A 70,870-nucleotide genomic window follows, 5' to 3' on the forward strand; every position below is an offset into this window, starting at 1 on the left:
ACAATAGCTATAGTTATTTTGCATCTTGCATTGGACTTGCTCTTAAGGGTGGTACTCCATTTGCTAACCTGATTTGTCAATTAGTAGTACATAAGGTTTAAAAACACACCTCAGCCTCTTGCTATCATCTTCACGTTCACCTATGACCCTCGGCTAAAACTTTAAAAAATGAAAGAGGCAAGTGAGTTTGGACGTACTGGAGTTCGATTTTTCTTGAAAAAGGATCTGTCACTCAATCGGTGTTGCGTATATGTTTCTCCGTTTTGGGTTTACGGTAGATTCTAATTATTCGCTTTCTGAGAATCTGAATTCTGAGCTCTTAAATTTAATACTGTTACTTTATTTCCTCTTGTTTCTTTGGGTTAACCGATCATGGTTAACATCAGCAGCAAAAGTAAATCTTTTAGAAAATGACCAAATCACGGCTCATCAAAGGGATGCACTTGAATATACTATCATCTTTTCAATAAGATCATAATCACTTCATGTCCGTTAAAACTACAATCTTCTTATCAGTCGTTGGTTTCAGGACATTCAGTCATTACATGGTTTTGCAGAATCTACATTCGTACCGGTTATAATTTCATATTTCTTCAGTTTCTCACCTTTCCTCAATGTCCGGCTATGCAGTGGCAGAACCAGGTCCGGACTTACTGATATATTGTGATTTAGATTATATATAGAAAAGTATAAACTACCGACGACTATAAGCTGTCGAAATTAAATTGCTTTCATAGAAAAATCAAATTCAAGTGCAATAGTGAAGGATGAATATAAGCATATTCTTATTCCCACAATAAACTAAAAGAAGCATTCTTATTTATAAACAGCTGGGAATTTATTCAATACATTTGCCGAATTCGAGTAACTAAGATACAAACTCACATCGATTTGCCCTCACTCATTTACAAAAGATGCAATTGACCTAACCAATGACACAGCATTGTCTGTTGTGGGATTATACAAATGAAACACATGATCCTCATCTTTCGTCTCAACAACTTCAATTTCTCCTCCCCAACCACTTTTCTCCAGTACCTCTTGGTAAAACAATCCCCTCTGCTTCAGAACATCTTTCCCCGCCACAAATATCATCACTCTCTTGCATCCGAGGCTCGATAAACTCGGATCCTTACTCGGATCGATCCACGGGTCATCCAACCCTATAGTACTCGGCTTGACAAAACTCCACAACCTGTCTAGAAAGTCCCTGCTCTGAGGCTCCACAGGCTCACCACTCAACGCTTCTCGTCCCCAAAAGTACGGATGCACCAGCACAATTCCTTCCACATTATAGCCCTCCAGCTTTTCGGTCCCAACACGGATAGCCATGTTGTGCGCTATATTAGCCCCTGCACTGTCACCAGCAAAAAACAAGCTTTCAAAATCAGTATACTCATTAAGCCAGGGCTCTGGACCGCTTCTTCGCGAATGAGAAGCGATCCAGTGCAAAGCCTCCCATGAGTCCTCATACGCGGCTGGCAGAGGATGCTCGGGTGCTCTGCGGTAATCAACTGAGACCACCATAATGTTTGCTTGAGCCACAAGGTAGTTGAGATGAATCTGGTAAAGAGGCGAGAAGACGGTTCCGATCACGAAACCTCCTCCATGAAAATATCCATGAAAATAAACAAGAAGTGGAAGCTCCTGATCAGAATCAACAGACTTCGGGACGTAAAGTCTGGCGGAAACAGAGTCACTAATTTTGACATCCTTAGAGTGGACGCCTGTGGCAGGATCGACTGAAGCAGGGACTGTTTCGATTCCTCTGAATCAGTGGATCCGGCCGTCTTTAAAGACCTGAAGAAGAGGGTAAAAGTCATGGACTATGTCATCATTGTAAGGATCCACGAGTGGCTGATCAAAATGAGAATTTTATATATTAGGAAGAGGATGGTGTTAGAGTTGAGTACTAGTGTGGAACTTTATAGCATCACCAACCGTACAAAACCATTAGCTAAAATGTTAGTTGACATACTAAAAATAAAATTTTTAGCCAACCTCATGAAAAATTCACACTCCAACCACACCTATCTGTTGTCTATAATTTTAGCCAACTTCCTCTATATGTGTCGAACCTCTACAGGTCTGTAAGAAATCTGTTGAAAAATTGCACAACATTTATTACCATATTGAACTGATATATTCTATTTTAAAATTTTAAAATATTAATAACATACTATTTTTAAATTATAGCCAACCAATATAGTCAATACCATTGAAGCATAATGTCTTACAGATTAAACAAATTTTACCTAATGTCTTACAGATTTAATTTAGCCAACGATTATAGTCAACTCCGTTGGAGATGCTCTTATATGCGTGAATGTGGTAGCTTATATATTGGCCATTCATAAAATTATTTTCTTTGAAAAGGACCGTATATTTGGGCCTTTTTTTCCACTTTATAAATTATTTTAAAACTACTGTATAACTTCATTTGCAATCTCGCAGTCAAAAAACATGATATATTAAACTTTTTTACAATTTTGACTATATTTTTATAAATAATTTTGAAAAATGAATTATTTTGTAATAAAATATCAATCTTCTAACAAGGACACCCCGTCAACGTTTTAACTTGGAAGACATGAACTGCGTTATGATTTATTTTATACAATACTGTAAACTATTTTCCGACGAAGAGACCTTATCAAACCTGGCCCACGATATTCTAGCTAGAGTAGGGCTGGCTGCATACCAACATTTTGCACCAATTCTTTAACAAATGATTGTTTTTTTAGAAAAGAAAGACATTAGGATAAAATATAGTCGCGGCAAAACACCCCACCCCACCCCACACAACCCCACCCCACACACATCCGAGTCGCGGCAAAACACCCCACCCCACCCCACACAACCCCACCCCACACACATCCGATACATGTTGGTAAACAAATAATATAATTGAAATAATTAATTGTTTTATTTTTTGTTCATTAATTTAACACATATAATTTAAAAAATTTTAAAGGTAAAAATGAAATCAATGATATTTCGAGCTATCCGAATTTCACCAACATCCAAAAAGCAGCAACATCAATCTTATCATATAAAAACCTTTTTTCTTATTAAACCTATGTTCAAAAACCCTAATCATACAAACTGAGATTAGAGAAGCGGCACCACAATTATATACATGTCGGATGCCAGATATAGACATGTCGAAAGAATCAACCCTTAATGAATGAAACACTCCAGGAGGATGGATGGACAAAACAACCACTTCAAAAGCATAGATACACGAACAATCAAAAAAATGTGAAAAAAAATCAACGAAAATGAAAGAAAACAAAAGGGTTGAGAAATGACAGAAACAAATGAGAGTAGGCAGCTCTTCAAACCAAATGACGGGTTTTAATTAGACGATTTGTCTGTATACAAAATCTCATAATTTTTTAGTAGAAATTTCTTACCCGTGCTTCGCACATGGGTAACACTTAAATTTTTAATTTTAAATAATTAATTGTTGACTTTTTTGGAGTGAGTAAAATTATAAAATACAATCAAATAAATTAATATTAATATTCTTCTAAATGATGATATCAAAAGATTATAACAAATTACGATCTCAATTTTATTTTAGATGAAATAATATCAATAATAACAAATTATCATTTGAATAGAATAATAAGTTTTTAGGAGCACTCTTACATGCTCTTATGTGATGTCTCTCTTGACTGGGATTGTCCTCCTTAGAGGGTATTTTGAAAGATTGTATTTGTTAGCAATCACTCACATTCAAAATGGTGTAGGTCTAGTAGAATTCGTTCATCTATATGAATTTCTTGTGTTGCACTATGTTTACAGCAGTTGGAAGATTTTCTGCCTTTGTTTTGTCTATGTTTTTGCTATAGTAGCATTTGACCATTGAGCCACGTCTTTCAAACTTGAAAGCTGTTGTTTAACAATATAAACACACACACACACAATTTCCAGGTTTACGATCAATACACACAAGTGTTTGCAGAGAAAACACACGCAAAAATTATATTAACTTCCACACCTATATAATACAGACTCGATGCATACATATATTAAAAAACTCAACTGCTACTCCTACAAAATAGGAACCACTCCTACCAATACTTCACTACCTACACTTATCCAACTGATCGTGTAAAATAGCTAAACAAACCAAGACCTATTCATACTCGGACAATACCATTGACACAACGTTTGCCAGCAAACTAAACAACTGACTCACATATTTAAAATAAAACAAATAAAACAAATAATTAATAACACCTAAATTTAAGATTATTCCAACAATCAACCCCTTAATCTTAAATTTGTCCGCCCGTCTGGCTTTCATCTTAACCCGTTTGGTTGGCCCGTCTGGCTAGCCTGTCTGGCCTTTTGTTTTGCCCGTCTGGCATGATCTTTCTTGAGCCCATGTGACATTCTGTATTGGCCCGTGTGGCCTTTCAATCTGAGCCCATATGGCTATTAAACTGAGCCCGTATGGCTATTCTTCCCGAGCCCGTATGGCTATTCTTCCCAAGCCCGTATGGCTTTTAAATTGAGCCCGTATGGCTATCCTTCTGAGCCCGTATGGCTATTACTTCTGAGCCCGTATGGCTATGACTTCTTTGACAGTATCGCACTTCAAATTTGCCCGTCTAGCACGCCCGTCTGACACTTAGACTAAAGAAAGAACTTCATATGCATCACATACTGCACATGATGATCTCTCCTGCATTTCATGGAAGACTTGGTTGGCACACTCTATCAAAACCAACCTTTTGTTCTCACTCTTTCTTTTCCGGCTCCCTCAAACTGCTTTATACATCTACTGCCACTCTATAAGCTCTGCTGCTACACTGCTGATAAATGAACCACCACCTTCTTGGAAACCATCTGTTATGCCTCCAAAGATCGATCGGTAGCTCTGATACCAAATGTTGTTTAACAATATAAACACACACACACACAATTTCCAGGTTTACGATCAATACACACAAGTGTTTGCAGAGAAAACACACGCAAAAATTATATTAACTTCCACACCTATATAATACAGACTCGATGCATACATATATTAAAAAACTCAACTGCTACTCCTACAAAATAGGAACCACTCCTACCAATACTCCACTACCTACACTTATCCAACTGATCGTGTAAAATAGCTAAACAAACCAAGACCTATTCATACTCAGACAATACCATTGACACAACGTTTGCCAGCAAACTAAACAACTGACTCACATATTTAAAATAAAACAAATAAAACAAATAATTAATAACACCTAAATTTAAGATTATTCCAACAAAAGCAACCAATTACAGAACACTGATAACAACTCTTGTTGCTTTTTTATATTTCTCCCCATTTCCTAAGGTCTCAAGTACACGAATGATATATGCAAGTTGACAACAGTGATCTCTTCTTGTTAAACTGAAGATGTCGTCTCGCGGATCATAATTGGACAAAATTAAACTGTTCTGCATGTAAATTTCTTATTATATGAAAATAAACAGATCAAGAGATACATATATTTTCGCGTGGTAGTCAATTAAAAAGACAGGACTATCAGTGTTTTAGATGAAGGAGGAGGGAAAACATGCATGCACAAAAAGAAGTTCCGAAAACCAAGCCTATAAGATCATAACACTAGGACAACACAACTTGTTTTATGTAATGAGTAGAGTAAACAGGTGTATAATTCCAGCCCTGCTCACTTGTCGCATTCAAGTAGTATTGTCGCATGACTTCTGATCCATACACATCCGCATTCTGTTAATATCCAAATGTAGAATAGTAGGGCTGATTCCCATCAACACACTTATATGAAGCAGCGGGGTAACTGTTATAGGTGGGCAGATAATAGAGATGTGAATAATCATCGAATTAGCAAATTTGCAAACTGAATGTGTGAGGACAAATTAAACAACAAAAGAGATAAGTCGAATCAAGATAAAAGGACAAATAAAGAACATACTTTATAGGAAGAAGAACTGCCAGCATCTAGATAATTTTAGGTATAATTTTACATAACGATGAATATAAATAATTCCATTGGCATAATCCTTAGTCCCTTTAGCAAATAATTTACATGATTAATTTATCTAAGGAAAATAGACAACCATTATACACATTACCTTGGGGATGCTCTAACAATAATTAGATGACCATTTTCGTTTCGAGAAATTTTAATTTCACATTGTTATATTATTTATCTTGATTATAATAAATTATAATTTCATGAATCTGTATCTCAATTAATATTTTAACAATTCTATGTGATTATAATATCTTGTGAGAGAATGTAATATCCAAAAGATACGGATTTATAAATTATTATTATATTAATAGAATATTATTTCTTATTCTAGTGGATGAACTTTAAATTGATCCTGTGTGGATTTATAATTTGCTACGTGTTTATCGATCTAAATTATTTAAATTTTATATTTAATTATTTCTATATTTGTATGAAATCTTGTGATAGCCTAAAAATATAAAATCTTTTGTAAAATTTGCTTTAGAAATTTGGATACGTTTTAAAATAGTTGGTGAATTTATTTTGAACTACATGCAGTTTTTCTAATAAAATCATATTTAATCACATTTCTTTGCGAAATTCATGAATAAATATGTAAATTTTTTTAAAAACCAATAATAATAACATATGACCACAAATGTGGGAAGGATGAAAATGTTATTTTGTTATTTAGAAAATGAATTTTGTATAATTTTTATTAAGGAAGAAACTATTTTATAAAGTAAATTGTATTTAATCAATTTATGCTATAAAGCAGCATTGTGAAATTACCAAATTGCCCCTGCTTTTTTTATAAAAAGGGTCAGACCGTCCCCATTTCTTCACGCATGCACACTATTCTTATCTCTTTCTTCTTCGTTTTCGCTCGGTAATTTCTCACCTCGGCATGTAGTGACAGAAATTGCGGGTGTTAGACTTGGGAGTCAATTTATGTACAGGTATGACCTTCAAAGTCACGATCGTCGAAAAAAGCCCTCATTGTCATTCCAAAACACAAGTGCGGTTTGCGTTAAACATAAAATGCAACTTTCAGTTGTCGTTAAACTCAAAACGCAACTTTAAGTTGTGTGTTACAGCCTAAACGCAACTTGAAGTTGTGTCTTTAAGCCTAAATGCAACTTTAAGTTGCGTTTTGTATATTATTTTGTTTAAATTTTTTTAAAATTAATTCAATTTTAAGTATGAATAAATCATTCTAAAATCCAAATATGAACCCTAAAATATTAAAAACTATTAATGTATGTTTTTAAATTAACTTTTTCATCTGGTTTCATTGTAAAATAGAGTTAAAAGATTGAGAAAAAATCCCAGCAAGTACATATAATCCAAACCAACAGAAAGTTTATGGACAATATATAGAGCATGGAAAGTATAACAAAATCTCAATATGCAATAAAAGGTTGATCAACACAGTATGATTTAAGCAGAATAGGTGCTCTTTATAGAATTGGAAATTGATAAGACGCTACGATCTAAACTAGGTGATCATCCCACGACAATATACAGTTTAATCATAATATATCTTGACTTTCACCTTTGATATAAAACTGTGCTCTTATAAAACTACTTCCCCAGTTACATCTCATCTTAACTGCTCTTTTTCTTGTATGTCAAGCTCTTTTTTTTGTTATGTGAGTAGCATAATATCTTTTCTTTTTACAAATTATGTAATGAAGTGAAAATTTGTTATATTTGACTCATGGAACAGAGACAATGACTGATTGGATGGGTATCAATTCCGATTCTTTCATAAAATGTGGATACCTGGGTTCAGAGCCAACAAATCTTGAGACAGAAAGCGATTACCATCATGGTATGCTGAAGGTACTCTCTAGGCGGCCAAGAACCCAACCCTACTTCAATACAAGGTGACTTCCAAGAAGAGGCCAATATATCTCATGTAATTTGGCTCAATTTTTTATTTTATTTAAATATTGCTAGCAATTGCTCCCCACTTCAGCTGCTTCATCTTTTTCTTGTTATCCAAGGTAATACAGATCAACTATTTTCTTAGCCTTCTTGTTATGGAAATATATTGCAGTTTTACTTGTTCCCCTATTCCCATAATTCATGTTTCTTTACTTTTTGATGCAAGAGGTTTCTAAGGTCTTAACCACACCAGTGAAATCTTTTACCTCAAATAATTCACCAGGCCCTTCGAGTCAAGTTCCCAAGTCAGTCCCTACCGAGATGGTTGACTTATTCAATCAGTTGGAGGCACAAATTCAAGAAGAAATTTTTGATGTGTTAAGGGTGCTTCCTCTTCAAATTCATCTGAATGAAGAAATCATCGAGGAGTATGAGTAGATTTTGAAAAAGCACATGTCTGGACGCTCTACTTGACCTTGTGAATGATTCGTTTTTACAAGACTTCAATAAAGTCTTGCAATTTTTGCTTGCCTTAGGAGGATCCCTTCACACTTGCAGCAGGGATTTTTAACTCTTCGTAGGGATTTGTCAAACTTAACCAGTAGAGTCTATGAGCTTCACAAGGAAGTGCATCGGGGCATGATTATGCCTCTCGTGAGGTCCAAGGAGTGAGAGGAACTGAAGTGCATCTTGGGGAAATATCGTCAGGTCGAAGATAATCTGGTGAAGTTAGAAAAAGAGAAAGACGCCAACATGCTTGGTATATCTAGGCTTCAGATAACGAATGCACAACTAAATAAGGAAGTCACAAATCTTAAAAGGGAATCGGCTAATAATATTGTTGGGGACAGTGGCAAATTGTGTAATGATGAATTATGGAAGCTGGAGTAGAAGATAGATCATATCTCATATGAGAAAGTTAGACTCCAGGCCAGTAATGAAGCCATAAGTGCAAAAATTATTAATTTTTTAGATAAAGCAAAGATGTTACATAAGGATGCCAATACTCAACATTATAGAGTACTAAACCTTGAGACAGGCAGCCGCATATGAGGGAAATGTTGAAATGCTATGGATAGGTTAGCTCACATGGAGCTAAAATGGAAGCAACGTGTTGAATCACTAGACTATTGAGTGCATGCGTACTATACAACATAAAGTTAATTTGAATTAATAGTCTAGTTATTCCACACGTTGCTTCCATTTTAGCTCCATATAATCCAACCTATCCATAGCATTCTCGACATTTCCATAACATGCGGCTGCCCGCCTCAAGGTTTAATACTTTATAATGTTGAGCATTGGCATCCTTCACTAACATCTTAGCTTCATTTGAAAATTGATAATTTTGGCATCTATGGCTTCATTACTAGCATGGAGTCTAACTATCTCATCTAAGGTATGATCTATCTTCTGCTCCAACTTCCATACTTCATCATTACACAATATGCCACTGTCCCAAATAACATTCTCAGCCGCTTCCCCTTTAAGATTTATGACTTCCTCATTTAGTTGTTCATTCCTCATTTGAAGCCTAGATATACCAAGAATGTTGGCATCTTTGTCTTTTTCTAACTTCACCAGATTATCTGCGACCAGAAGATATTTGCCCAAGATGCTCTTCAGCAACTCTATCTCCTTGGACCTCGCGAGAGGCATAACCATGCCCCAGTGCACTTCCATGTGAAGCTCATAGACTCTACTAGTTAAGTTTGGCAAATCCCTATGAAGAGTTAAGAATCCCTAATGCAAGTGTGAAGGGATCCTCCTAGAAGCAAGCAAAAAATGCAAGACTTCAAGTGTGAAAGGATCCTCCTAGAAGCAAGCAAAAAATGCAAGAATTTATTGAAGTCTTGCAACTATGAATCATTCATAAGGTGAAGTAGGCATTTATACATATGCTTTTTTAAAATCTTATCATACTCCTGGATGATCGCTTCATCCAGATGAATTTGAGGAGGAAGCACCCTTAACACATCAAAATTTTCTACTTGAATTTGTGCCTCCAACTGATTGAAGGAAGTCAACCATATCGGTAGGACTAACCTGGGAACTTTACTCAAAGAGGCTGGAGAATTATTCGAGGTAAAAGATTTCACTCGTTTGGTTAAGACGTTATACAACACTTGCTTTAAAAAGTAAAGAAACATAAACCAAGAGAGGCGGTGAAACTAAAACTGCGATCTATTGTCATAACAAAAGATAATTGCTAATAAAATAGTTCACCTAGATTACCTTGGGTAACACGAAAATGAAAAATGAACCAGCTGAAGTGGGGAGCAATTGCTAGCAATATTTTTTTAAAAAAATGAGCTAGATTATCTGAGATATATTGGCCTCTTCTTGGAAGTCACCTTGTATAGAAGTAGAGTTGGGTTCTTCGCTCCTAGTGTATACCTCGACATACCTAGATGGTAATCGCTTTCAGTCTCAAGATGTGCTGGCTCTGAACCCAGGTATCCACATTCGATAAAACAATCAGAACTGATACCCAGCCATCAGTCATTCTCCGTTCTATGAGTAAAATCTAACAAATTTTCACTTCTTTACATAATTTGTAAAAAAAACATATTCTGTTACTTACATAACAAATAAATGAGCTTGTAATATATTCAAGCAGCAATTTAGATGAGATGGAACTGGGGAAACAGTTTTAAAAGAGCATATTTTTGGATCAAAGGTGAAAGTCAAAATATATTATGATTAAACGGTATATTGTGTAATATTTCATTAAAAAGAGGAAAAAAACAGTTATCTATTTATATTCGCACAACGCTTAAAATTTATCTATAATTAGACGGGGCTTAGCATTACAACTTATAAGGTCAAGAAAATCATTTGCTAAACTTTGTATTTTAGACTAAGTTGTGGATCATTTTGATACATAATTTTTGTGAAATACACTATGTCTCACTGTTGTGTTTTGGTTAGATTATATTCTCCTCTACGAAGGCATCCTAATGCATATTTACATTCACACGCTCAAAATATATATATATATATATATATATATATATATATATATATATATATATATATATATATATATATATATTGTAGGTGTGGTTTGTATGTCATGACATTATATATATATATATATATATATATATATATATATACACACATCATATATACATCATTCTGTCCATATAATTAGCATGAATATTTTGTACCTACGTGCATAGTAATTATAAATCTTTTAAACAATTAGTAAGAAAAAGCGTATGATTGATAAGATATGAAAAGAATATGCAGTTGCATGAACAATTTCACATTTTTTACATTACAATATTACTTTAAAATACAATACACTTGGAAAATATGCTTTAAACATATAAATATAAAATAATTGAACTTACATCAATATTGTTAGGGGAAAGTATGACAATTATTACAAAAGTTTGTGTTTATTGATGTATTTATATCAAAAACAAAAGGCATGTTAATTAAATTTAAGATTTAAGATTCTCATCAATTGAGTTTTTATATTAATACAAAATATATATACTTCTTTGACAAATGAAAAGTGTGTGCGCGTGTGGGTGTATTTGTTATGGACAAATTTAGCTAGGCTCTTGTTGGGCCGGGTACGTACCTAGCTAATATAGACAAATATAAATTTAGCTAGGCCCTTATTCAGCCTGGTATGTACCTGACTGGATTGGCTAAGTATTCGGTCGGGTATGTATCCGGCTGGATTGTCATAAGGAGGGGCGCGACCCTTGAGGAAGTACGTGCTACTTGGTAGATAGTTAGACAAGAAGGTGAATCCATGTCTGAAACATGGGGGGCGCCCTTAGGGGCCTGCATCTGGTTCATATGAAATTATTTCTATTATGAAGAAGGCTCTTCCTATGGGAGAGTATGTTGTTGAAAAGACAACCCCTCTGGAGAATATTGAAGACAACTTGTTATAAGAAAAGTTGTACAGTTGCTATTAGGCCATATCATGATCAACGAACCTTGATTTCATATGTCTAATAGACTAAAGAATGTAACGAACAACACCTTCATAAAGAAAGGGCACTCCCTCTAAGGGGTTAGCTGTTGAAGGAGCCGACCCTCTAAGGGCTCGACCTCTATGTGGAAGGACGCGGCCCTGGAAGGGCTCGGCCTATGTCAAAAGGCGTGGCTTTTGAAGGGCCCGTCCTCTATGGAAGGTCGTGTCCTTTGAAGGGCTTGGCCAATGTGGGCGGGCACTACCCCATAATGGAAGTACCTCATGTTTATGATCTGGTAACGAAGAGTCACCTGCGCGGACAGGGTGCGTCCCTTAGGGCGCATCCTCTGATGGAGAGGGTGCGTCCCTTCAAGGCGCATCCTTTGATGGAGAGGGTGCGTCCCTTGAGGGCACATCCAATGATGGAGAGGCCCTTCCCTATAGAAAGGGTGTCTTTCATTCGATGATCTTGGAATGGCTCAGCCCATGACTAATAGACAGTACTCTTTGTGGCTTGGCTAAGTTGTGGTGTGGTAAGGAGCATCAAGAGAGGGCGCGCCCTCTAGGGACGCGGCTATTGAGAATCAGTTTTTAAATGCTTAGATATGAATGAATACCCCTCTAGGGGATAATATCGAAGACAACCCCTCTGGGGGACATGAAGACTACCCTTTCGAGAAATACGAAGATCACCCCTCCGGGGATATGAAGACCTAGGCATCCAGGAGCCCATCCGGCGTGGTCTACAATTCTCAATATACAATTTTCCGCTCATAGCACAATGGAATTGTCCGATTATAGTGTGGGGGCTTGAAGTGATCAAAATTCTCATTGAAGGCCCTAGGGGTGATCGCAGTGCGGGCGGTGCGGTTTTTCTCTAAAACCGCAAATCAAATCGCACATGCGGTTTGGTTTAATATTCAAACCGCAACTGCACCGCGCTAGCATAAAACCACGTAAACCACATCACAAAAATGCGGTGTGGTGCAGTGCGGTTTGCACTTAAGAATACATATTTTTAGTTGAAATTATGAAAAAATTTAAATATATGGAAACTAAAAAATTAAAGCAATTATATATGATATTTATCATTTCAGAGCTACAACAACTAAAACATATAAGTAAAAGTGTAAATAAAATAATAATGAGTAATAAGAGACATATAATACTAAAATACAATTGTTTTATAAAATTTGGTATAATAGTACTATCAGATTTATAAAATAATAATTAATTATTATTTGAAGACCTTTGACAAATACATACATAACATAATTATAAATAATATACATATGCATATAATATGATCTTATTTAACAATTATTACTATATTTATATATGCTATTATATTACGGTGCGGTTTGAACCGCACACATAATATGTCAAACCGCGACCCGCACCGCACCGCGCGGTTTGTGAAAAAATTAAACCGCAACCGCACCATGAAAATTGAAAACCATGTTTTCCGGTGCGGTGTGGTGCGGTACAAGCATTTTATGCGGTTTTTTGATCGTCCCTAGAAGGCCCTCGGGGGTGGTATGTAGAACGGTCACATGTCTGGATTCTGTATTATGGTGAGTTACCCTCATCGGGGGATTGAGACGATCGTATGTCCTGATTGTTTAGAGGGAGACCTCGCCCTGTATACTGGTGAGTATCCTCACCAGGGGATAATGGATCGCCCTTACACCTCAAGGATGATCATGGCTCTACCAGACGACTCCTTCCATGATACAAAAAGTAGCGCTTAGTGTTACCTCCGATAGTTAGGGGTAATGCCGTATCCGTGATGTACTTGGACTAGGAATCAGGTAGTTCGCCTCAGGGCTAGTCCTTAGCGGAGTAGAACTCTCCTTCCGAGCATATCAACACCACTTTGGAAGACTCATAAATACTTTAGAAGATTAGTGGATAAGTCAGTGCCTTAGTGGTTCTTATCTCCAGGAAGCCTACTTCTAATCGAATTATGTGTCCTGATCTCTTAGAACTACGTCTGACTTGATCTCTATAGAATAGAGGGATAGATCGAGAGTTGAGAGCACGAGAGCAACTAGTTATCCTTTTAATCTCAGTCACCCCTAAACACACAACCACCACACTCCGACAGCAAAACCACCGTCACATATCTTAATTCCAGCAACAAACCTCATCTTTGTTGATTACCGAATTCCTCCATCATCAATATTCACAAAAAATTCCATCAATTTAAAATATTTATAACAAAATTTTAACAACACATTTTACTATATTAAAAAAGAATAACTGGTACAACATATTAACTATAATAAAGGATATTACCTGCTTAGCACATGTGTGCAGGAGGCATTTTAAGTCACGCTGGAGCAATTTCTTCATTGTTTAGAATAATTCTTTCACATATACTGAAATACAATGAACAACAAATTATTTTTACAATATAAAATTTCAAGGACTAGTTTAAAAAATACAAAGATGTATGCAATTATATGCAATTAAAAGATGATCAAAGTGTGTCATGCCAAGGCTTTCATGTAATTATATCATGACCAATGTATGCTTTATTGAAAACTTTATATCTTAGATCCGGACTCAAAAATCAAAACCCAACATTCAATCAACCCCAAATATGTACAAACAGGAAGAAATCCAAAACAAGATGTAAATATATGATGGTGGCTTACAGAATTGGCATGAATCGGATAAAAATCGTTAAATATATGATAGATGATTAAGGCTTTATTGGAAACTTTATATCTTAGATCGAAACTCAAAATCCAGAACCCAACATTAAATTAAATCAATATAAGTACAAACAAAAAAAATCCAAAATAAGAAGTAAATATATGGCAATGGCTTACCGATTAGGCATGAATCGGGCACAAATCGTCTGATTTATGATATATCGAGAACATCATAACAATGATTGTTGTGGACGATAGTGATATAGTGTTTACACTTAAAAACAATAAATTGAGGCTTAATTGGAAACTTTATATCTTAGATCGAAAGCCAAAAATAAAACCCAGTATTAGATTAAATCCAAATATATACAAATAAAAACAAATCTAAAATAAAAAGTAAATATATGGCAATGGCTTACCCATTAGGCGTGAATCGGGCACAAATCGTCAGATCCAGTATTGTTATGTTTATTTTCACTTCCACTTTTCATGTAATCTGCAAATGAACATGAAAGGAATCAATAACTCGTTAATATAACTCGAAGTTAAGGGTAAAAAGTCTTCAAGATAATTTATCGAACACCTTATGTTTCTCAAATATTGATCGAGAGAATGAGATTTACCCGATTCTGAATCCAGTTTAAGATTGATAGCCGAATTTAGAAGATATGATACCGATCGAATTTAGAAAATCTGAGTGGTGGGTGGTGGCGAGTGTTTGAGACGTTGAGACTTGAGTGTAGACTGTAGAGAAGAAAGAGGCGATAGTCGATAGATTATGTGATTAGGGTTAGATTGTTAGAATCGGTATAATAGAAAGTAGGGTGTGGTAAATGGGCTACTTAGGATTGGGCCCAATATGTAATATATGTGTACACTGCTGCTATTATATATTATATATCATATATATTAGAGAGAGAGAGAATGAAGACTGATTTTTGTGGAGGCTTTAGAGACAACCATCCATTTCTTACCCATCCAAGGGCTGTAGATATTTGTCCTGCACATTCATTTTCTCTCCTTATCCTGTCATCCACTTCTAAATCGGTGAACAACAAGTAAAATGTCTAAATCCTGCATAACATAAAATAATAATTCCATAATATTGGTGTTCAATCACCGAAATACTAACAAATAAAAACTATAATTGCATACAAAATATATATTTAGTTGGACATTGCTATGATTGGCACTAAACTCATTGTCATTGTCCTGCAACGAATTGAATTTGTTTCAAGACAAAATAACACTTAGATATATCACAAATATGCGGGACAAATTATTAATACTATATTACTAGAAATGCAGGACAAAAATAGTGTAAATTATAAAGATAGTTTTGAATTAAAACTAAAATAAAAAATGCAGGACAAGAATATCAATAATACATTACTAGAAATGCAGGACAAGAATAATGTAAATTATTAATATTACGTTACTAGAAATACAGGACAAGAAATGCTGGACAAAATATATTTAATCATGTCCATTAATTGCCAGATTATTTTAACGGTAGATCCTGTAGTCTCTAAGGACTCCAAAGTTTTTGGTCTCCATTGAGCCCAACTCTATATATTTATATAAAATGATAAAAATAAAACAGGTCGGGTTTGGGTAATTCGAGTCTTCTCGAAAATGACCAGAAATTTCGGGTACAAATTTACCCGACCCGAAATACAAAAACCCCGACCCTAATTCGTATTTTTTCGAGTCGGGTTCGTGTCGGGCTTCGGGTCGTGTCATTTTTTGCCCTAATGTATTGTACATATAAAATACTTAACACAAAATAATTAAAACATATTGAATACTAATATCAGTTTTATTTACTTAATTATATATTTTTCGATAGTTTACTTGGATTCTCGTGGATTATAGAATTCTCTTCCACGTTATAATATATTTATTTTTTTATAAAATTGATTTTGTACATTTTGTTTAGTTATTTTTAAAATAAAATTTCTAAAATAATGTAAAATAAAAAATAATTATATACATAAACTAGTAACTGACTTCACATGTATAAAATCAGAAATATTGAACATAAAAAATATATATTTAAAGTATTATAAGCATTTAGAAAAAAGTAAAAAATATATAATATTGTAATAAACCAAATACATAATACCCAAAAACACATAAGATATACACATAACAAAAAAAATTATAGTACCCAACAAATTAAATTATCATATACTTGTGTATTGTTTAACAGATCATATGTGTGGCTTATTTATTCACGTGTCAATGTGTTTAGGTCTAGGTGGTTGTGTGCTTTAATAGATATTGTTCCTATTTTTATGTCGTAGTCTGACTTAACCACCTTTTCTATTACAAACTCTTAAGAAGGTTGCTAGGTTACCAAATTAGTAGTTCCCCACCGAACTGGGATCCCCGTTCCCAGTTCGGGGCGGGGATCGGGGAGGAAGAGTATCCCCGTTCGGGGTTCAGGGTTCGGGGCGGGGGCGGAGATAAGTATTGAATTCGGGGATCGGAGGAGGGGATAGCACTCCCAGACCCCGAAGTGCCCTGTGCCCATCCCTACTTAGTATGAACAATTTGGTTCTAATCCAGGAGAAGGAATTTAAGAGGTTTTCACTGGATTTAAGAGGTTTTCATTAGATTTAACAATGTCATTAACAATCTGAATCTGAATGGAAAATACTACAGGAATAAAGAGATCAACCTGAAGTTTCTTTTAAAACTACCTGAGCCTGTAGAACATAGTCACTACTATAAGAGAAAGTAGGGATTTGCAAGAGATATCCCTGGAAAAACTCTATGGAGTATTGAAGACCTATGAACTGGAACAAGATCAAACCAAACAGAGATATGGGTGGGGAAAGACAGTTGGTACTTCAAAGGCTCTAATTGTGGAATCTCCAGCTAAGAAAGAAGAGTAGGTTGTTGTTGTGCATTCTAAGTCCACTCCGGAATTTGTTGTACCTGCGATGGGATCCATTGTTTTATCTAGTGGTGAAGATGGGTTCTATACAAAGGAAGAACTAGAACAGCTTAAAGATGAATCACTTGCTCCCTTTGCCAAGAAGTTTGGAAACATGAGTGTCAGGAAGAACTCCTTATACAAATACAAACCAGCTACTAACAGGTTTTATAAAGGAGGTTCTTCATCAACATCAAGCAAGGGACGCTACAAGACAGGTTTAGTTGACATAAGTAAGTTCAAGTGCTTCAACTTTGAAGAACCTGGTCACTTTGCAACTGAGTGCAAACAGCCTAAGAATCAAGGAAAGAAGAAATACTCATATGATGAACTGAAGCAGAAGTATGATGCACTAGTGAAGAAGCATCAAGATATTTCTGGCAATCCAGGTTTCAAAGGCAGATCCAGTCTGGCCAAGGACAAAAGATGGGATGATAGTCTAGGGGTTCCCATGAGTTACCAAAACCCTCCCAAACCGACCTAACCGACCCGACCTTAAACCAACCCGAAAATATTTAAACCGAATTTTGATTGGGTTGAAAATTATTAAAACCGACTTAAATGGGTTGGGTTAGGATTTTACCTATAACCCGCCCATTCTAACCCGACCCGCATATTTTAATTACTTTTCACATATTTTATTTGTTTTTATTGAAAAAATTTTAGGTGTCGTTCTATCTAAACTAACATTATATCACGTAACACTTAAATTCATAATAAGTGCGGGAAACAATTTCTAGTTTGAACGAATCATGAGTTCCGCTTAATAAGAACTAAGCTATTGGCAAACAAACTCGATAATGAGCTCAACTTGTCTCGAAAAAACTGTGAAATTACAAAACTAAGTGATCTTACCTCACAATCATTTTCTAGTAACCTATTTTAGCCGACCCAAACTGACCCAAACCGAAATATATTCTAACTGACCCAACCCAATGAAATTTAAACCGAGCTTTAGTTGGGTTAAAAATAAAAAAAAACCCAACCAAATGGGTTGGGTTAGGGTTGAACATATAACCCGCCCAACCCGACCCGCGGGCACCCCTACATGATACTGATAGAACGTATTTTTGTATATGCTCTATATGATTTTATTCCCATATTTAATTATATTTTGCACTGATTTGGATATTTATTTAATATATTTTCATATTTTATTGTAGGGAATAAAGAATTTCAAGGTGAGAAGAATTTCAGATAAATTAGCTATATTGGAGCTAAGTCTATTAAAATTCGGATTTATTGGGTTCTACCCGATTTCTGTGCTGTTTTAGGCCATAACTTGAGTTCTGGATGTCAGATTTGGACGATCTTACTGCCCACGCGAAACCCTTTAAATTATTTTTAATTTAGAAGCGGTCCAAGAAGCCAAGTCCAACTGAAAAGGCCCCAAAATAGAGGTGCAAATACAGCTACGAATTTTGAAGATAAAATCCTACTTGGTTTATATTAGTTTTAAACAATAAAAGACTTTTATTATGAGACAGGACATTTTAGAATATTAGATTAGGTTAGGGTTAGGGAGAGAAGGAGATGATACCATGACTTTTCTTGGAGTGACAACATTAAAGGTTACAAGTTTTTTCTATAATTTTCTTTTCTTGTCATGTTAGTTTTATTATATCTTTTGATTGTCTTAGTTATTGTGCTTGTTTAATTATTATAGAGTCGTGTATTCTAGGGCTTAAGGGGAAGCCATGTTAGCACTATGATGTTGGCATGGTTTTACAGTGTTTTATTAGTTGTGGTTAATTCTAATTTATATGTTTCAATATTGGTTTGTGTAATTAGCCGATATTATGAATTGATTCTATGCGAATAGGAATATGATCGAGAGATATACTACTAGAGGCACACATATAATTAGCAGAATTGAATTTGAATGCGAGAGCCTCACTAGATTTCTGAAAGCGTTAATACTCGAGAGAGATTAACCTTATTTTAATTGCCTGATTAATTGAATTACTAAAAGTGATTATATGTGTAAGCATGTTTCGAGAGTGTTGGTGCTTGAGAGAGATTAGCATACTCTTGCTACTTGACCACTTTAATGCTCTAGCTTAGAGAAGTCAGTTATTGTGTAAGCATGGTGGACCTGATTACCCTAGGTTTTTAATATATTATTTTATTTTCTTCTTGGTTAGTGTTAATTTAGTTATATTAGTTAGTTAAAAAATTTCACTCATTATTTGATCTGGCAATTTCTAAGCATGCAAGACATCACTTATGATCAAGATTACTAGCTAAAAAATCATGCAAATAAACTCATCACAAGAAATTAACTTGGTAATTTATACTTTCATGAAATTATGCATGCAACCTAAAAGGGAAAAACAATCTACTAAAAAGATGCAAACAAAATTAAATAACTAGATGCTCTAATTTAAATACAAATAATATGAATTTTCTGAGTTTAAGACATGGCAATTTACAATTTTTTTCTTTTTTTTAATTTAATAATATATTTTTTTTGTTTTTTTAATCATTGAGAAACCATCCTTACACTAAACTACTAAAGTGGTTCATTATCCTCAATGAAAATATATGACACAGATATACGAATACATTAATATAATTATATATTGTTAGTTAAAAATAAAACTCCCATGAAATGTTGTTGAGTTGAGTCGCTCTGGACTTCTCAGGTTTTTATTTAATTGGGTGCACCTCCTCAACAGGGGCATTAGATGGCACAATGGTTAGATGTGGCCTATAAAATTTGTTCTCCAAAGGTGCAGGGCAGACAGATTGTATTGTACCGCCGACAGAGAATTTAGTATGGTCATACCAAATATAATGTCTACTACTCTCACAAATACAGAATCAGTTAGTTCATTAACTGATTTTGTTAAAAAAAAATCACCCGAAACAATTCACACAGATTCATGAAGGCATCTCATGGGAGTAAAAAAAACAAATAAAGTTTCTAAATTCCCAAAAATATAAAAAAATACATTATATGATAAATTAACTTACATACACCTTAGGTTGCCTCCCAAGAAGCGCTCCCTCAAAATCTAATCTTGACGTTTTCAAATCACGTACAAACAAATGTCGAGTATCCACCTTCTCGAACATAAACTTGCCGCCAACAACAAAATCAAGAACATCAATTGATGTCTTTATCCTATAGAAAGTCTTCAAAGAATCATTGGTAAACTTAATTGTTACATCAAGAAGTAATAATTGATCAAGATATTTTGTAGTCTTGAAGAACTTTGTGATAAAACAACGATAGAATTCAAATCCGTGAAAAGATTGAACTCCCTTGATATTCATACGAGGCGGAGGCTCATGTGTTGAACTTCTTGCCAATATTACCTTTTTATTCTTTCAAGAATTGAAGTTTAAAAGTCGTTTGTAATAGATCATAGGACAAATTCTGAGGAATCTCATCTTAGACAATCATCACGTCAACTTTAAAACATGTATTCTTAAAAATAGGAGTAGAGATCAGCTTAAAAGCAAAATTTTCAAAATCAAAATGTTGATCCACCTGGATTAAGCTGATTATCCTCGGGAATGGTAATTTAAGCGCACATGATGGAGGAGAAACAACTACCAACTTTGTATTGCTTTCTTCACCTACCTCATCATCACGAATATGGTCCACAACAAGAACTAGAATACCGACTGTACTCATATTCTTCTTGATAATCATTCATTGGTCCCAATTGAGCATTATGAGAATTGAAGACATTGTATGAGCATTCATAAGCATAATGACCCTGAACACCACAAACTTCACAAAAGTTGTAAGTTTTAGAGGCGGCTTTTGACATCTTGAAAATACTCATTGGATGCATAGCAGGCTCAAAAGCATTTAATGAGGCATTTTCATGAGTATATGCCTCAACTCAGGAAGTAGGAGTGCAAAATTATCAGCTCCCTCCATTGAAAACCTGAAAAGAAACAACAAAGCCAAGAAACACAGTAAAATCTACCTCACTTGGAACAAACGTCCTAAAGAGGCAATGGGAACAATCTAAATAACCAAACAAAATAAATAGAATGTAGCTGTCTTCCCGACAGCGGCGCCAAAAACATGATGTGTTATTTTATAACTAACCGCAAGCACACGGTGTCTATTGTAGTGTAGACTGGCAAATGTGGGTCGTATCCTCATGGAGACAGATGCTATCGATTTTTATTCAATTTTTTACAGATCAAGTGATTATGAGAAATATTTTTAACTAACTAGTACAACTAATTACATAATTATAACAGTCCCCGGCAGCGGCGCTAAAAACGTGATGCGTAAGATACAGATATGCAAGTGTACACAATCACGAGCAAGTAATATAGTAGTGAATACCAGATATCATTCCTCCAGGACTATGTGTTTGTATAGATTGCAAATTAATATCGAACAATTCAATTATAGAACACAAGAATTGGGTTTTTGTTTTTCTAATTAAATTAATTATTTAACAGCAAAATTAACTAACTAATAATATACTAGCAAAGAGATCCAGACAATTTTAGATACTAAAAGTTAAGTCAGGATAATTACTTCCCCCCAATATGTTCATGCTGGCAACAAAGCAGTGTAATATTATAACAAATTACAGTTTACTATACTGAAATTTAATGGTCATAGGTTCCTCCCGAAATCACTATGGTATAAATTTTGTAATTAAATTAACATATGTCTACGCCCAATTTAACTTCCAGAAGACAGATTAAGCATCAATTTCACACGGCCATGCAAGGTAACAATATATGTCTATACTGTCACAAAATTAATATCAACAGGTTTAATCATGCACCATTCAATTATTGTGTCAATTAATTATAACCCTTTCAATATTATAATTAACTCAATAAATTTTTGGAGTTGGCCAAACAATAGCAAATATTAAACATGAAATCCACTTGAATGAATAAATTGTAAACTGCATATAATACTTCTTATCTAAATACCAACAATCACATACTATTGTTCTATAAAAATCCTAACTCACAAAAGTTATTCATAATAAATGTATCAAACAATCCCAATATAACAAACACATGCTCATAAGAAGAAGTTCCGAAAACCAAGCCTATAAGATCATAACACTGGGACAACACAGCTTGTTTTTTGTAATGAGTAGAGTAAACAGGTGTATAATTCCAGCCCTGCTCACTTGTCGCATTCAAGTAGTATTGTCGCATGACTTCTGATCCATACACATCCGCATTCTGTTAATATCCAAATGTAGAATAGTAGGGCTGATTCCCATCAACACACATATATGAAGCAGCGGGGTAACTGTTATAGGTGGGCAGATAATAGAGATGTGAATAATCATCGAATTAGCAAATTTGCAAACTGAATGTGTGAGGACAAATTAAACAACAAAAGAGATAACTCGAATCAAGATAAAAGGACAAATGAAGAACATACTTTATAGGATGAAGAACTGCCAGCATCTAGATAATTTTAGGTATAATTTTACATAACGATGAATATAAATAATTCCATTGGCATAATCCTTAGTCCCTTTAGCAAATAATTTACATGATTAATTTATCTAAGGAAAATAGCCAACCATTATACACATTACCTTGGGGATGCTCTAAGTTATTCACTAATTACTAGAAATTTGAATCTTTTGGCATTAGCAGAATTAACACGCCTATTGTTTTGGCATATTCTAGTTGAGTAAAATCTGTTTTTTTTAATATAGAAAGATATTTCATTTCAATTTTTACTGATTTAAAATTATTGAATTAATGGAAAGTTTGATTCGCTCAAGAGGGATAAAATAGGATTTTAAAAGAAGAAACAATTGAAGGTTTTGATTCATTTCAAAATAAAAATGAAGGTTTTGAATATATGACACTAATAATACTTGGATACATGTATTAAGAGCAGCTCCAACCATGTAAAACCATTAGTTGAAAATCGTAAATAGATACCATAAATAAAAAAATATAGAGATTGTGTAAAAAAACATCAACTCCAATGGGGAATTCTCCTTTTCTATAAATATAGCCACCCTACTGATGTTGGCTATATTTGTTGAACCTCTGTAGACCTGTAGGCAATCTGTAAGAAGATTTCACATCATTTATTACCATATTCTGTGATATATTCTATTTATAACAGAGTGATTGACACTTTGCACCCCTTATGTTTAGGCGCTTTTTCGATTTGGTCTCAAACAATTTTTATTAGCTGTATGCACCCTAAAGTTTGAAAAGCGCTTCGCTTTGCACCCCTTTGACCACTCTTCGTTTAATTGACCATTAAAATTAACAGATGTGGGGTTTACACTTTGCACCCCACACTTTGCACTTTGCACCCCACATCTGTTAATTTTTTTATGAGTATTTTGTATCAGCTAATAGGAAAAGGGTGACAATTGAAGGACCGGTATGCAACTCTGCTGAAGTTATAGGATGGCATCCTCTGGGATCCAGAGAGATGGGGTCGCCCTTCTTCAGTTCAAGACACATCACAGGTAGATATTTCACAAATATTTTTGTGAAATATAACACCAAGGTGTTTAGTGTTTATATGAGAGGAAAGGATTTAAGAATGCAATTATTTTTTAAAGTATTAACTACAGTGTAATGATCAGACAGGTTCGTACTATCTCTGCATCGAACCTTAGCATCTATAGCCTCAAGCCGTGAAAGGACAGATGTAAGTTGTTCATCTTTCTTGTCACTTTCCTTTTTAAGATCTAAGCACTCTTTCTCCTGGAGTTGCAAAACAATTCTTTATGGTGCACAACAAGAGCAATACTGAAAGGTAAAAAGTAAAAAAGAAATAATAATGACCTTCACCATACTACACTATGTATTGACCATTAACTCAATAATTCTCACTACTCACAAAATGAAACCCCACACTTAAAAATATACGAAAATAACTTGACAAATCCACCCCCGGGACTTTGAACTTGAATAACAACTTTGGACAACAAGTTACATTAAAGCTAAGAAATTCAGAAGTGAACCTCATCTTAATATGTAAAGTGCCTAAACACTTGATACTCTCTATAAACCACAGAAATATCGTTAAAATATAAATTATTTCACTTATATTAAACACACATGCTTACGAAAAAACATCAAATGTATTTTACAAGCACACATTACTAGAATAAAACAAATTACACCAGAGACAAACTAGATAACACACTTACCAGATAAGTTAGTTGTTTTGAGACTCGCCCAATCTCTCTCTGCAAGTAAAAAGCCAATTAAACACTTTATAATAGAGGTGTATGAATGCTCATATTATATGTACAAGTAGGTTGAAATTTGTAATATCATACAAGCATTCCATAATCCTTATATAAGCCTACAAAATTCACTTAACATACAATCGCCTCCATCATCGAATCCCGAACCTAGGACACAATTCTCACACATACATGCACAATTAAAAAAATAACAAACAAGAAGGGCGACCCCATCTCTCTGGATCCAAGAGAATGGAGTTGTTGAATGCAAAGTTAGAATTGTAAAGCGAAGATTTTGTATCTTCTTCTGTCGCATTATTATTGTTCTTTCTTTTCAAATGACATCTTATAACTTCAGCAAAGTTGCATATAGGTCGTTCAATTGTCACCCTTTTCCTATTAGCCGTTACAAAATACTCATGAAAAAAAATTAACAGATGTGGGGTGCAAAGTGCAAAGTGTGGGGTGCAAAGTGTAAACCCCACATCTGTTAATTTTAACGGTCAATTAAACAGAGAGTGGTCAAAGGGGTGCAAAGCGAAGCGCTTTTCAAACTTTAGGGTGCATACTGCCAAAAAAAATTGTTTGAGACCAAATCGAAAAAGCGCCTAAACATAAGGGGTGCAAAGTGTCAATCACTCTTTATAACAACACAAAATATTGATAACATACTAATTTTAAAATATAGCCAACCAATATAGTCAATACCATCGAAGCAAAATGTCTTACAGGTTCAATAAATTTTACATAATGTCTTAAAGACCCAATTTATCCAACAACTTTTAACCAACACCGTTGGACATGCTCTAACAATAATTAGATGACCATTTTCGTTTGGAGAAATTTTAATTTCACATTGTTATATTATTTATCTTGATTATAATAAATTATAATTTCATTAATCTGTATCTCAATTAATATTTTATCAATTCTATGTGATTATAATATCTTGTGAGAGAATGTAATATCCAGAAGATACGGATTTATAAATTATTATTATATTAATAGAATATTATTTCTTATTCTAGTGGATGAGCTTTAAATTGATCCTGTGTGGATTTATAATTGGCTACGTGTTTATCGATCTAAATTATTTAAATTTTATATTTAATTATTTCTATATTTGTATGAAATCTTGTGATAGCCTAAAAATATAAAATCTTTTGTAAAATTTGCTTTAGAAATTTGGATACGTTTTAAAATAGTTGGTGAATTTATTTTGAACTACATGCAGTTTTTCTAATAAAATCATATTTAATCACATTTCTTTGCGAAATTCATAAATAGATATGTATAATTTTTTAAAATCCAATAATAATAACATATGACCACAAATGTGGGGAGGATGAAAATGTTATTTTGTTATTTATAAAATGAATTTTGTATAATTTTTATTAAGGAAGAAACTATTTTATAAAGTAAATTGTATTTAATCAATTTATTCTGTAAAGCAGCATTGTGAAATTACCAAATTGCCCCTGCTTTTTTTATAAGAAGGGTCAGACCGTCCCCTTTTCTTCACGCATGCACACTATTCTTATCTCTTTCTTCTTCGTTTTCGCTCGGTAATCTCTCACCTCGGCATGTAGTGACAGAAATTGCGGGTGTTAGACTTGGGAGTCAATTTATGTACAGGTATGACCTTCAAAGTCACGATCGTCGAAAAAAGCCCTCATTGTCATTCCAAAACACAAGTGCGGTTTGGGTTAAACATAAAATGCAACTTTCAGTTGTCGTTAAACTCAAAACGCAACTTTAAGTTGTGTGTTACAGCCTAAACGCAACTTGAAGTTGTGTCTTTAAGCCTAAATGCAACTTTAAGTTGCGTTTTGTATATTATTTTGTTTAATTTTTTTTTAAAATTAATTCAATTTTAAGTATGAATAAATCATTCTAAAATCCAAATATGAACCCTAAAATATTAAAACTATTAATGTATGTTTTTAAATTACCTTTTTCATCTGGTTTCATTGTAAAATAGAGTTAAAAGATTGAGAAAAAATCCCAGCAAGTACATATAATCCAAACCAACAGAAAGTTTATGGACAATATATAGAGCATGGAAAGTATAACAAAATCTCAATATGTAATAAAAGGTTGATCAACACAGTATGATTTAAGCAGAATAGGTGCTCTTTATGGAATTGGAAATTAATAAGACGCTACGATCTAAACTAGGTGATCATCCCACGACAATATACAGTTTAATCATAATATATCTTGACTTTCATCTTTGATCTAAAACTGTGCTCTTATAAAACTACTTCCCCAGTTACATCTCATCTTAACTGCTCTTTTTTTTGTATGTCAAGCTCTTTTTTTTTTATGTGAGTAGCATAATATCTTTTCTTTTTACAAATTATGTAATGAAGTGAAAATTTGTTATATTTGACTCATGGAACAGAGACAATGACTGATTGGATGGGTATCAATTCTGATTCTTTCATAAAATGTGGATACCTGGGTTCAGAGCCAACAAATCTTGAGACAGAAAGCGATTACCATCATGGTATGCTGAAGGTACTCTCTAGGCGGCCAAGAACCCAACCCTACTTCAATACAAGGTGACTTCCAAGAAGAGGCCAATATATCTCATGTAATTTGGCTCAATTTTTTATTTTATTTAAATATTGCTAGCAATTGCTCCCCACTTCAGCTGCTTCATTTTTTTCTTGTTATCCAAGGTAATACAGATCAACTATTTTCTTAGCCTTCTTGTTATGGAAATATATTGCAGTTTTACTTGTTCCCCTATTCCCATAATTCATGTTTCTTTACTTTTTGATGCAAGAGGTTTCTAAGGTCTTAACCACACCAGTGAAATCTTTTACCTCAAATAATTCACCAAGCTCTTCGAGTCAAGTTCCCAGGTCAGTCCCTACCGAGATGGTTGACTTATTCAATCAGTTGGAGGCACAAATTCAAGAAGAAATTTTTGATGTGTTAAGGGTGTTTCCTCTTCAAATTCATCTGGATGAAGAAATCATCGAGGAGTATGAGTAGATTTTGAAAAAGCACATGTCTGGACGCTCTACTTGACCTTGCGAATGATTCGTTTTTGCAAGACTTCAATAAAGTCTTGCACTTTTTGCTTGCCTTAGGAGGATCCCTTCACACTTGCAGCAGGGATTTTTAACTCTTCGTAGGGATTTGTCAAACTTAACCAGTAGAGTCTATGAGCTTCACAAGGAAGTGCATCGGGGCATGATTATGCCTCTCGTGAGGTCCAAGGAGTGAGAGGAACTGAAGTGCATCTTGGGCAAATATCGTCAGGTCGAAGATAATATGGTGAAGTTAGAAAAAGAGAAAGACGCCAACATGCTTGGTATATCCAGGCTTCAGATAAGGAATGCACAACTAAATAAGGAAGTCACAAATCTTAAAAGGGGATCGGCTAAGAATATTGTTGGGGACAGTGGCAAATTGTGTAATGATGAATTATGGAAGCTGGAGTAGAAGATAGATCATATCTCATATGAGAAAGTTAGACTCCAGGCCAGTAATGAAGCCATATGTGCAAAAATTATTAATTTTTTAGATAAAGCAAAGATGTTACATAAGGATGCCAATACTCAACATTATAGAGTACTAAACCTTGAGACAGGCAGCCGCATATGAGGGAAATGTTGAAATGCTATGGATAGGTTGGCTCACATGGAGCTAAAATGGAAGCAACGTGTTGAATCACTAGACTATTGAGTGCATGCGTACTATACAACATAAAGTTAATTTGAATTAATAGTCTAGTTATTCCACACGTTGCTTCCATTTTAGCTCCATATAATCCAACCTATCCATAGCATTCTCGACATTTCCATCACATGCGGCTGCCCGCCTCAAGGTTTAATACTTTATAATGTTGAGCATTGGCATCCTTAACTAACATCTTAGCTTCATTTGAAAATTGATAATTTTGGCATCTATGGCTTCATTACTAGCATGGAGTCTAACTATCTCATCTAAGGTATGATCTATCTTCTGCTCCAACTTCCATACTTCATCATTACACAATATGCCACTGTCCCAAATAACATTCTCAGCCGCTTCCCCTTTAAGATTTATGACTTCCTCATTTAGTTGTTCATTCCTCATTTGAAGCCTAGATATACCAAGAATGTTGGCATCTTTGTATTTTTCTAACTTCACCAGATTATCTGCTACCTGAAGATATTTGCCCAAGATGTTCTTCAGTAACTCTCTCTCCTTGGACCTCGCGAGAGGCATAACCATGCCCCAGTGCACTTCCATGTGAAGCTCATAAACTCTACTAGTTAAGTTTGGCAAATCCCTATGAAGAGTTAAGAATCCCTAATGCAAGTGTGAAGGGATCCTCCTAGAAGCAAGCAAAAAATGTAAGACTTCAAGTGTGAAAGGATCCTCCTAGAAGCAAGCAAAAAATGCAAGACTTTATTGAAGTCTTGCAACTATGAATCATTTATAAGGTGAAGTAGGCATTTATACGTATGCTTTTTTAAAATCTTATCATACTCCTGGATGATCTCTTCATCCAGATGAATTTGAGGAGGAAGCACCCTTAACACATCAAAATTTTCTACTTGAATTTGTGCCTCCAACTGATTGAAGGAAGTCAACCATATCGGTAGGACTAACCTGGGAACTTTACTCAAAGAGGCTGGAGAATTATTCGAGGTAAAAGATTTCACTCGTTTGGTTAAGACGTTATACAACACTTGCATTAAAAAGTAAAGAAACATGAACCAAGAGAGGCGGTGAAAGTAAAACTGCAATATATTGTCATAACAAAAGATAATTGCTAATAAAATAGTTCACCTAGATTACCTTGGGTAACACGAAAATGAAAAATGAACCAGCTGAAGTGGGGAGCAATTGCTAGCAATATTTTTTTTTAAAAATGAGCTAGATTATCTGAGATATATTGGTCTCTTCTTGGAAGTCAACTTGTATAGAAGTAGAGTTGGGTTATTGGCTCCTAGTGTATACCTCGACATACCTGGATGGTAATTGCTTTCAGTCTCAAGATGTGCTGACTCTGAACCCAGGTATCCACATTCTATAAAACAATCAGATCTGATACCCAGCCATCAGTCATTCTCCGTTCTATGAGTAAAATCTAACAAACTTTCACTTCTTTACATAATTTGTAAAAAAAACATATTCTGCTACTTACATGACAAATAAATGAGCTTGTCATATAAACAAGCAGCAATTTAGATGAGATGGAACTGGGGAAACAGTTTTAAAAGAGCATATTTTTGGATCAAAGGTGAAAGTCAAAATATATTATGATTAAACGGTATATTGTGTAATATTTTATTAAAAAGAGGAAAAAAAACAGTTATCAATTTATATTCGCACAACGCTTAAAATTTATCTATAATTAGACGGGGCTTAGCATTACAACTTATAAGCTCAAGAAAATCATTTGCTAAACTTTGTATTTTAGACTAAGTTGTGGATCATTTTGATACATAATTTTTGTGAAATACACTATGTCTCACTGTTGTGTTTTGGTGAGATTATATTCTCCTCTACGAAGGCATCCTAATGCATATTTACATTCACACGCTCAAAATGAACAAAGAGTGGATAAGAATTGTTGATTAGACAGACATACACCATCGATGGGAGAATTAGGAAGAGTCCCAAAGAGAAAAACAAAACCTAATAACAAGTTTTAGCCAGTGGGTAATGGTCTTTTTTTTCACTTTAAAGATAATCAAATCTTATAGGTCAAAATTTATTTTTATAGATAATTATAGGTATAGAGTGAACTAACCTAACAGGCCTTCATCAAGAACTATTATCAATATAAAATTATGTTGAGGTGTAGTTGATATCAATGAAATATGATATATATATATATATATATATATATATATATATATATATATATATATATATATATATATATATAATGTCATGACATACAAACCACACCTACAATATATATATATACATCATATATACATCATTCTGTCCATATAATTAGCATGAATATTTTGTACCTACGTGCATAGTAATTATAAATCTTTTAAACAATTAGTAAGAAAAAGCGTATGATTGATAAGATATGAAAAGAATATGCAGTTGCATGAACAATTTCACATTTTTTACATTACAATATTACTTTAAGGTATACAATACACTTGGAAAATATACTTTAAATATATAAATATAAAATAATTGAACTTACATCAATATTGTAAGGGGAAAGTATGACAATTATTACAAAAGTTTGTGTTTATTGATGTATTTATATCAAAAACAAAAGGCATGTTAATTATATTTAAGATTTAAGATTCTAATCAATTGAGTTTTTATATTAATACAAAATATATATACTTCTTTGACAAATGAAAAGTGTGTGCGCGTGTGTGTGTATTTGTTATGGACAAATTTAGCTAGGCTCTTGTTGGGCCGGGTACGTACCTAGCTAATATAGACAAATATAAATTTAGCTAGGCCCTTATTCATCCTGGTATGTACCTGACTGGATTGGCTAAGTATTCGGTCGGGTATGTATCCAGCTGGATTGTCATAAGGAGGGGCGCGACCCTTGAGGAATTACGTGCTACTTGGTAGATAGTTAGACAAGAAGGTGAATCCATGTCTGAAACATGGGGGGGCGCCCTTAGGGGCCTGCATCTGGTTCATATGAAATTATTTCTATTATCAAGAAGGCTCTTCCTATGGGAGAGTATGTTGTTGAAAAGACAACCCCTCCGGAGAATATTGAAGACAACTTGTTATAAGAAAAGTTGTACAGTTGCTATTAGGCCATATCATGATCAACGAACCTTGATTTCATATGTCTAATAGACTAAAGAATGTAAAGAACAACACCTTCATAAAGAAAGGGCACTCCCTCTAAGGGGTTAGCTGTTGAAGGAGCCGACCCTCTAAGGGCTCGACCTCTATGTGGAAGGGCTCGGCCTATGTCAAAAGGCATGGCTTTTGAAGGGCCCGTCCTCTATGGAAGGTCGTGTCCTTTGAAGGGCTTGGCCAATGTGGGAGGGCACTACCCCATAATGGAAGTACCTCATGTGTATGATCTGGTAACGAAGAGTCACCTGCGCGGACAGGGTGCGTCCCTTAGGGCGCATCCTCTAATGGAGAGGGTGCGTCCCTTCAAGGCGCATCCTTTGATGGAGAGGTTGCGTCCCTTGAGGGCACATCCAATGATGGAGAGGCCCTTCCCTATAGAAAGGGTGTCTTTCATTCGATGATCTTGGAATGGCTCAGCCCATGACTAATAGACAGTACTCTCTGTGGCTTGGCTAAGTTGTGGTGTGGTAAGGAGCATCAAGAGAGGGCGTGCCCTTTAGGGACGCGGCTATTGAGAATCAGTTTTTAAATGCTTAGATATGAATGAATACCCCTCTAGGTGATAATATCGAAGACAACCCCTCTGGGGGACATGAAGACTACCCTTTCAAGAAATACGAAGATCACCCCTCCGGGGATATGAAGACCTAGGCATCCAGGAGCCCATCCGGCGTGGTCTACAATTCTCAATATACAATTTTCCGCTCATAGCACGATGGAATTGTCCGATTATAGTGTGGGGGCTTGAAGTGATCACAATTCTCATTGAAGGCCCTAGGGGTGATCGCAGTGCGGGCGGTGCGGTTTTTCTCTAAAACCGCAAATCAAACCGCATATGCGGTTTGGTTTAATATTCAAACCGCAACTGCACCGCGCTAGCATAAAACCACGTAAACCCATCACAAAAATGCGGTGTGGTGCAGTGCGGTTTGCACTTAAGAATAAATATTTTTAGTTGAAATTATGAAAAAATTTAAATATATGGAAACAAAAAAATTAAAGCAATTATATATGATATTTATCATTTCAGACCTACAACAACTAAAAAAAATTAAGTAAAAGTGTAAATAAAATAATAATGAGTAATAAGAGACATATAATACTAAAATACAATCGTTTTATAAAATTTGGTATAATAGTACTATCAGATTTATAAAATAATAATTAATTATTATTTGAAGACCTTTGACAAATACATACATAACATAATTATAAATAATATACATATGCATATAATATGATCTTATTTAACAATTATTAATATATTTATATATGCTATTATATTGCGGTGCGGTTTGAACCGCACAAATAATACGTCAAACCGCGACCCGCACCGCACCGCGCGGTTTGTGAAAAAATTAAACCGCAACCGCACCATGAAAATTGAAAACCATGTTTTGCGGTGCGGTGTGGTGCGGTACAAGCATTTTATGCGGTTTTTTGATCGTCCCTAGAAGGCCCTCCAGGGTGGTATGTAGAACGGTCACATGTCTGGATTCTGTATTATGGTGAGTTACCCTCATCGGGGGATTGAGACGATCGTATGTCCTGATTGTTTAGAGGGAGACCTCGCCCTGTATACTGGTGAGTATCCTCACCAGGGGATAATGGATCGTCCTTACACCTCAAGGATGATCACGGCTCTACCGGACGACTCCTTCCATGATACGAAAAGTAGCGCTTAGTGTTACCTCCGATAGTTAGGGGTAATGCCGTATCCGTGATGTACTTCTGCTAGGAATCAGGTAGTTCGCCTCAGGGCTAGTCCTTAGCGGAGTAGAACTCTCCTTCCGAGCATATCAACACCACTTTGGAAGACTCATAAATACTTTAGAAGATTAGTGGATAAGTCAGTGCCTTAGTGGTTCTTATCTCCAGGAAGCCTACTTCTAATCGAATTATGTGTCCTGATCTCTTAGAACTACGTCTGACTTGATCTCTATAGAATAGAGGGATAGATCGAGAGTTGAGAGCACGAGAGCAACCAGTTATCCCTTTAGTCTCAGTCACCCCTAAACACCCAACCACCACACTCCGACAGCAAAACCACCGTCACATATCTTAATTCCAGCAACAAACCTCATCTTTGTTGATTACCGAATTCCTCCATCACCAATATTCACAAAAAATTCCATCAATTTAAAATTTTTATAACAAAATTTTAACAACACATTTTACTAAATTAAAAAGGAATAACTGGTACAACATATTAACTATAATAAAGGATATTACCTGCTTAGCACATGTGTGCAGGAGGCATTTTAAGTCACGCTGGAGCAATTTATTCATTGTTTAGAATAATTCTTTCACATATACTGAAATACAATGAACAGCAAATTATTTTTACGATATAAAATTTCAAGGACTAGTTTAAAAAATACAAAGATGTATGCAATTATATGCAATTAAAAGATGATCAAAGTGTGTCATGCCAAGGCTTTCATGTAATTATATCATGACCAATGTATGCTTTATTGAAAACTATATATCTTAGATCTGGACTCAAAAATCAAAACCCAACATTCAATCAACCCCAAAAATGTACAAACAGGAAGAAATCCAAAACAAGATGTAAATATATGACGATGGCTTACAGAATTGGCGTGAATCGGATAAAAATCATTAAATATATGATAGATGATTAAGGCTTTATTGGAAACTTTATATCTTAGATCGAAACTCAAAATCCAGAACCCAACATTAAATTAAATCAATATAAGTACAAACAAAAAAATCCAAAATAAGAAGTAAATATATGGCAATGGCTTATCGATTAGGCATGAATCGGGCACAAATCGTCTGATTTATGATATATCGAGAACATCATAACAATGATTGTTGTGGACGATAGTGATATAGTGTTTACACTTAAAAACAATAAATTGAGGCTTAATTGGAAACTTTATATCTTAGATCGAAAGCCAAAATTAAAACCCAGTATTAGATTAAATCCAAATATATACAAATAAAAACAAATCTAAAATAAAAGGTAAATATATGGCAATGGCTTACCCATTAGGCGTGAATCGGGCACAAATCGTCAGATCCAGTATTGTTATGTTTATTTTCACTTCCACTTTTCATGTAATCTGCAAATGAACATGAAAGGAATCAATAACTCGTTAATATAACTCGAAGTTAAGGGTAAAAAGTCTTTAAGATAATTTATCGAACACCTTATGTTTCTCAAATATTGATCGAGAGAATGAGATTTACCCGACTTTGAATCCAGTTTAAGATTGATAGCCGAATTTAGAAGATATGGTACCGATCGAATTTAGAAAATCTGAGTGGTGGGTGGTGGCGAGTGTTTGAGACATTCAGACTTGAGTGTAGACTGTAGAGAAGAAAGAGGCGATAGTCGATAGATTATGTGATTAGGGTTAGATTGTTAGAATCGGTATAATAGAAAGTAGGGTGTGGTAAATGGGCTACTTAGGATTGGGACGGTCGCGTGGTTTCTTATATAAGATATTTCTTATTGTAATATATGTGTACACTGCTGCTATTATATATTATATATCATATATATTAGAGAGAGAAAAGTTCTATGAAGACAGATTTTTGTGGAGGCTTTAGAGACTTAATCACAACCATCCATTTCTTACCCATCCAAGGACTGCAGATATTTGTCCTGCACATTCATTTTCTCTCCTTATCCTGTCATGCACTTCTAAATCGGTGAACAACAAGTAAAATGTCTAAATCCTGCATAACATAAAATAATAATTCCATAATATTGGTGTTCAATCACCGAAATACTAACAAATAAAAACTATAATTGCATACAAAATAAATATTTAGTTGGACATTGCTATGATTGGCACTAAACTCATTGTCATTGTCCTGCAACGAATTGAATTTGTTTCAAGACAAAATAACACTTAGATATATCACAAATATGCGGGACAATTTATTAATACTATATTACTAGAAATGCAGGACAAAAATAGTGTAAATTATAAAGATAGTTTTGAATTAAAACTAAAATAAGAAATGCAGGACAAGAATATCAATAATACAGTACTAGAAATGCAGGACAAGAATAATGTAAATTATTAATATTACGTTACTAGAAATACAGGACAAGAAATGCTGGACAAAAAATATTTAATAATGTCCATTAATTGCCAGATTATTTTAACGATAGATCCTGTAGTCTCTAAGGACTCCAAAGTTTTTGGTCTCCATTGAGCCCAACTCTATATATTTATATGAAATGATAAAAAAATAAAACAGGTCGGGTTTGGGTAATTCGAGTCTTCTCGAAAATGACCAGAAATTTCGGGTACAAATTTACCCGACCCGATATACAAAAACCCCGACCCTAATTCGTATTTTTTCGAGTCGGGTTCGTGTCGGGCTTCGGGTCGTGTCATTTTTTGCCCTAATGTATTGTACATATAAAATACTGAACACAAAATAATTAAAACATATTGAATACAAATATTAGTTTTATTTACTTAATTATATATTTTTCCATAGTTTACTTGGATTCTAGTGGATTATAGAATTCTCTTCCACGTTATAATATATTTATTTTTTTTATAAAATTGATTTTGTACATTTTGTTTAGTTATTTTTAAAATAAAATTTCTAAAAGAATGTAAAATAAAAAATAATTATATACATAAACTAGTAACTGACATCACATGTATAAAATCAGAAATATTGAACATAAAAAATATATATTTAAAGTATTATAAGCATTTAGAAAAAAGTAAAAAATATATAATATTGTAATAAACCAAATACATAATACCCAAAAACACATAAGATATACACATAACAAAAAAAATTATAGTACCCAACAAATTAAATTATCATATACTTGTGTATTGTTTAACAGATCATATGTGTGGCTTATTTATTCACGTGTCAATGTGTTTAGGTCTAGGTGGTTGTGTGTTTTAATAGATATTGTTCCTATTTTTATGTCGTAGTCTGACTTAACCATCTTTTCTATTATAAACTCTTAAGAAGGTTGCTAGGTTACCAAATTAGTAGTTCCCCACCGAACTGGGATCCCCGTTCCCAGTTCGGGGCGGGGATCGGGGAGGAAGAGTATCCTCGTTCGGGGTTCAGGGTTCGGGGCGGGGGCGGAGATAAGTATTGAATTCGGGGATCGGAGGAGGGGATAGCACTCCCCGACCCCGAAGTGCCCTGTGCCCATCCCTACTTAGTATGAACAATTTGGTTCTAATCCAGGAGAAGGAATTTAAGAGGTTTTCACTGGATTTAAGAGGTTTTCATTAGATTTAACAATGTCATTAACAATCTGAATCTGAATGGAAAATACTACAGGAATAAAGAGATCAACCTGAAGTTTCTTTTAAAACTACCTGAGCCTGTAGAACACAGTCACTACTATAAGAGAAAGTAGGGATTTGCAAGAGATATACCTGGAAAAACTCTATGGAGTATTGAAGACCTATGAACTAGAACAAGATCAAACCAAACAGAGATATGGGTGGGGAAAGACAGTTGGTACTTCAAAGGCTCTAATTGTGGAATCTCCAGCTAAGAAAGAAGAGTAGGTTGTTGTTGTGCATTCTAAATCCACTCCGGAATTTGTTGTACGCGATGGGATCCATTGTTTTATCTAGTGGTGAAGATGGGTTCTATACAAAGGAAGAACTAGAACAGCTTAAAAATGAATCACTTGCTCCGTTTGCCAAGAAGTTTGGAAACATGAGTGTCAGGAAGAACTCCTTATACAAATACAAACCAGCTACTAACAGGTTTTATAAAGGAGGTTCTTCATCAACATCAAGCAAGGGACGCTACAAGACAGGTTTAGTTGACATAAGTAAGTTCAAGTGCTTCAACTGTGAAGAACCTGGTCACTTTGCAACTGAGTGCAAACAGCCTAAGAATCAAGGAAAGAAGAAAGACTCATATGATGAACTGAAGCAGAAGTATGATGCACTAGTGAATAAGCATCAAGATATTTCTGGCAATCCAGGTTTCAAAGGCAGATCCAGTCTGGCCGAGGACAAAAGATGGGATGATAGTCTAGGGGTTCCCATGAGTTAACAAAACCCTCCCAAACCGACCTAACCGACCCGACCTTAAACCAACCCGAAAATATTTAAACCGAATTTTGATTGGGTTGAAAATTATTAAAACCGACTTAAATGGGTTGGGTTAGGATTTTGCCTATAACCCGCCCATTCTAACCCGACCCGCATATTTTATTTACTTTTCACATATTTTATTTATTTTTATTGAAACAATTTTAGGTGTCGTTCTATTTAAACTAACATTATATCACGTAACACTTAAATTCATAATAAGTGCGGGAAACAATTTCTAGTTTGAACGAATCATAAGTTCCGCTTAATAAGAACTAAGCTATTGGCAAACAAACTCGATAATGAGCTCAACTTGTCTCGAAAAAACTGTGAAATTACAAAACTAAGTGATCTTACCTCACACTCATTTTCTAGTAACCTATTTTAGCCGACCCAAACTGACCCAAACTGAAATATATTCTAACTGACCCAACCCAATGAAATTTAAACCGAGCTTTAGTTGGGTTAAAAATATAAAAAAACCCAACCAAATGGGTTGGGTTAGGGTTGAACATATAACCCGCCCAACCCGACCCGCGGGCACCCCTAGATGATACTGATAGAATGTATTTTTGTATATGTTCTAGATGATTTTATTCCCATATTTAATTATATTTTGCACTGATTTGGATATTTGTTTAATATATTTTCATATTTTATTGTAGGGAATAAAGAATTTCAAGTTGAGAAGAATTTCAGATAAGTTAGCTATATTGGAGCTAAGTCTATTAAAATTCGGATTTATTGGGTTCTACCCGATTTCTGTGCTGTTTTGGGCCATAACTTGAGTTCTGGATGTCCGATTTGGACGATCTTACTGCCCACGCGAAACCCTTGAAATTATTTTTAATTTAGAAGCGGTCCAAGAAGCCAAGTCCAACTGAAAAGGCCCAAAAATAGAGGTGCAAATACAGCTACGAATTTTGAAGACAAAATCCTACTTGGTTTTGGAGTTTTATTGGTATATTAGTTTTAAACAATAAAAGACTTTTATTATGAGACATAGGACATTTTAGAATATTAGATTAGGTTAGGGTTAGGGAGAGAAGGAGATGATACCATGACTTTTCTTGGAGTGACAACATTAAAGGTTACAAGTTTTTTCTATAATTTTCTTTTCTTGTCATGTTAGTTTTATTATGTCTTTTGATTGTCTTAGTTATTGTGCTTGTTTAATTATTATAGAGTCGTGTATTCTAGGGCTTAAGGGGAAGCCATGTTAGCACTATGATGTTGGCATGGTTTTACAGTGTTTTATTAGTTGTGGTTAATTCTAATTTATATGTTTTAATATTGGTTTGTGTAATTAGCCGATATTATGAATTGATTCTATGCGAATAGGAGTTTGATCGGGAGATATACTACTAGAGGCACACATATAATTAGCAGAATTGAATTTGAGTGCGAGAGCCTACTAGATTTCTGAAAGAGTTAATACTCGAGAGAGATTAACCTTATTTTAATTGCCTGATTAATTGAATTACTAAAAGTGATTATATGTGTAAGCATGTTTCGAGAGTGTTGGTGCTTGAGAGAGATTAGCATACTCTTGCTACTTGACCACTTTAATGCTTTAGCTTAGAGAAGTCAGTTATTATGTAAGCATGGTGGACCTGATTGCCCTAGGTTTTTAATATATTATTTTATTTTCTTCTTGGTTAGTGTTAATCTAGTTATATTAGTTAGTTAAAAAATTTCACTCATTATTTGATCTGGCAATTTCTAAGCATGCAAGACATCGCTTATGATCAAGATTACTAGCTAAAAAATCATGCAAATAAACTCATTACAAGAAAATAACTTGGTAATTTATACTTTCATGAAATTATGCATGCAACCTAAAAGGGAAAAACAATCTACTAAGAAGATGCAAACAAAATTAAATAACTAGATGCTCTAATTTAAATACAAATAATATGAATTTTCTTAGTTTAAGACATGGCAATTTACAATTTTTTTCTTTTTTTTTAATTTAATAATATTTTTTTTTGTTTTTTTAATCATTGAGAAACCATCCTTACACTAAAGTGGTTCATTATCCTCAATGAACATATATGACACAGATATACGAATACATTAATATAATTATATATTGTTAGTTAAAAATAAAACTCCCACGAAATGTTGTTGAGTTGAGTCGCTCTGGACTTCTCAGGTTTTTATTTAATTGGCTGCACCTCCTCAACAGGGGCATTAGATGGCACAATGGTTAGATGTGGCCTATAAAATTTGTTCTCCAAAGGTGCAGGGCAGACAGATTGTATTGTACCGCCGACATAGAATTTAGTATGGTCATCCCAAATATACTGTCTACTACTGTCACAAATACAAAATCAGTTAGTTCGTTAACTGATTTTTTTTAAAAAAAATCACCCGAAACAATTCACACAAATTCATCAAGGCATCTCATGGGGGTAAAAAAAAACAAATAAAATTTCTAAATTCCCAAAAATATAAAAAAAATATATTATATGATAAATTAAATTACATACACCTTAGTTTGCCTCCCAAGAAGCGCTCCCTCAAAATCTAATCTTGACGTTTTCAAATCACGTACAAACAAATGTCGAGTATCCACCTTCTCGAACATAAACTTGCCACCAACAACAAAATCAAGAACATCAATTGATGTCTTTATCCTATAGAAAGTCTTCAAAGAATCATTGGTAAACTTAATTGTTACATCAAGAAGTAACAATTGATCAAGATATTTTGTAGTCTTGAAGAACTTTGTGATAAAACAACGATAGAATTCAAATCCGTGAAAAGATTGAACTCCCTTGATATTCATACGAGGCGGAAGCTCATGTGTTGAACTTCTTGCCAATATTACCTTTTTATTCTTCCAAGAATTGAAGTTTAAAAGTCGTTTGTAATAGATCATAGGAAAAAGGAATCTCATCTTAGACAATCATCACATCAACTTTAAAACATGTATTCTTAAAAATAGGAGTAGAGATCAGCTTAAAAGTAAAATTTTCAAAATCAAAATGTTGATCCACCTGGATTAAGCTGATTATCCTCGGGAATGGTAATTTAAGCGCACATGATGGAGGAGAAACAACTACCAACTTTGTATTGCTTTCTTCACTTACCTCATCATCACGAATATGGTCCACAACAAGAATTAGAATACCGACTGTACTCATATTCTTCTTGATAATCATTCATTGGTCCCAATTGAGCATTATGAGAATTGAAGACATTGTATGAGCATTCATAAGCATAATGACCCTGAACACCACAAACTTCACAAAAGTTGTAAATTTTAGAGGCGGCTTTTGACATCTTGAAAATACTCATTGGATGCATAGCAGGCTCAAAAGCATTTAATGAGGCATTTTCATGAGTATATGCCTCAACTCAGGAAGTAGGAGTGCAAAATTATCAGCTCCCTCCATTGAAAACCCGAAAAGAAACAACAAAGCCAAGAAACACAGTAAAATCTACCTCACTTGGAACAAACGTCCTAAAGAGGCAATGGAAACAATCTAAATAACTAAATAAAATAAATAGAATGTAGCTGTCTCCCCGACAGCGGCGCCAAAAACATGATGTGTTATTTTATAACTAACCGCAAGCGCACGGTGTCTATTGTAGTGTAGACTGGCAAATGTGGGTCGTATCCTCAAGGAGACAGATGCTATCGATTTTTATTCAATTTTTTACAGATCAAATGATTATGAGAAATATTTTTAACTAACTATTACAACTAATTACATAACTATAACAGTCCCCGGCAGTGGCGCTAAAAACGTGATGCGTAAGATACAGATATGCAAGTGTACACAATCACGAGCAAGTAATATAGTAGTGAATACCAGATATCATTCCTCCAGGACTATGTGTTTGTATAGATTGCAAATTAATATCGAACAATTCAATTATAGAACACAAGAATTGGGTTTTTGTTTTTCTAATTAAATTAATTATTTAACAGCTAAATTAACTAACTAATAATACACTAGCAAAGAGATCTCGACAATTTTAGATACTAAAAGTTAAGTCAGGATAATTACTTCCCCCCAATATGTTCATGCTGGCAACAAAGCAGTGTAATATTATAACAAATTACAGTTTACTATCAGGAAATTTAATGGTCATAGGTTCTCCCGAAATCACTATGGTATAGATTTTGTAATTAAATTAACATATGTCTATGCCCAATTTAACTTCCAGAAGACAGATTAAGCATCAATTTCACACGGCCATGCAAGGTAACAATATATGTCTATACTGTCACAAAATTAATATCAACAGGTTTAATCATGCACCATTCAATTATTGTGTCAATTAATTATAACCCTTTCAATATTATAATTAACTCAATAAATTTTTGGAGTTGGCCAAACAATAGCAAATATTAAACATGAAATCCACTTGAATGAATAAATTGTAAACTGCATATAATACTTCTTATCTAAATACCAACAATCACATACTATTGTTCTATAAAATTCCTAACTCACAAAAGTTATTCATAATAAATGTATCAAACAATCCCAATATAACAAACACGTGCTCATAAGAAGAGATAGATAAAAGATAAGAGGAACAATCCAATTGAATGTCTTCAATGGCTAAAATCTTCTCCGCTGATGGCTTCTGCTCGGCCTCCCTTGTGCGGCTTCTTGTCTCTTGCTTCGTATCTCTATCTCCTAATTAGGTCTGAATACTAATCCCTTGAGTACAATCCATCATCATATATGATATGTTTAACTTCATATGTGATATGTTGATAAATATCAACATGAGTTTTGAGGATGGTATTATGAATTTCCAGAAGAGCTTCGAAGAGAGTATCAAGATGATTAAGGAACTCAAAGCTGAACAATTGATGATGGAGGCTCAAATTGTATAGTTGGCTAGTTCTTCCACCACAAGACAAACTGAATCTTCTCTTCCTCCGTCTCTCCAGGTTGAAGATGACATAAATACTATCATTCTAGCAAGTGATGCAGAGAGTGATAGTTTTTCGATCTGTGATGATGATGTGCCTATTGATAAAGAGGATGATCATGTTGTCGATGATAAGATCAGTGGTGAGTTTGATGTTGTAGACCATGTGTTTGATGACGAGGTAAATGAAAAAAGCAATACCAATACAGTTCTTGTGTCTTCCAACATATGTGCCTGAAATACTATTGCCTACTCAGATGGATGACATGACTAAAGTGGATCAGTAGTTTGATAACGATAAATTTGCTTTTACTCTAACCTCTACTCTTGTACTTGAGAATACATGTTTCAAGGTTGACATGATGTCAAGAATTGTCCAAGAGATTCTTTCTCAAAATTTGCTTGGTGATCCATTCCAAAAGGCTCTTACACTTCAATTCTCGAAAGAAGGAAATGACAATATTGACTCTCTATTTATTGATGTGAGAAGCGAATGGATTCGATTGACTCCTGCAAAAGTGAGGAGTTCAGAGATTCCACCACCCGAGCCTCTACATCGGGTGAATATCAAGGGAGTTCGATCTTTTGATGGATGTGATATCTATCATTGCTTTATCACAAAGTACTCCAAAACTATAAAATATTTAGATCAGTTGTTACTTCTTGATGTGACAATTAAGTTTACTAATACTTGTTTGGAGACTTTTTGCAGGATAAAGACAACATTTGATGTTCATGATTTTATTCTTGGTGGTAAGTTTATGGTCGAGAAGATGGATTCTACACGTTTATTTCTACGTGATTTGAAAAGGTCAAGCTAATGACTTTATAGGAGTGCTTCTTGGAAGGCAACCCAAGGTGTATATAAGTTAATTTATTATATAATATATTTTTTATGACTTTAGAAATTTTATTTGTTTTTTCCCTCTCACGAGATGCCTTGATGAATTTGTATGAAGTGTTTTAGGTAATTTTTAAAGAAATAAATAAGTTTTGAAAAAAAAGCTAGTTAAGGAAGTAACTGATTTGTATTTGTGAGAGTAGTGGACAGTATATTTGGGATGGCCATACTAAATTCTATGTTGGTGGTACAATACATTCTATCAAGAGCGCTCATTCTCTATCCTCAGCATTCATTCACGCGCACCTACCCTGCAGTAGACGAATTTCATGGGCATGTTGATATAGTTTCACGCCTATGATTTTTCTCTAGAAAGGCGCTATTTATTTTGTTCTTCAAAGTTCAAATCATGTCCCCTCCTGTACATGTACGAGCCTGCTTCCACCAACTTTGTCGGTGTCCATTCCAAAGCATGTACAAGCTACTCAGTCCATTAGTTTCTCAGCAGCCCAGCCCACTTCGACTGATTTCTCTACAGCATGGTTCTTTATAGAGTCCACATAACAAGCCTCCAGGATGCCAAGCCAACTTCTGCAACTAAGTTCAGGAGCCCAAGACAACTATCAGACCAGCCCACTAGTAGAACTTGCTCAGACAACTTGAAGCCCTTCTCTCCTACGTCACATTTTCCACGTTGTTTTTGTGTTCCTGTTTGGCTTCAAACCTTGTACATCGGCCCAATTGTTGTGTTAATTAATTAAAGGAAGCTTTTAGGAGTTGGACACAAGACCTCCAATGTCCAAGTGTTATGAGCCACCATCAAACCGGACCTCCAATGTCCAGGTGTTATGAGCCACCATCAAACCGCTGTGACATCTAGTGCAGATGTTAAAAAGGTGCATCCAAATTTAATAAAAAAGTGATAAGTCAAAGCCAATTCACAACTCAATGGAATTCAGAGGAGTTTTCTTTTTAACTTATATTATATTTATATATTTGTGTCATATTAGTTCATTGAGGACAATGTACCACTTTAGTGTGGGGATGGTTTCTCAATTGTTAGAAAAATCAAAAAAAAATATTATAAAAAAAATATTGAAAATAAACTATCAGGTACTCCTTTGAGATCAATGGGTGAAGAATGCAATGTCATGTGGAAGGAACGATCCATGTACTTGTGCTGGTATTAAGTGCAACTGTACTGGAGATGAAAAAAATTCTTGGGGACTTTTCGCAACCCTTGGTTACTGGAGAATTACTTGACTTAAAAAAAGAAAAAAAAATAATCTAGCGAAGTCTTATGGTGGTGTTGGAGCCAAGATTCTGCCGGATGCCGAAGCCTGAATGCGACCTGAAATAGAGAAGAATGCGAGGGATTGTCCCCCCGATTCACCTCCGGCGTGAGAATAAGTTAGTGGCTCAAAAGGGTTTTTAGAGAACTGCAAGCGTAAATGTATGTAAGAGTGTATAAGTGAATGTCTTTTACCCTTGATTTACCCACTTTATATAGGAGGGAGATGAACCTGAGTTTGTAACGCTCCCGCCCGATGCGGGAGGGAAGTAATGGTGAGTTAAGGAGGCGGGATCCTCGCCCCTCGACCGTTGCGCGCTAGGAACGTTTGGTGAAGTTTTAAATAGTGGGCCGGACCTCTATTGGGCCTTGGCAACTGGGCTGCGGCTTACATTCCAACATGTCCCCAGGCTTCGGTCGGGTTGTAAACGCGGCCGAAGTCTGAGTTTGTTTCGACTGACCGATCGGATGAGGCGTCAGGCTGGGAGATCGACAGGCGCTTTGGTATGATTTCAAAGTGTCTGGTCCGAACGGCGCAGGGCGTCGCTTGAGTGCTGGATGACGTTACCTCGAGATACGCGTTGAATCTGGGCCGTGCATTCCAAAGGGTGTCATTAATAGGGCGCGCCTTTTCACGAGAGCTTATAAATATGAATCATTACCACCGGTTTCTTTTTATATTCCCAAACTCTCTTCTCCTTCTTTGCAACTCCCCGCTCTCTCAAGCTCTTACTCTCCCAGCATCCGGCGGCGGTCCCAGTTCCGGCTCATCTCCACCGTTTCTTTCCGTTCTTTCTCCAACAAGTAAGTTCCTCTTCCTTCCCTGTCGATTTCTCTTACTGTCTTTTTAGAATGCTGCTAGATATCGTTGATTCTTTGTATTGTATCTTCCGGTGAAAGTTTTTCGCCGGTTCGAAGATATTTGTTGATTGCCGGTAGTTTTCGACTTTTTCAGTTTTGTCCATATTGTAATGCTATCTTGTTGAGTTGTCGTAGATTAGAATTGTGGTTGGGGTATTCTGGCGGTTCTCGAGTTTTCAACTCGGGCATTGCCGTTGTCTTTTCCCCCCGTTTGCTGCTTTTTCTTTGTGTGTTGTCTTGTCGCTTGGGTTGGTTTTCTAGGGTTAGGTTTTAAGCCCCGTCGGCCCGACCCGATTCGGCCCTATGTACTCGGGCTCGCCTCTTTTTCTTTTCTTCTTTCTTTCCGAGTACATGGCTTATGTTTGCCTTCTCTCGTTTGCAGGCAAATGGATCGGTCGGGTGATGTTGTGGGGACCTCTTACTCGGCTGCGGATTACTTCAGTGATGCGCTGAAGTTCCCTATGGCCAACTTTCCTTCCCTACTGACCGAAGCGGATCTGAAGATGTTTCGGATAAAATACCAGATTCATCGGTCATGGGATATTTACCCGGCCATCGCGAATGACTGCATCTACCAGACTCCCGAGTCGGAGGACGGCCATAGGTGCGTGGGCATCTCCGAGAACGCATTCAAGTGCGGCTTTCGGCTTCCGATGCTCCCCCTGCTGAAGAAACTCCTGAAGCAGACGGGGATCGCCCTGGGACAGTTGGACCCGAATGGATTTACGTATATAAACGTATTCCAGCATCGGTGTCTGATGACTGGCGTGTCTCCTCGGCCAGCTCTTTTCTGGAATCATCACGATTTCAAGAAAAATGCCAAGAGCAATGGCTTCTACACCATCGGCCGCATGACCGGCCGACCGAATTGGTGCGAGACCAATTCGAGCAACAAAGGGACCCACGAACGATGGTTCTATCTGGGGGGTCACTCAATCCACAAGTTCTCCACGTGGAGGGAGGTCGACCCCTCAATCATCACCACTCCCCTTCTGGTCGGCAAGGACCTGGAGGACTTTGAGAAGCTCAGCAAAGTCCAGGAGCCGAACCGGATCTTGTTATCGACGAGCCGGGAAAAGGAGTGGCTCTTTACTCTTTGGGGTAGTGACGGTAGTCTTTCTGTTTCTACTATGCTTCTCTTCCGTTATTCAACTTTTCCGTTTATATCTGTGCATTGCTTTGACACTTGTTTTCTGGTGCAGTGTCTTCTCGGACCGAAGCCCTAAAGCGGAAGACGGCGAAGGCCATGGCGGCCAAGAAGGAGGCCGAAGCAAAGGCCCGCGGCGAGACAACAGTTGGTGCCATAGTCCAGGCGGATGTGGCTAGGGAGAAGACCCCGGAGGTCGGTCGCTCAGAGGGAGGGATCGAGAAGTCCTCTGAGGTCGAAGACGCTCCAGCCCCCGAGGTGGCTAGGAAGAGGACAAGGCCGGACGGTTCTTCTGAGGTCCGGCCTTACGTTCCCGAATGGTCGGTCTTGTCGACCGATTCGATAGCGATCCTGGCTCCCGACCGGATCAAGGACGTTTCTGGAGATTTTTGCAGGTCCCAGATTCTTCCGGCCGACAGGGGAACCTATGAGTCGGCCACCGCGCTGCAAGCTTGTGAGCAGCTCATGTGTTTTCTTTCCTTGGTAAGTATCATCGTTCCTCACCTCTTCGTTTCATAGGCTTCGGGTGTGATTTTAACTTGTCTAATTTTTGTGCAGGCTTCTCTCTGGGCGGCGGCGGTGACTGACAAAGTCCAGGACATGCAGAAGAAGATGCCCGGGGTCAATGCCCTCACTATCAGGGCCAATCTTGCTGAAGACACCCTGGCAGCTCTGAAGACCGAGCTGAATGCGGCCCATCAGGACATAAAAGACCTTCGGGAGTCAGAAGGTCGACTGAAGGGTCAGGTCGATACTCTGACAAGAAGGGTCCAGCGTCGGAACCTGGCCCTGAAAGCCGCTCGCCGAAGGGAGAAGAAGGCGAAGAAAATCCTGGAGAAGACCGAGGATAGGTTCCTCGAGATCGGGTACGACGAGACGGTTCGTCGGGCTCATAAGGAAGGCTTGGATCACAAGCTACTTCTGGACGAAGGCTCTTCTGATCCAGTCGGCCGTGATGATCCGGACGAGCCTCTGGTCGTCTCCTCCGATCCCGAAACTGATTACTCGGAGTAATCTTTTCTTTTGTAATTTGTTGGCCTGCGGGCTGTTATTGTAAGAACAATTTGCCTTCGGGCTTGTACAAATATGTCGCCTTCGGGCTTTTACTTAATTTCGCCTTCGGGATTGCTTTCGATACTTGGTTTATCTCAATACATGTTTTCGTTTCCGATGTATGTCTTGGATATAACTTGGATAATGCTAATGTATGTCTTTGACTTTGAATCGTCTCCATACATGTTTTAAACTTCATCATATTTCTTCGGTCGAGCGATCGGTCTTGACACGAGTTTACTTTCTAATTTATGTATGTCTTAGACCGTTCGGTCTCGATACAATTTTAGCATTTTCGTATGTCTCATACTGATAAGTCTCGATACGGTGAACTTTGATATATGTCTCCGACCGAAGGTCTCGATACATGTCAAAATTTTATTTTATTTTTACAAGTGTACATCTTTAGCCTAAAAACTGGCTTCAGTATGATGTCCATTGATTCCCCCAATATTTGGAGATTGTTATTATCTTTAAGTTAGGAACTCGATCGGCCCCATTAGAGATAGAAACAATCGTGCAAATATTTAGGTTAATCATGGCCATTTCCTTCGGTCCCGTATCTTAATCAGGTTGCCCCGAGTTACGGGATCGACCGGAGTATTAAACAAGTTACAACTATCCTGAATTTGAAATAGGAACTTTTATTGATCGTAAGGGAAATAATTACATAACTGGAGGACTTAAAAAATGGAAAGAGAAATGTTCGGGCGGGAAGCCTTACTGATAGTATTTTTGGAGTTGGGAAGCATGCCAAGTATTCTTAATGGTGCTTCCATCCATCCCTGCCAGTTTGTAGGTTCCCGACCGAATGACCTCGATAATGGTGTAAGGTCCTTCCTAGTTCGGCATAAGCTTTCCTTCCTTGGTCGGCATAGAAGTAGCCAAATCTCGGAGAACCATGTCCCCGACTCTGAAAGAACGCTTTCGGATGCCCGAATCATAATACTGAGACGCTTGTTGTTGACATTGGACATTCCTCTGATGGGCTGCCTCTCTTTCTTCTTCTAGGAGATCCAGGTTTCCCCGTAGGCCAAATTCGTTAGTGTCGGGATTGAAGACCTGGCTTCGGTAAGACTCTAGGCCAATCTCGACTGGAACAAGTGAATCGGTCCCATAAGCTAGCCGAAACGGCGTTTCTCCTGTTGAAGACCGAGGAGCGGTTCGGTACGCCCAGAGGACCCAGGGGAGTTCTTCGGCCCACAGTCCCTTAGCTTCTCCAAGGCGCTTCTTGATACCTTGGAAGATGATCTTGTTGGCTGCCTCGATCGCCCCGTTTCCTTGGGGATGACCGACCGAGCTGAACCTTTGTTGAATGCCGAAGCTGGCCAAGAACTCTTTGAACTTCCTTCCAACGAACTGAGTACCATTGTCGGATACACATACCATCGGTATCCCGAACCTCACAATTATCTGCTCCAGGAAGAATTTTTTGGCGACCTGCTCGGTGATAGCTGAAAGTGGTCGGGCTTCGACCCACTTCGTCATGTAGTCAATGGCCACTATACAGTATTTAGCATGTCGAGTACTGGTCGGTAAGATCCCCACTATGTCGATGGCCCACATGGAGAATGGTATCGGACTGAGGACCGAAGTCATTTCCTCCGGGGGTTGCTTCGGAACATTGCTGTGTATTTGACATTGTCGGCATTTCTTTGAGTAGTTTGCGGCATCTTTCCTTAGGGTTGGCCAGAAAAAACCCTGTCGGAGTATCTTTATGGCCAGGGATCGGCCGGCCAGATGTTCGCCACAGATTCCCTCGTGAACTGTTTCTAGGGCAAGGAGCTGTTCCTCTGAATCCAGGCATCGGAGCAAGGGCTGAGAGACTGATCGCCTAAAGAGTCAGCCCCCGATCAGTGTATAGCTAGCTGCTCGGTATTTTACCTTTTGAGCTTCCCTTTTCTCCAAGGGCAAGAACCCCTTCTCCAAGTAGGCTCTGATGGGGGTCATCCAATTTATGCCTTGATGAATCTCCAGGCAAGCTTTCTTGTCGACCGAAGGAGTTTTTACCTCAGTCAAGTAGATGGACCTCGTCAAATTTTGAGTTTCAGCCGAGGCTAGGCGAGAGAGAGCATCGGCACGACCATTGTCCTCCCGACCGATGGCGCTTAATTCAAATGTTTCAAAAAACTGAGTCTTTTCTCGCACTTTAGAGGCGTAAGCTTTCGTTCGGGGCTCTTTCTGTTCATATTCCCCGGAAAAGTGCTTGACGACCAGCATGGAGTCGCTAAAAGCCCTCAAATGCCTTACTTCGAGATTTTTTGCTAGACCCATTCCTGCCAGGAGGGCTTCGTATTCGGCCTCATTGTTGGTCAAAGGGAAAGTGAATCGGATGGCTTGACAAATCTCAAATCCATCGGGACTGGAAAGGATCAATCCCGCCCCGCACTTTGACCCGGCTACCGACCCATCCACAAACAACTTCCACTTTCCTGGAGTCCTGATGAGCTATTCTTTCGGTTCCAAGTCCTTCGGCCCCGAAAAAATGCACTCCACCATGAAGTCAACCAAGGCTTGGGCTTTGATGGCTGTTCGGGGAACATACTCTAAGTCGTATTCCCCCAATTCTACGGACCAGGCGACGACTCTGCCCGAAGCCTCTGGTCGGCTGAGGATCTTTTTCAAAGGTTGGTCGGTGACCACTTGTATCGTTCGCCCTTGGAAATAGTGTCGCAATTTTCGGGAGGCCATGACCAGCCCATATGCGAACTTCTCGGCATTCGGTTATCGGGTTTCTGCATCCCTCAACATATGAGACACATAGAAGACCGGGTGTTGGTTCTTCTCGTGCTCTTTCACTAAAACCGCACCAAGGGTTCGGTCGCTCACTGCCAAGTACAGCTGGAGCGTTTCCTTCGGATCAGGCCTCATCAATAGAGGGGCTTTAATCAGGTACTCCTTTATTTCCTCGAAGGCTTTCACGCAGTTCGGCCCCCACTCAAAATTCTTTGCTCCCTTCAACACTTCAAAGAAAGGGAGCGCCTTTTCAGCTGACCGAGAGATGAATCTACGGAGGGCTGCTAGTCGTCCAGTCAGCTTTTGAATTTCCCGAATGATCTTCGGGGCTTCCATATCTAACACCGCCTTTATTTTTTTGGGATTCGCTTCGATCCCTCTCGCACTGACCATATACCCTAGGAACTTGCCACTACAAACCCCGAAGGTGCACTTGGCGGGGTTGATCTTCATGTTGTTCCGTCTTAGGGTCTCAAAGCATTCTTTGAGGTCATCAGCGTGATCATGAAACAAGGATTTTACTATCATGTCATCGACGTAACATTCCATGTTCCGTCCTATCTGTTCGGCGAAGACTTTGTTCACCATCCTTTGGAAAGTGGCCCCCGCGTTTTTCAGACCGAAGGGCATCTTGATGTAGGCATAGGTGCCTTTCGAGGTGATGAATGCTGTCTTGGGGATATCCTCGGCATCCATGGCGATCTGATGATAGCCCGAAAATGCGTCTAAAAAGCTGAGTATTTGATAGCCAGAGGTGGCATCTATCAGCTGATCGATGTTCGGCAGAGGGTAGTGGTCCTTCGGGCAATTTTTGTTGAGGTCGGTATAATCGACACACATTCTCCACTTATTGTTGGACTTCTTGACCACCACCACATTAGCCAGCCATTCGGGATATTCAATCTCCTCGATGAACTTTGCTTCCAGTAGTTTTTCCACTTCGACCTCAATCACCTTCTGTCTTTCCACGGCGAAGTTTCTCTTCTTCTGCTTGACGGGAATGGCCTGTGGATGAACATTTAGCCTGTGCCGAGCGATCGACTCATCCAACCCCGGCATGTCTTCGGGCCCCCAGGCAAAAACATCATGGTACCGACGGACCACATCAATCACCTTCTCCTTCAGCCCTGATTCCATGTCTTTACCGATCCGAACCATCTTTCCCGAGCAACCTGCGTATAATTCCACCTCTTCGGTCTTAGTGCCTGGCTCGGCGATCGGGTTCGAAAGATTGTTCCCAAATTTCTCCAACTCTATATGCAGGGCGTGACCACTGTCCCTAGGACCATCTTCGGTTCGGCGCCGTTTATTTCCTTCGGCGCCACCTAGATCCTTGTCTATCTCAAGATCTTCCAGCATAATGATTCGGGCGGCTTTCTGATCGCCCCTCATCTCTCCCACTCCTTTCTCGGTCGGGAACTTTAGCTTGAGGTGGGGAATAGAGGCAATAGCTTCAAAAGCAGCAAGAACGGGTCTCCCCAAAATGGCATTAAACGGGCTTTCCACTCGAACCACATAGAACTTGACCTGTTTCTCCACAGTATAGGGGGATTTACCAAGCAACAAGGGCAAGTGGATCATACCTTCGATCGGGACGGGCTGATTGCCAAACCAATATAGAGGAGCTTCATAGCAGGTATCGATCTGTTTGCCTTCCAAATTCATTTTCTGGTAGGTGTTATAATAGAGGACGTTGACAGAACTTCCTCCATCGACCAGCACCTTCCAGATCTTGTTCTGCCCGATCACGGGATTAATGACCAACGGATCCTCGTGCGGCAGAATGACATCCTCGTAATCTTCCTGGGAGAACATTATGGGGAACTGCTGCTTAGTGGAGTTGATGCTGTAGAGATTGTAGACCTGCAGGGCATACTTCTTCTTTGCCGTTTTGCTGCTTCGGTCTAAAACTATTCCCCCGAATATTGTCTGGACCTCGCCCCTGTACCGTTCTCCCTCTTCGGGTGCCTTCCCTTTATCTTCTTTGGGACCTAACCGATCCCTCAGATCTTTAACATACTGGTTCAAGTCACCAGCCTTAACCATCTTCTCTATCAACTTCTTCAAGTGGTAACATTCATCGGTATTATGCCCGTTGTCCCGATGATAGTCACAATACTTATCGGAGTTCTTCTTGTAATCGGGAATCTTCATCTTCGGCGGCCGAACGAATCCTGGCTTCCCCTTAATTTCATTGAGAATCTTGGAGGCAGATGCGTTCAGGGGAGTGAACACAGTGCTGTCTCTATCTCTCCTTCGTTCGGCCCCTCTGTCTAGCTTCTCGTCCCTCTCGTCCCTTCGGCCTCTATAGCCTTCATTTCTTCTTCCCTTGTTGTCCGAACGGGAACCGTATCGATCATCTTTCCGGTCATTCTTATGTCCCCCAATGGACTCCATCTTTCTTCTGATGCTCTCCCCCCGTAAGTAAATATCGTTCAACGACTTCGGGGGTATGTCGTACAAAGATGATCGGAGTTTCTTACCTTTCACCGGGTCCAGACCAGCCGTGAGGAATCCTGCGGCCTTTACCTTGTCCAGGTTGGTTACCATCCCAGCCTCTTCTTTAAACCTGGCCAAGTAATCACCCAACTCTTCATTAGGCCTCTGTCGGCAGTGAATGAGGGCCTCAGTGTCCTTCTCTCTTCGGCACAAGTGAGAGTAGTGCCTCAAGAATTTGCGCTTCAGCTGATCGTAGGAACTAACCGATCTTGGACGCAGGGATCGGTACCACATCATAGCAGACCCCTTGAGGTAGGTCTTGAACATCTTGCAGAGCATGATGTCACAATGCCCCATACCGGTCATAAGGGATTCGTATTTGTCGCAGTGATCGATCGGGTCGCCCTTCCCATTAAATTCATTCATTTTCGGGAACTGTCTCCCCGGGGGCGGCCGATATTGCTCAATCTCGTCGACTATAACTGGCTTATGGGTTAACGTCTTGTCCCCAAACATTGCCTTCTCCATTCGGCGGAGTCGGTCCCGCATGTGGGGATCTTCCTCCCCTTCGGAATCCGAAGGTGTGACATGCCTGTGACGAGGCCCTCGGGAGTGCGACTCAGAGTCCGAAGACCCATCTTGGTCTTCCCGATTCCTCTTCTTGTTTCCTTCGCCCTCCGGCACTCGATCTCCTTCGGCCTCCAAGGCCTCTCGGAGGGCTCTCTCCTGGAGCTCAATTTCTTCCCTTTGTAGCTGGAGGGCTTTCAGCCGTAGTTCATCGGCCTCCCTCTTCTTGGCTAGTCGGGCGGCTTCTTGTTCTTTAGTCTTGGAAGACTGGGCTTTAGCAGCCTGTTCTTCCCTCCATTTCAGCAGCATCTGCTGTTGCTCTTCCGGGGTGGGCAGCAGCCCTTCGGGACTGTTGCCAAAGTCTAAACCGGCTTTTGGGTTGGAGGTGTTTCCAGTGGTTTGCTCAGTTGGGTTTGTCATGGTGTTTATTTTTAAGAGATTCTACTTGCAGGTCCCACAGACGGCGCCAATGTTGGAGCCAAGATTCTGCCGGATGCCGAAGCCTGAATGCGACCTGAAATTGAGAAGAATGCGAGGGATTGTCCCCCCGATTCACCTCCGGCGTGAGAATAAGTTAGTGGCTCAAAAGGGTTTTTAAAGAACTGCAAGCGTAAATGTATGTACGAGTGTATAAGTGAATGTCTTTTACCCTTGATTTACCCACTTTATATAGGAGGGGGATGAACCTGAGTTTGTAACGCTCCCGCCCGATGCGGGAGGGAAGTAATGGTGAGTTAAGGAGGCGGGATCCTCGCACCTCGACCGTTGCGCGCTAGGAACGTTTGGTGAAGTTTTAAACAGTGGGCCGGACCTCTATTGGGCCTTGGCGTACTGGGCTGCGGCCTACATTCCAACAGGTGGTCATAAGTTACTTACCTTGGGAAGCGTCCCGGCCTTAGACCGAGCACAAATAAAAAAAGAAAAAAAATGTATAAAAATATAGGAAGGCATAAAAGTTCCTTGTGACCCTGAGCTGTAGTTGACTCTAATGTAACCAAGTGCTTAAACATTATTCTGATTAACGACTCATGGTTAAGACTCTGTTAAAGTTTGTTCCTCTCTGTTTTGTTTTATTAGATACTAACAGTGATGAATAAGAGCATATGGGAAACTTTGCTCCAAGGGCATTTTAGAACATTAATCTCCTCCTCACTCTGGAAGCTCTCAAGTAGATCCTATCCTAAACTTTTTACGCAATTAGGATTAGAGAGGGATGATGCCAAAAATAAACTGAAATCTCTTACTCTTAAGAACAATGCTCTGGTACTAGAGATTCATGACTATAACATGAATGAAATAAAAGTACTTAATCCTAAAATGGAACAACTGACCAAAGACCTAGAATTACAATATGTTAGGGTCATAGTGTTTGAGAAGAGTGAGGCTGCCTTAAGACTTCAGTTGGAAGTCTTGGCTGCCTTAAGCTTCCTCGATTTTATACTTATGTTCAAGTGATTCCCATAAGTCCTAAACTGTTTGCTTTGTGCTACACACGTTATACAACGAGTCAACCAGACAGTTGAGCACATAATTCTGACAAATATAGTCGGCGTGCTTCCAAGCATCAACAACATACACAGCCTGTACATTGCTCTCAGCAGTGAGCAACGGTGCCTCTTCCTTAAGGTAGAGATCCAGATGCAACGTGGTCAGATAAAACAACATCTTTTGTTGCCAACGTTTGAAGTTCGATCCGTTAAACTTCTAAGGTTTCTCAATATGTGCAGTAGGCATATAGGAACCATAGGCACAGCAGGTGCAAAGGGTGCAGTATGTATCGCCGGTCTGAAACCTGGTGGAGTCTGTCCAAAGAGTATACTAAACTGTCCAAAGATAGTGTGTCCCACTGGAACATACTCCGTAGGTACATATCCAACCGGCGTCTAGCCCCCATCAGATACAACGATCGATGTGTTAGGGTTAGGCGTCGGTTGGTGACCCTCATCAGATCCTAGGATCTGTGTGTTGGGATTAGCCATCGTGTTTAGCCTCACAGTTTGGTTCTCCATTGATCTGTTAATCCACAAACAAGAAGATACAGATATATCAGTCGTAGATAAATATAAAGTATAGCTTTAGGATTGTGAACACAATCTGCGAATATTACAATGAAATAAAAGTGTGTGCGAATAACAGATCGTGTATAAAACTGAAGAAAATACAAAAAGATAATAAAGAAGATACGAATCCTCGAGCCCAGTCAAAACTGTATCCTTAAAACTACTAGTTGAGAAGTCGCGCGTTGCGGTGGCCTATAAAAATTAAATTAATGATTCGATATCAATATTTATAGAATAAAATAAAATTATGACGGCCTATAAAAATTATATTAATGATAAGAATAGAATAAATTTTATATTATAAACATCTCGATGCAATACCAATATTAATATATAAAATTGAAAAATTAGACTATTATTCATGAATGAAAAATGTAAACAAATTTCTACATGTAATTAACGAATTAAAGCACAACGAATCGTAATTTAAGTTGTGTTTTTTTTTTGAAAAATAATCATGTTCACGCTAACATTGCCATCTTCCTCCAATTTTTTTTGATTGGTCGTGCAGAGAAACATCAATATCCATGAGATGGCGATCTATAACTACCATTGTTTGCCTTGTTTGCAACAACCCTTGTTTTTTAATATTGTATAAACAGATTTCGCTTAAAAGATGCTTGAACCGAACAAACAGATATTGTGAAAGTGTTGCGTGAATACAATTTTCCTGTATACAAAGTAAACCATATAAAAATTAATAATAACAAACATGTCCATTGAACAAACCAAATATTATAAAAAAAAAATAACCAACTAACATATATCACTAACAGTTAATTTAATGATAACAACAACAAATATGTTAAATTTTATGATGTCTGACCTCAATTTCTAGGGGTTGATTTGAGAACAAACCGACTTATCAGAAATATTTTCTATTTTTGATATACGCCTTTTCCAAAAATATGGTCAGTCTTGGAGGAGAAGTAAATTTTTTTTTGGTATCAAAATAATAGCAAAGAAATTTCAAATTTTGATTTGATATTTATTAAGGGAGGTAATTTTTATTTTTGATATATTGAATTTTTTTTCCAATATACCCAAAACTAAAAAAGGTATAATTTTTATTTTTGATACTGAAAAAGGTAGGTAGATTTGATTGTTAATATTGTGAAAAAGATAGTTCTGAAATTTGCTTCAAATTTATCCGAAACTGAAACAAGGTAGTTTTAATTTTTGATATTTTTCATTCAAAAATTCCAGAAAATTAGAAAAGTTGAACGGAGCTATCTGAGAGGCGCCACCTACACGCCCCATGCTTCTCTTTTATATAAGTATACTAGTGAATAAAGCCGCGCTTCGCAGCGGCGTTATAAATTTTGTATAAATTTTGATACGAATCAATATTATAATAGCATAAAAATTATTTTGAGTCATCTTCCGGTTAGACATATCACTAATAAAAAATATTATAATTAGTATAAAAATTTGTTTAAGTGGTCATCTGTCAAACACAATACAAATAATAAAATTAGTTCGAAACGCCCTCTCCCGTCAAAGACAATATTAATCCATAATTATTATTTTTGTTAGGCCGAATTAACTCACTATATTAATTAATATAGTGAACACAATCAATAACAAAATACTCAAACAAGAGATTCAACAAAGTAAACTCTTATTCACAAAACTTAGTAGGTCACAAAAACTCTCTTAGTGATTTATAACTTATCACTAAGAGCTGCTGGGTTACAAGAATAATATTCTCGATGTTCTCACTCTTATAGAGTAAACCCTAATCTGTGTTTATATACACAGTTACATGATATCTACTGATTGATTTATAATTATCTGCTTCCTAAAATAATCTAATCAGTAGCTATCCTTCTGCTGTCCTGATTTGTATAATCTCCCTTGATCTTTATCTTCCTTATTTAGTCAGATCTGCTCCTGAAAATCAGCCGCCTGCAAACTCTGATCATCGATAAACTCTGATCCAGCTGTCAGTCGCTAAACTCTGATTTCAGCTAAACTCTGATATTTGCTTCTGCACACTAAACAAGTTAAATACCTGTGACATCATCAAATATGTAACAATCTCCCCCAACTTGTGCATTAGACAGAATGAACAAGTTATATATATGTACTGATGATGTCAAAAACTATCAAGGACAAATGCATAAAATAATTAATTTACAAAATTAATTACAACTTACAGAACCAACACAACTATCTATCAAATCAACCTATATCCATAGCTTTCTCTGACAAACTGGTTGATCAGATTTTCTTCTTTCAGCTTTAAGGTCTGGATCATCTGGGCTTTGACATTTCTGAGTTCTTCAGTTTCATCCCCAGTCTGATAGATAGCTGCTCTCAAGGCATTTACCTTGCTTCTCTGCATTGCTTCTCCAAGCTGAATCACCCTTGGTCTGTCTGCATCATTGTTGTAACCCAAGATTCTGGTGTTTGCAATAGTCTCCATTACAGAGCTATTCTTTTCCATACAAATTTCAGAACCATCATCTTGAGCTATCTTTGGAATGTATTCCTCATCAGACTTCACTCCATAAAATTTTCTCTTTTCATTTATAGTCCTTTTCATCAGATCAGACCATCTCTGAGTAGCTTCATTCTTTATCTCCAGCATATAGTGAAAATGTTCCAGCTCTCTCAGAGATTTCAGCAACAAATCAGCTTCTGAGATTCTGTAGACTCTGCCAGATTCCAGAAATAGAGCAATCTTCTCTTTATCTCCTGTGCCATCATGAGTATCCATAAGGATCTGCACTGACTCAACTTTATCTAGGTCCTTCTGAGTAACAGCATCTCTCACTTTCTCCGTCAGAGGGTAAGGATCTCTGAAAATGGTTGCTGAATCTGTTTGAATTTTCTCCTTCCTGTGACCTAGACCAGTTGTGTCATAAGCTCCCTTTCCTCTAGTTCCATGAGTCCTGATTCTGGTGAGCATTGGACTTTCCTTGTACAGACTTGTACCAAGGCTTCCAAAGAGACTCTTTTTCTTCTGATCTTGAGTCTTTTCAGGGTTTATCTTCAGCCAGGAGGCTTTAGCATTTTCAATTTTATCTTCTGTTACTGAAGCTTTAACTTGAGCATTGTCAGAGGTTAAAGTCATGTCAGAGATTGATCTGTCATCACCCTTTCTTCTTCTGGTTAAACCAGCTTCCTTTTCTTCTACTTGATCAGATACATCAGCAATTATGTTCACATTCTTACTTAGCTTGATCATCCTCTGAGAAGGATTTTCTGATGCTACCTTGATCACTGATTTCTTTATCACAGGAGGAACTGAAGGAACTCCATCAACAGGTTTCTTCCCTTTGTCTATTGAATCAGATTCAGATTGAGTTTGAGACCTGGTTCTTGGTCTGTTGATGTCAGTGTAGTTCACCTCACTAATTATTATTCCCTTTTGCTTTGGAATCTTCTGTTTTTGTGAGGGATCAGTAATCTGTTTTTTGCTCATCAGACTTTGTCTTGCTGATCTTCTTCTTCTCAGCAGCCAGTCTTTCTTCTTCAAGTCTGATGGCTTCTATATCTACTCCTGGATTTTCCTTTTCAAATATTTTCCTTGCCATAGCTTCATCAATTGCTTGTAAGGAAGGAGATTTGTAGAAAAGAGTGGTTTCTCTGCCTCTGAACTTCAGAGTTTGGCAGAACTTACTTCAGAGTTTGGCAGAACTTCTGAGACTCAGGGTCTCCAGCTTCAATCAACTTATCAGCTCCAAGAATCAGATCCTCTTTCTTCTTTTCAACCTCAGAGTTCACAAGAACTATTTCTTTAGATATAACATTTGAATCTCTGACTGCTTTACTTATGCTCTGAGCTTGAGACATAACAGTCAGTTCCATAGACTTGTGTTTTTGAGATTCTCTGGGTCTATCAGAGTTTGCTGCTTCCTTATTACTCCTTTCTTTTTCTTTGATTTGCAGCAGCTTTGGCTGTTTGTCAGCCATCTCCCCTTTTCCTTCTTCATCACCATCTGGCCTTTTCTTTTTCATTTGCTGATCAAGTTTGCATTTGTCTTTGGATATTTTCTCCCCCTTTTTGACATCAGCAGAGGTGAGAACTTGAACCAGCTGAGCCACAGAAGTGCTCAAATCAGCCAGAGTATGCTGCATTGAAGTTTGAGTGGCCTCAATGGAAGTAAGTCTGTCTTCAATAGAAGGAGGTGTAGCTCTGCACATCCTTTGACAATAAGTTAAGCTGCAGACTCTTCTTTTGGCAGGCTCAGAGGATGGAAGTGTAGAGCTTGGAACTGTAGGAGCTATGATAGGAGAGGATTCTCTGACTGGTGACAATGCGGTAATTGGAGAATCATCCTTGACTTGTGTAGAATCTCTGACTTGATCAGAGATAAACAGGTGAAGATCATGGGTCTGTACAGGAAGAGATGTAACTTCTGTGACAGCCCGAGAATCCGGGGGTCTGGATTCTGACATCACCACACAAAACCATTTTAAACACTTTTGAAAACCTGTATTTTTTTTTAAAAAAAAGTAATAAAAATCAAAGGATTTAAAGCTTGAAGACTTTAGTAAAAGATTTTAAAGAACACACTTTAACCCCCTAAAAACAGGATCGCATCCAGGTTACAGTATTGAAATTAGAATCAACCACTATAAATAAACAATGTCTTACAACCTCAGATCATCTTCGATGAGAAGAATCACTGCCAATCTATTTAAATTATGATTACAACTGAATCTCAACAATTCTATCTAGAACCAACCTTGACAATTTCCCTGAACATTTCCACTTGTCCTCTGGATACTCTATACTCTGATTCCTCGACTAGCCTTAGCCATACTCGCAATCTCAATCAAGCAATTCATCTCTAAGCTTTTCTGAAATGGTTAAAAAGGAATAGCAAGGGTGAGCAACAATGCTCAGCAAGTGTATATAAGCAACAATAGTCCTGAAATATCTTATCAGGGTTCACAAGTTCAGAATATGTAATTGAAAACTTCACAATTCTTATCAGCAATTGAAATCAGAATTCAAACTTACAGAAGAATTGTCGAATTGGATTCATCACATTTTTACTTAAAAACCAAAGGTTAGGCTGCTGATCAGTCACGCACTAACCCCGAACATGGCACACAGCCCTGTTCTCTATACTGGATCCAAGGCACACATTGGCCTATAATTGACCACGAATCTGGTCTGACCACGAATCTGGTCCACATATTTTATAAAAACTAATCCAATTCTAACAATTGAAATCAATAGACAATTCAATCAGCAGAACAGAATCATAATCATTATCAACAACGGAAATATTCCAAATCAACTTTTGAGGATCAACATTTCATAAACCACAGTCTGTCTTTTGATAAATCATAGTTCAGGAAATTCCTAATTATTCAGTATCCTTCATTATCGGCTAAGCAACTGAATTTAGCCTGCTAAACCAGCATGACAATGGCGGGTTGAATAATCAAGAAGATCCCAACTCATTCTAGGTTCTAACTATCACTGAGCAACCCATGCTTCAATGACGGTCTGAACTTCGAATTAATTTGTAAAGCTGATATTTATAAAATCTTGAGGATTGGAAAGAATGGATCAGAATACTTGTAATAGCAATTAAGAATAATTAGGTGTTTGGCTTTTCAAAACTTGGAAGAAGAAAACAATCACGGTTTCATGCTCAGAAGTAAGAGTTTAATTGAGAAGGGTTTCAGTATAAACAATATCATAATCTTAACAGAATAATCAGAACATGCAATATAATCTGAGGAAGGATTTAGGAAAACTTGCCTTAAATCCGACTCCAGTCTCATATCTCAATCTCATCTTTCCACTTTCACACTCTATGCATAGTCTCTAGACCATCTTTGGCTATACTCTATTCGCCACACTGCTTCGTTTACTCGATTCGTTCCTTATTCGCTTTGTAACATCGTTTGATCTTCTGAACGTCTTCGATCGTATCCGTCTCGTCCAAACCCTTTACGAGAATAAGATACTACCATTATCACTAAATAATCTATTGATTCTTATTTCTACTTATCAATTCGGTAGCATAACCTATCGCATACACATATCACGTATATCGATACCCACTTATACAACTCTTTAAACTCGTCAAATATCACTTAACACATAATCATGCTTTGACTCTACCATATAGTCTAATCATATTTCACATAACATATTATCAATTAAATATCATATAAATCTTATCGAAAATCCGACATCGTCTCGTCTATTTATTAGACTATCCACCTGTTAACCTACTTCAACCAACAACCAACCCACCAAATCCAATCACTATAATCCATATGCTTTTATCCGACATCTATCAAGACACGACACTATGTCATTCAATCATTTATCACATGTATGTAATACTAGAACAATCAGATAGTCCATGCAATTATCATTTAATAGCAATTAGATCACATATAATCATATTCTATACATTTAACAACAATTATTCACATTCTATACTCCACCATATTATTATGTCATATTAAAATAGGCTTTATAAGCTTTAATCTCTTTTTCGTTTCACTCCATTCTGAATTACCGATCAAAAGTTATAAGCAAAACCGTTTTCTAACTCTCCTATTGGCACATAACATATCAAACAGATAGCAGACAATATTTTTCATATAAGGTCTCTCATCCCAATTGATGTCAAATCAAGTCTCAGGTTAAAAATGATTTTTCAGGAATTTTCTGGAATTTCTAGACATTTTTCGGAATTAAAACGGGTAAAAGAATCCATTTTTGAATAAATAATCAAGTCCGATTGCTCAAGATCGGGTCCAAAATTATTTGAAATCAATTAACGAGCCTCGAACATATTTTAGAAAAATAATTCAAAGCTCGAAACTATTTTTCGGAATTTTTAAATTAAAAGGAACAATTAAATCTAATTAATTAATCAATTAAAATCAATTAATAATTAACTAAATTAATTAATCAATTAATATTTAAATTAATTGACCAATTAAAATAATTAATTACTAATTAAAATTAATTAAGAAACTAATTTAGATTTATTTTTGAATAAAGAAATAATTAAAAATTATTTTTGGAATTTAAAATAATTAAATAAAACAATTTTAGAAAATTAAATCAAAAGGTTTATTTTGTAAACTTTTGAAAGTTTTCGGCCAGGGTTTAAAGTGTAACTTTCAAAAGTTACAGGGGGTGTTTCGTAAGATTCAAAACTTGGGTACAACAACTTCACCACCTTCATAACTTCGGTGACCAAACAGCAATTTACCGTCGGCCACCATACTAACTCGCCGGAAAACTTGTTCCCGGCCTCCCCGAGCTCCCACAAACTCCAGATTAGCAAACCAAACCGTCCTAAACACGCTCGTAGCATCAGATCACTCAACGGACCTCAATCATGGCCGGAAATTGAAGCCGAAGTTCGCCGGCGGCGAGCTTCATTTCAACCTCCGGCGAGGCCACATACGACAACCCACACAAAATGTTTACACTAGAAACGACTCCTTGTAAGCTAATAAACATGATGGTATCAAGCAATTGTCCCCAGAATCACTAGATAACAAACGCCTAATTTCAATTGAAAAGCTTCAAGAACACCTCAAGAACATCCAAGAACACATCTCAAGAATCAAACCCTTATTTCTATATGTTACGGAAGTCAAAAATCGACATATAATATATGAAAACGAATGGCAGGAGATGCTCTACAACATGGAATCATCAAATCAATCAAACAATATCATTTACGAAAATTCATCTTTTGAGATAATATAATTCGAATTTAAAAAGCTTATTTAGCAAAAACCTGTCGATTCAGCGCTGATATTGATGACTACAATAGATTCTACGCGTCGAGAGCTTCGTTTTGACTATTTATACGCCTCCATCGGATTCCAATAACGCCTTCAAATCCTCGTTTGAATATGAAGAACACGAAGAACACCCGTTCGTCTTCTCTCGGTATTCGTGCAGAGAAACGGACGAAATGATTGTACGTGCGAAATAAACTGGTAAAGGATATTTATAGAAGAAGATAAGAGAATATTCCTTGAATATGCTTTGGAATATTCCTGGAATATGCTTCACGCGTTACGAGACAACCAGATAATTATTAACTTTAAAAATATTAGCAAAATCGTACCGGATCATTTACAGGGCAAACCGTACTCCGGATTGAAAAAGTTAAAACACGAGAAATGCTCAGAATGTCCCAAATAGCCTAATGGCGAAATTCTCCCGAACGCCCACGGGGTTTAAATTGTTAAATAACTATTTAAATATAATTAATGATTAAACAAAATTAAATTCATAAATCGATTATAAAATCACATAGCAATCCAAAAATCGATATGAACATATCTAAATAAACTATATTTTATCCTGATCATATCAAAATTGAAATATCTCGAATCCGAACACATATGAGCAGTCAATTTAATAAACCCGATAACACAAACCTCACAAATATTCATATAAATATCACATATTATTCATAAATCATTATGAAAATACCCAAATGTACCATATTTTATTCTGAGAATATAAAAATTAAAAACTCGCGATTGCAACATATATAAGTAACCAAAATAGAAAACTAGTTATCAAATAATTTACCAAATATTCAAGTAATATTCGTAAATAACCATAACTGGTTACATGACCATTACACACGTAACACTTAATCATGTAATACATATATTCACATATCAACCATCTAACTTGCATGACAAATCTCTGTATTCGAAATGAGTTTTGAAAGGATATTCATAATTCCATATATAAATCATTTGAAAATATCTAAATAATATCTGGCTCATTCTGATAATATCAATAATTAAACTCACAGTTCTAACACGTATAAATACCAATTACAGAAAATCAATTTACACCAAAATTCATGCAATATTCACATTTATTTATTATAACTAATTAAACTCGCAATTCACATGCAGCACCTAGCCATGTAACAATAGCAATCTTTTAAATCTTTAAAAAAAATCAATTATATGAAATAAAATTTGAAAAGACAGTCCCCGTATCAATAATACAATAACCCGGAATTCAATTATACTATTTTGAAAACACATTAAACTGGAATAAAATATTAAACTTTATTCCTTTCTTTCTAAGAAAATAACTTTCATAACGATAAACAATTTTTGAAAAATCCGGGTCACTAAAATATACGAAATCACAGAAGAAGAAGGCATAATCTGTTTAAACCTTATATTTCCACATCACAATTATACTCATACTACACAAACCATTCACCTTATCAGAAACAAAATCAATTAAGGCCAATAATAATATTCAAAAACTTATTTCTATATTAATAAACAAATTCTGAAAATCTGGGATGTTACATTCTACCCTCCTTATAAGGATTCTGTCCTCAGAATCCGCGAAGAGAACGAAAATGTACACGCTTCATACTATCATCCCCCACCTTTAATCGACCTTGGCATACCTTTGACCTTATAAATAAGAATATCAAAACTTTCACAATTATAGAGTTCAGTTCTTAGGATCAATCTTTAAGGATTTAGAATGGAACAAAATGTTTTCACAATAGGTCATGTTCGAATAAGAGAGTGACTGAGAGATCACTATGATCAAACGAACTTAGTGTTGCGTGCCCATATTAGACACTACTAAAGGTCGTTAACCTTCTTGTAATCACAACACACACAAGTGATGGCGTCCCATCCAACTCCTATCACACAGACAGGTATACCTTGTGTCCCCTATAAATAGGGTTGTTCATCCCAATCAGATGGAAGGGATACCAAGGAATCTCAAAGAATACTCAAGAATATCAAGAGATATCAAGGTATATCAAAGAATATTACGGAATGTCAAGGAATATCAAGAAATATCATTGTCTTCTCACAATAACCTTTATCACACACCAAGAATCAATACCAATATCAATAATCAATACCAATGTTTTCTCGTCATTCGAGAAATAAGAAATCTCATTTATCAAAACTTTTGTAGAAAAGATATCCCAATAAGGACTTAATGATGATGAGAAGAATTAAAATAAGTTTTTATTGAAGAAAGATATTGCCAAGGTCTTCTCAAATTCTTGCTCTGCTCCCATAAGCCGTTGTTCAAGGTATGTCCTCTTCTCGACGTTCTCGCTCGTGATAGTCTCGTAAGATTCCTTGCAGACATTATCATTCGCAATGAAGCTGGCTCATCTTGATAGTAGATGAAATCCCGGTTAGCTTGAAGCGTCGTCGCTGAAGACTAACGTTCTATCTTACTCACAATATCACTTCTAATAATTAAACTCAATTCCACATACTCTCTATCATTCACTTCACATCTATCTACAAAACTCTCTTTCTAATTCACAATATCTCATATTCAACACCCATTCTTCTACATCTCAATTCAAACGATAAACCACTTTCAAATATGTAACATGGTCAGAATACTCCAAACCATGCATCTTTATCATTCTTAACTTAATCATTCATTATTAATACTCTTTTGACTAGGTCTGACTCTGACCCTTATCACAATTCACTATCTTAATCAGTCCCCATACTAGAAACCAAGTGTCTAGACTTAGGAACCATGATCCATCTAAACATGTACCCTCAACTTAATTTAACTATCTAGATTCTATTCCGATTACCTCTCTAGACTATCCCCAGACAGTCTCACAATACCTCTATATGAGGTCACTGAACACTTCTTCTCTATAAACTTATAATGACAACCTATATTCTAATTTCAATAACTTATAACCTGTTGCTCTGATACCAACTGTGACAGCCCGAGAATCCGGGGGTCTGGATTCTGACATCACCACACAAAACCATTTTAAACACTTTTGAAAACCTGTATTTTTTTTAAAAAAAAAGTAATAAAAATCAAAGGATTTAAAGCTTGAAGACTTTAGTAAAAGATTTTAAAGAACACACTTTAACCCCCTAAAAACAGGATCGCATCCAGGTTACAGTATTGAAATTAGAATCAACCACTATAAATAAACAATGTCTTACAACCTCAGATCATCTTCGATGAGAAGAATCACTGCCAATCTATTTAAATTATGATTACAACTGAATCTCAACAATTCTATCTAGAACCAACCTTGACAATTTCCCTGAACATTTCCACTTGTCCTCTGGATACTCTATACTCTGATTCCTCGACTAGCCTTAGCCATACTCGCAATCTCAATCAAGCAATTCATCTCTAAGCTTTTCTGAAATGGTTAAAAAGGAATAGCAAGGGTGAGCAACAATGCTCAGCAAGTGTATATAAGCAACAATAGTCCTGAAATATCTTATCAGGGTTCACAAGTTCAGAATATGTAATTGAAAACTTCACAATTCTTATCAGCAATTGAAATCAGAATTCAAACTTACAGAAGAATTGTCGAATTGGATTCATCACATTTTTACTTAAAAACCAAAGGTTAGGCTGCTGATCAGTCACGCACTAACCCCGAACATGGCACACAGCCCTGTTCTCTATACTGGATCCAAGGCACACATTGGCCTATAATTGACCACGAATCTGGTCTGACCACGAATCTGGTCCACATATTTTATAAAAACTAATCCAATTCTAACAATTGAAATCAATAGACAATTCAATCAGCAGAACAGAATCATAATCATTATCAACAACGGAAATATTCCAAATCAACTTTTGAGGATCAACATTTCATAAACCACAGTCTGTCTTTTGATAAATCATAGTTCAGGAAATTCCTAATTATTCAGTATCCTTCATTATCGGCTAAGCAACTGAATTTAGCCTGCTAAACCAGCATGACAATGGCGGGTTGAATAATCAAGAAGATCCCAACTCATTCTAGGTTCTAACTATCACTGAGCAACCCATGCTTCAATGACGGTCTGAACTTCGAATTAATTTGTAAAGCTGATATTTATAAAATCTTGAGGATTGGAAAGAATGGATCAGAATACTTGTAATAGCAATTAAGAATAATTAGGTGTTTGGCTTTTCAAAACTTGGAAGAAGAAAACAATCACGGTTTCATGCTCAGAAGTAAGAGTTTAATTGAGAAGGGTTTCAGTATAAACAATATCATAATCTTAACAGAATAATCAGAACATGCAATATAATCTGAGGAAGGATTTAGGAAAACTTGCCTTAAATCCGACTCCAGTCTCATATCTCAATCTCATCTTTCCACTTTCACACTCTATGCATAGTCTCTAGACCATCTTTGGCTATACTCTATTCGCCACACTGCTTCGTTTACTCGATTCGTTCCTTATTCGCTTTGTAACATCGTTTGATCTTCTGAACGTCTTCGATCGTATCCGTCTCGTCCAAACCCTTTACGAGAATAAGATACTACCATTATCACTAAATAATCTATTGATTCTTATTTCTACTTATCAATTCGGTAGCATAACCTATCGCATACACATATCACGTATATCGATACCCACTTATACAACTCTTTAAACTCGTCAAATATCACTTAACACATAATCATGCTTTGACTCTACCATATAGTCTAATCATATTTCACATAACATATTATCAATTAAATATCATATAAATCTTATCGAAAATCCGACATCGTCTCGTCTATTTATTAGACTATCCACCTGTTAACCTACTTCAACCAACAACCAACCCACCAAATCCAATCACTATAATCCATATGCTTTTATCCGACATCTATCAAGACACGACACTATGTCATTCAATCATTTATCACATGTATGTAATACTAGAACAATCAGATAGTCCATGCAATTATCATTTAATAGCAATTAGATCACATATAATCATATTCTATACATTTAACAACAATTATTCACATTCTATACTCCACCATATTATTATGTCATATTAAAATAGGCTTTATAAGCTTTAATCTCTTTTTCGTTTCACTCCATTCTGAATTACCGATCAAAAGTTATAAGCAAAACCGTTTTCTAACTCTCCTATTGGCACATAACATATCAAACAGATAGCAGACAATATTTTTCATATAAGGTCTCTCATCCCAATTGATGTCAAATCAAGTCTCAGGTTAAAAATGATTTTTCAGGAATTTTCTGGAATTTCTAGACATTTTTCGGAATTAAAACGGGTAAAAGAATCCATTTTTGAATAAATAATCAAGTCCGATTGCTCAAGATCGGGTCCAAAATTATTTGAAATCAATTAACGAGCCTCGAACATATTTTAGAAAAATAATTCAAAGCTCGAAACTATTTTTCGGAATTTTTAAATTAAAAGGAACAATTAAATCTAATTAATTAATCAATTAAAATCAATTAATAATTAACTAAATTAATTAATCAATTAATATTTAAATTAATTGACCAATTAAAATAATTAATTACTAATTAAAATTAATTAAGAAACTAATTTAGATTTATTTTTGAATAAAGAAATAATTAAAAATTATTTTTGGAATTTAAAATAATTAAATAAAACAATTTTAGAAAATTAAATCAAAAGGTTTATTTTGTAAACTTTTGAAAGTTTTCGGCCAGGGTTTAAAGTGTAACTTTCAAAAGTTACAGGGGGTGTTTCGTAAGATTCAAAACTTGGGTACAACAACTTCACCACCTTCATAACTTCGGTGACCAAACAGCAATTTACCGTCGGCCACCATACTAACTCGCCGGAAAACTTGTTCCCGGCCTCCCCGAGCTCCCACAAACTCCAGATTAGCAAACCAAACCGTCCTAAACACGCTCGTAGCATCAGATCACTCAACGGACCTCAATCATGGCCGGAAATTGAAGCCGAAGTTCGCCGGCGGCGAGCTTCATTTCAACCTCCGGCGAGGCCACATACGACAACCCACACAAAATGTTTACACTAGAAACGACTCCTTGTAAGCTAATAAACATGATGGTATCAAGCAATTGTCCCCAGAATCACTAGATAACAAACGCCTAATTTCAATTGAAAAGCTTCAAGAACACCTCAAGAACATCCAAGAACACATCTCAAGAATCAAACCCTTATTTCTATATGTTACGGAAGTCAAAAATCGACATATAATATATGAAAACGAATGGCAGGAGATGCTCTACAACATGGAATCATCAAATCAATCAAACAATATCATTTACGAAAATTCATCTTTTGAGATAATATAATTCGAATTTAAAAAGCTTATTTAGCAAAAACCTGTCGATTCAGCGCTGATATTGATGACTACAATAGATTCTACGCGTCGAGAGCTTCGTTTTGACTATTTATACGCCTCCATCGGATTCCAATAACGCCTTCAAATCCTCGTTTGAATATGAAGAACACGAAGAACACCCGTTCGTCTTCTCTCGGTATTCGTGCAGAGAAACGGACGAAATGATTGTACGTGCGAAATAAACTGGTAAAGGATATTTATAGAAGAAGATAAGAGAATATTCCTTGAATATGCTTTGGAATATTCCTGGAATATGCTTCACGCGTTACGAGACAACCAGATAATTATTAACTTTAAAAATATTAGCAAAATCGTACCGGATCATTTACAGGGCAAACCGTACTCCGGATTGAAAAAGTTAAAACACGAGAAATGCTCAGAATGTCCCAAATAGCCTAATGGCGAAATTCTCCCGAACGCCCACGGGGTTTAAATTGTTAAATAACTATTTAAATATAATTAATGATTAAACAAAATTAAATTCATAAATCGATTATAAAATCACATAGCAATCCAAAAATCGATATGAACATATCTAAATAAACTATATTTTATCCTGATCATATCAAAATTGAAATATCTCGAATCCGAACACATATGAGCAGTCAATTTAATAAACCCGATAACACAAACCTCACAAATATTCATATAAATATCACATATTATTCATAAATCATTATGAAAATACCCAAATGTACCATATTTTATTCTGAGAATATAAAAATTAAAAACTCGCGATTGCAACATATATAAGTAACCAAAATAGAAAACTAGTTATCAAATAATTTACCAAATATTCAAGTAATATTCGTAAATAACCATAACTGGTTACATGACCATTACACACGTAACACTTAATCATGTAATACATATATTCACATATCAACCATCTAACTTGCATGACAAATCTCTGTATTCGAAATGAGTTTTGAAAGGATATTCATAATTCCATATATAAATCATTTGAAAATATCTAAATAATATCTGGCTCATTCTGATAATATCAATAATTAAACTCACAGTTCTAACACGTATAAATACCAATTACAGAAAATCAATTTACACCAAAATTCATACAATATTCACATTTATTTATTATAACTAATTAAACTCGCAATTCACATGCAGCACCTAGCCATGTAACAATAGCAATCTTTTAAATCTTTAAAAAAAATCAATTATATGAAATAAAATTTGAAAAGACAGTCCCCGTATCAATAATACAATAACCCGGAATTCAATTATACTATTTTGAAAACACATTAAACTGGAATAAAATATTAAACTTTATTCCTTTCTTTCTAAGAAAATAACTTTCATAACGATAAACAATTTTTGAAAAATCCGGGTCACTAAAATATACGAAATCACAGAAGAAGAAGGCATAATCT

The 70,870-nt window shown here is 36.4% G+C and overlaps 2 protein-coding genes across 6 annotated transcripts; both read right to left on the reverse strand.

Moving 5' to 3' along the window:
* Positions 1-897: 897 nt before the first annotated feature.
* Positions 898-9,560, reverse strand: LOC108202287 (probable carboxylesterase 2). The gene is made up of 2 exons (XM_017370674.2): positions 9,197-9,560; positions 898-1,727 (listed from the first exon to the last, which is right to left on the reverse strand). Exons 1-2 carry the CDS (start codon positions 9,558-9,560, stop codon positions 898-900), a joined length of 1,194 nt encoding a protein of 397 aa, XP_017226163.2.
* A 31,514-nt stretch (positions 9,561-41,074) lies between these two features.
* Positions 41,075-70,540, reverse strand: LOC135149304 (uncharacterized). Of its 5 annotated transcripts, none has more exons than XM_064084707.1 (4): positions 69,461-70,532; positions 67,447-67,636; positions 63,114-66,530; positions 41,075-55,324 (listed from the first exon to the last, which is right to left on the reverse strand). In XM_064084707.1, the coding sequence occupies exon 4, from the start codon at positions 53,729-53,731 to the stop codon at positions 50,294-50,296; it is 3,438 nt and encodes a 1,145-aa protein (XP_063940777.1). In that variant the 5' UTR covers positions 53,732-55,324; positions 63,114-66,530; positions 67,447-67,636; positions 69,461-70,532; the 3' UTR covers positions 41,075-50,293. The 5 variants fall into 5 exon arrangements, 2 of the variants coding, with proteins under 2 accessions (XP_063940777.1, XP_063940778.1); XR_010287700.1 differs by lacking the exon at positions 41,075-55,324 and adding an exon at positions 56,976-57,368 and having other exon boundaries at positions 69,461-70,515; XR_010287701.1 differs by lacking the exon at positions 41,075-55,324 and adding an exon at positions 56,976-57,385 and having other exon boundaries at positions 69,461-70,515.
* Between the last annotated feature and the right edge of the window lie 330 nt (positions 70,541-70,870).

This window comes from Daucus carota, chromosome 9, assembly GCF_001625215.2.
Source record: "Daucus carota subsp. sativus chromosome 9, DH1 v3.0, whole genome shotgun sequence".
Classification (NCBI taxonomy): domain Eukaryota; kingdom Viridiplantae; phylum Streptophyta; class Magnoliopsida; order Apiales; family Apiaceae; genus Daucus; species Daucus carota.

Coding starts and splice junctions, on each gene's coding strand:
- LOC135149304 (XM_064084708.1), bottom strand. CDS start 53,731: ATGACAAACCCAACTGAGCAAACCACTGGAAACACCTCCAACCCAAAA.
- LOC108202287 (XM_017370674.2), bottom strand. CDS start 9,560: ATGGAAGTGCACTGGGGCATGGTTATGCCTCTCGCGAGGTCCAAGGAG. Junction 1,728..9,196: donor TTTTCAAATGAAGCTAAGAT/GTTAGTGAAGGA, acceptor ATCCTGCCACAG/GCGTCCACTCTAAGGATGTC.